At 37.7% G+C, this 60948-nt stretch overlaps 1 protein-coding gene across 2 annotated transcripts; it reads right to left on the bottom strand.

The window, feature by feature from the left end:
• Positions 1-1122: 1122 nt before the first annotated feature.
• LOC122746529 (cytochrome P450 3A24-like) lies at positions 1123-45195 on the bottom strand. 2 transcript variants are annotated; one of them, XM_043992199.1, is made up of 14 exons: positions 45128-45195; positions 44825-44997; positions 39451-39544; positions 36967-37019; positions 31525-31624; positions 30444-30557; positions 29898-29986; positions 27184-27332; positions 26511-26638; positions 24978-25050; positions 21819-21979; positions 19694-19920; positions 2650-2812; positions 1123-1973 (listed from the first exon to the last, which is right to left on the bottom strand). In XM_043992199.1, exons 2-14 carry the CDS (start codon positions 44899-44901, stop codon positions 1878-1880), a joined length of 1524 nt encoding a protein of 507 aa, XP_043848134.1. In that variant the 5' UTR covers positions 44902-44997; positions 45128-45195; the 3' UTR covers positions 1123-1877. The 2 variants fall into 2 exon arrangements, with proteins under 2 accessions (XP_043848134.1, XP_043848125.1); XM_043992190.1 differs by having other exon boundaries at positions 44825-45154.
• Positions 45196-60948: the final 15753 nt, after the last annotated feature.

The raw sequence follows: 60948 nt of genomic DNA, 5'->3' as shown, positions 1-60948 counted from the left end.
TGTATTCATATACCACAACTTGTCCAGCCATACCCTAGTTGATGGGCACCCCCTCAACTTCCAATTCTTTGCCACCACGTAAAGAGCAGCTATAAATATTTTTGTACATGTGGGTCCCTTTCCCTCTTCCATGATCTCTTTGGGAAAAAGACCCAAAAGTGGTATTGCTGGGTCAAAGGGTATGCACAGCTTTATTGCCCTTTGGGCTTAATTCCAAATTGTTCTCCAGAATGGTTGGATCAGTTCACAGCTCCACCAACAATGGATTAGTGTTCCAATTTTCCCACAGCTTTTCCAACATTTATTATTTTCCTTTTTTGTCATTTTAGCCAATCTGATAGGTGTCAGGTGGTACCTCAGAGTTGTTTTTATTTGCATCTCTCTAATCATTAGAGATTTAGAGCATTTTTTCATATGGGAATAGATAGCTTTGGTTTCTTCATCAGAAAACTGCCTGAAGAACTTAAATTCAAGGAGGGGAGATTAAAAATAACAGAATTCTGTTGAAGTTGTTTTGTACAGGACTACTATGTAAGAAGTAACAAACTTTTATATGGGTTGGCCCCACATCTTTTCCTGTTTTGATTATACCTCAGCCACAACATACCCTTGGGTGAGATAGAGGCCAATCAGATAGATAGGGAGAGTTATTTTTACTTCTTACAAGCTGGGGTATAAAACATTTCTTTTACACTTTTTGTCACCTGAAAGAAAACCTGTATTTCTGTATTTGATAAATTGCTAGCATAACTATTTCAGTGGAAACTGAAGATCCCTTTACAATTAGCATAGAGAATATGAATGGAGAAAAATACTGATATTCTTGGGTGAAACCCTGAATGGTGACAGAATCAAAAGATTGTGACATGTTAGGAATTCCCAGCACTTAACTTGATCTAAGTAAACCTAAGCCAGTGTTTACACTCAAATGTTTGTGGAAAGAATGAAAAAATAAAAAAGGAACTGAACTATTTGTCAACTTACCAAGCTTTGAATGGTTAAACTGGACTTCTGTATCCATATTCTGATCATTTAATTAGCAAAAAAAATTAATCAAACCCAACACATTTCCCATCCAACTATATATTGTTAATATGAAATAAAGGGATACTAGACATTAAAGAAGAGGCTTCCAGAAATAACTTTATGGGTTATGGCAGCACAGTTGTCCAATGCAGAATATTAAAGAAATGATATTTTATTTTTCCCCAGTTACAAGTAAAAGTAAATGTTAACATTCATTTTTTTTTATTTTGTGTTCCAAATGTCCTTGTTCCCTACCCCACCTTTCCCCCTCCCCAAAGACAGGAAGTAATTTGATATAGGTTATACATATTCAGTCATAGAAAATATATTAGTATAGTAGACAAGTCATGAAAGAAAACAACAAAAGGGGAAAATAGGGGAAAAAACAGAAATTGAAAAATAGCTTGCTTTGATTGAATGCCAAATAATAAAAAAAGAAACATGCCCCCCAATTTGACTATATTCAGTATAATTGTAATTGTCAAGGACTATTGTTGATAAAAATAATGAACAGATACTTAATTCATGGTTTTCTCTATGTTTCTCCATTGAATAACTATAGCCTAGTAATATCGAGTGGCACTAATTTATTGGGGGTAATTTATTTTACACCATGATCAGCTGGATAAGGATATGTGACACTTTATACTACTGAACATTAAATAATAGCCCTCAGACATAGAGATCTCCAAAAGACCATTTATAATACCTAATTACTCATTGTTGGCAGATTTTAGGGGAAAAACTTCTGTTTCTTTTTTTGGATCACAAGGTAAATCAAGTTACTTTGGAGCTCCTAGGATTCAGTGGCTTTAGACACTAGGAGGTGAGTAGAAGGAGATGGAGTATTGCTAATGTTGGTTTGCCTTCTTGCTCCTTCTTACAGGCTGCAGGACAATGGGTACAGCTGGTGAAAGGAGTGGCTGTTTGCTCAACTTTAGAGGAACCTAAAACAAGAAAGAAGAATAATGAGAGTATAATAAATGAACATTGCCGAACAGTGGAGAAAAAGAGAAGTAGTTACAAATGTTTATGATAAATTATGGAAAAGAAGATTATGCAAATGAAAAAAACTAGCTAGAATGTCATGGAAAGGAGCGTTAGAGTGATATGATTGTAATAGAGACCCTATGGAGGTTTAACCTCAGGGACCATCACATAAAAAATATATATTAATTATATACTCAGATTTTAATAATACTGATCTCCTGTAAAGTAGAATCAAAAATAATGGTGAAATTAAGAGATTTTTTTCACTTCCATGACTTTTAACACAGCATTTTTTTTTTGTCTCATAAAACAAAGGAATTAAAAGGGTCTCCTATACTTTGGTTTTCAAAAACCATGTTGTTTACAACCAAGAATTTTGTATTATTATCATTGTTATTATAGTTAAATCAAATTAATTATTTAACCAAAAGCACTTTCCTTGTTACTCTCTTCACCTTCTGTATATTTCCATGTTAATAATGGTAAATTAGTTTTAGTAGCCTGCTCACAATAAATATGCAAGTTGTGTTGAATTACATACGTCCATGTAGCAGAGAACATTCCTCTACTTTGAAAATAAAATCATCTTGATTCAAAAATCCCAGGTATTGAAAAAATGATATGACTCTTCACCTGTGTCTCTTTACAAGTTCTGAAGGAAAATTCTTGCAGGAGTCGGCTAGTAGCAACTTTCATACTCATAAGTGCAAATCTCATCCCAATACAGTTTCGGGGACCTATACCAAAGGGCAGGTATACATAGGGGTTGATGCTCTCCTTGTTTTTCTTGCTGAACCTGGTTTTTTTTAAATGGTAGAAGAAAAGAGGTGAGTGGAGATCCAAGAATTGTGAGAACAAATCTGACTCTGTAAGAGATAGATAAATCAATAAACATTTATTTAGTGTCTTCTATGTGCCAGGAATTGTGCTAAGTGCAGAAGATACACAAAGGGGCAAAAGACTTTCTCTGCCCTCAAGGAACTTAAAATCTAATGGGAAAGTCAATATGCAAAGAAATATATACAATGCAAGCTATGTACAGGATTAATAGTAAATAATTAACAGAGGGAAGGCACTGGAATTAAGAAGAACTGAGAAAGACTTCCTGTAGAGAGTCAGATTTAAATTAGGCCTTAAAGAAAATTATAGAGGTCAGTACTCAGAACAGAAGAAGGTAAACATTCCAGGCATGGGGAACAAAGAAGGAGCTTGGAGCTGAGGTGGAGTGTCTTCTTTGGGAAACATCAAGAAGACCAATGAAACAGGATCAAAGTGTAGATGACAGAAAGTAAAATAGAAAAAGAGTAGAAAGGTATTAGGAGCATTGTTGGTGGAGTTTTAAGCTGATCTTTCCACTCTGGAGAGCAATTTGGAACTATGCATAAAGGGCTATGGAACTGTGCATACCCTTTGATCCAGTAATAGCACTACTTAGGTCTGTATCCCAAAGAGATCATAGAAAAGGGAAAAGGCCACACATGTACAAAAACACTTATAGCAGCTCTCTTTGTGGTGGCAAAAATTGGAAATCAGGGGAATGCTCATCAATTGACTGAACAAGGGGAATGGATGAACAAGTTGTGGCATATGAATGCAATGGGATACTATTGTGCTATAAGAAGTGATGAGCAGACAGATTTCAGAAAAAACTAGAAAGACTTTAGACAGATATTTTTAAAATCAGATGAAGTAGCAATTCTACAAAATTCTTTTGGTAACACTAAGACAATTTTAATGCCTAAACCAAAAAAAATAATAATAATAAAGCAAACACAGAGAAAGAAAACAGTTGAAAATTTTCCCTAATGAATATTTATGCAAAATCTTTTAAATAAATATTTAAAAAGTATTATGGAAAACAGTAATATATCACAGAGAGTACTGTGACCATGTAGGACTTATACCAGGAATGTAAGGTGGTTAAATACAAAAGACTTTTCACATAAATAAAGGTATCTCTAAACAATTGGAGAAATATCAACTGCTTGTGGGTAGACCAAAACATCATCATAAAAATGACAATTATATCCAAAATATTTTACTTATTTATTGACATATGAAACTAGTAAATATATATGTACACACATATGTGTATATATGTATGTACACATATGTCTTGTATATATACATATATACACATATATTTACATATACATATGTTATGGCAGTAGGTAAAAAAAGAACAAAATTCATCTGGAAGAAGAAAAGTTCAATAATATCAAGGGAATCATTGGGAAAAAGTAAAGGAAATAAGCAGGGTATAGTAACTTTCAAACTATACTACAAAACAGTAATCATGAAAACAATTTGGTACTGAATAATAGAGTGGTTAATTAAGGAAATAGATTAAGTACACAATATATGCAATATAATTGAATGACCAAAATGGTCCAGTATTTGGTTTGTTTTTTTTTTAATTTTTGTTGTTATTGCTATTGTTGTTGTTGTTGTTGTTGTTTTGTGGGGCGGGGGGGGGGGGAGAGGGGGGCAATGAAGGTTAAGTGACTTGCCAAGGGCCAAACAGCTATTAAGTGTCAAGTGTCTGAGGCTGGATTTGAACTCAGGTTCTCCTGAATTTTTGAGCCAGCACTCTATCCACTGTGCCACCTAGCTGCCCCAATGGTCCAGTATTTGTAAACCTAATGATCCAAACTTTGGGGACAAGAACTAATTAACCAATAAAATCTGCTGGGAAAATTGCAAATCAGTCTGACAGAAACTAGGCATATATAAATATTGCACATTGTCTAGCTAGATAACAAAAAAATGGGTTTATGCTTTAGGCACAAAGGGTGATATCATAAGCAAATCAAGGAAGAATAGGAAAAATACTTTTCAGATCTATGGATAAGGGGAGGTTTTATTATCAAACAAGAGATAGGGAGGTTTCTAGAAAGCAAAATGAATGATTTGGGTCATATGAAATTAAAAAATTTTTGTACAAACAAAACAAATTCAATCAAAATCTGAAGGAAAACAGAAAACTGAGCAAGAGAAGGATTTTTATAGCAAGTTCCTCTAAAAAAGGGCTCAATTCTCAAATATATAGGGAGTTGAGCAAAATTCGTAAAACCCACATGCACACACAACCAAGAGCAATACCCTATTGACAAAATGTCAAAGGATGTGAACAGGTAGTTTTCTGAAGAAGAAATCAAAGCTACCAATAGTCACACAAAAATACACTCTAGATCAGGGCTTCTTAAACTTTTCCCATCCACAACCCCTTTTCACCTGAGAAATTTTTACACCAACAGGGGTATATAAGAATATATGTAATAGGTATACAAATCAAAGATTTGCTTTCAAATTTTTCTAGTCCCACACATTGTTACGTGACCCCATTTGGGGTCATGAACCACAGTTTAAGAAGCTTTGCTCTATATCAATCAGTCATCATCATCACCATCGCCATCATCATCATCTTACATTACTCTGCTTCAAATTTTTTTTCCCAGAATCCAAGTCATTCCCCAATTGAGAAATAGTCAAAGGATATGAACAGGCAATTTTCTGATGAAGAAATCAAAGCTATTGCTGTATGAAACAATGCTCTAAATCACTACTGATTAGAGAAATGCAAATTAAAACAACACTGAGGTACCACCTCACACCTATCAGATTGGCTAATATGAAAAAAAGGAAAATAATAAATGTTGGAGAAGCTGTTAAAATTGGGACACTAATGCATTGTTGGTGGAGCTGTGAACCGATCCAACCATTCTGGAGAGCAATTTGGAATTATGCTGTAAAAAAAAATTATATTATTAAGTATATCTAATCTAATCTGAAAAAAATGTATAACTAATTATATGAAAATTATAATTTTAGAAAAATTATAATTGGGCTGTAAGTCTCATCTTGGTCACCATTCAAATGTCAGAATATTTTATCTAACTTCCTAAATCGAGGGGACTAATCTGACTGGAAGACTAATCTGGGGACTTTTGACTGGCTGCCTATCTGACTGCTATTATCTTAGTATGGACCATTTAAAAATTTCTTCACACTGCTCCCAAATTGATAAGAAAAGATTAAGAAGCCTCTTAATTCAGTAATCAAAGCAGGGTTTATTTATAAAAATCAATGTAAAAGATAAGAAATGCAAAGTTATATGAAATCTGACTGCTTTCTGCCTCTCTCCTGCCACTTGTGTTTCTTTGCTCTCTAACTTTCCTCTCTGCACTGTAGTGATGAATAGCCCCCTGCTTCACTCTTTAACTTCTCTCTCACTACCTTAGAGATGAACCCCTGAAAAGGCCCTTACTCTGTACCGCTCCTTCCTCTGTCTGTCTCCTCTCCTATTGTCTTCTTAATTTTCTGGCCTCCCCCCTTCACTGTCTTCTCCCCTGTATATATCGTTGTTCCAACCCCTCAAACCTCAGGCTCCCTGTGCCCCTGCACACGCCAAGCTAATCCCCTGGCCACACTAGGGCTGCGGCCGGGGGCTCAACCACACCCAGGGGCCCATGTCCCTGTTGCGCGCCAGGGACCTCGGCATGGGCTACACCAGAGCCTGGCCTGGATGAGCCTGGGATCTCTGGGATAGATCCTCTCTGGGCGGAGGGAGCTGGGGCTTTTTCCCCCAGTCGTCTGACCTGGCGTCTCATAAAGCCCACGGGGCTTTTTGGCTCAGCTGAAGCAGAGGGGGCGGGTCACCAGCCCCTCTTACACAGAAAAAACCATGAGGGCCTAAGGCTTTTTAATCTCAGCCCAAAGGTAGGGTCTCCAAATCAAAAGAAATTTCCACAGTCCCCACTTTGCTTCGACAAGAAACACAGCATGTTTCCTTGATGAAGCAGCAAAACAAAACATCATAACCTATGCTAGGACACAATGCCAATAACACAGGAAAAGAAAAAAATTTTCCAGAGGGGCAATCCCTCATGGACTTGTGCTTTGACAATGTCCACAGAGGGAAGGCCTCTGCAGAAAATACACATTACAGATGGTGTATGTGGGAAGAAACAAAAATGTCCATTTAAAATCTTTTAAATCTTGTCTTTGAAGGAGGGTTGAGATGTCATCAGGGGAACTGACTCTGGTCTGGATTCTGGCTGTCTCTGGATTCTGCTGGTTGTCTCTGGAACTGCTGAGCTTTCACTAATCTTTTGTATCGCATTGTCCAAAAATGTCCAATTTAAATAATGAAAGTTTTTCAAAAAACAGTGAAAGTTCTTCAAAATATACGAAACAAATTTAAACGATACATATACAACATATTGGAGTCCCCCCTTTTGAAGGATGTTTATATCCATAAGCAATACAAAATTGAGACAGTTATAATATTAATAACATTTTTTACCATTACATGTCTGGATCAAGGCCAAATTTAGTAATGTGTCCATGTTGACACCTGACAATATTATGGAAAGGTTACCATACCACATCTTGTGGTGCATAGACATCCAGTAATCATGCTAGGCCTCAGGTGATGGATTCTAACCATGCCACCAGACTGAATGAAAAAGCCAAATTAAGTTAAGCCAGGTGCTTGGGCTGGAGCTTCCATGACAACAGGCCATTTTTGGACTGAGAGATGTGCCCTTCATAGCTGCTATTATCAGCAAACTATGAACTTACTGAATGTATTTCGACTAAGAGAATCCCGCCTCCAGCTTTTGCTGAATGGCTGTTCTTTCAGCCTCCATCAGGGCATTTTACCTACACCTGTCTCTCCTCCTGTTGTACACATATTTTCTCCAAGGCCTGCATCATGGAGTTGAATCATCTCCATCAAGCTCAGTATAAGAGCATTAGTCTCTGAAATGGTAAGTTTCCATAATTCATAAATCTCATATTAATTTCAACAAAGACAATATGATTGTGAAAATGTGTGTTATGCTGCATAATTTGGGGCACACTTGTAATATATACAGTGATTCCAAACTATATCCAGAGTCAATTGGAAAAGTGGTATAATGACCAATATGCTAAAATTACTACTCTTTCACTAAGGATAATAAAAGCTATATACATAGTCACAATGACATATTAATGATAAATGAATATAAATGACATAATATTAAATATTATTACAAAATCTTCATTAGACAAATAAACCACATCTTCTTGTTCATGAATTCTCCATCTAGTACAATAACAATAACAGATATTTGTAGTGATAAACAATTTATCCAAAAGAACTTAAATATCAGCGAGACTCAATATGTCCATTAATTGTTTTACAAGTTAAGCAATGAGGGTTCAATAACCCTTTTTAGAAGTTAGAGCCATATGTTCTTGGTGAATAAGCTCTTCGCCTACAAGTGGTACAGATGGAATGAGATGGTGAGGATCAGACTGGGGCCAAGCAGGAACAGGAACAGCAACACCAGCAGGCCAGGGTGCCTGCTTCAGTTCTGCACAGCTGAAAGATGCTGGGAATCCAGCTGTAAAGATACTTGTAAAGAATTTTTTGTTAGAGCCACAAGTGGCTTAGCAATTTTACCAAAACAGGGTATCCATTGCCTGCAAAACCCAGCTGCTCCCAGAATGGCCCTTAGCTGCCTCTTAGTTAATTTTGCCACTCTTTGGGCTTCTAATAAGCAATCATAATATATGTCCCCAACCTTAAGGGTCACATGAGCTTCCTTACTCTGGGGAGGAGAACAGAATAGAATAAGAGGATTAATGTATTTAAAGTCTAGAAAAATAAAATTTTCAGTATTTACTGTTGTCCATTCCTCCCCTGTGCACCGTCATTTTTCCACATTTCCCTGATCTTTATCCATTTGAGAGGGTCTGTGACTGTTGTCAGGTTGCTCCTTTATATCTCTTTGAAAAGGCCTATAACTGTTTTGACTCTGTCTCTCTGTATCTCCATGATAAGATCTATATTATTTTTTATTTTGTTTATAATAAGACCTATAATTACCTTAATTATGTCTTTCTGTACCTTCCTGATAGGGTCTTCTAAAGCTATTCTGATTCTGTTGGTAATAAGGCCTGTAATTGCCTTGGTTGTTCCCTCTCTGGTAAAAGTTTCCCTGATTATTTCTATTTCCCCTAAAAAAGTCTTTAAGGCTTTCAGTCATTACTTGTTTCAGTTCATATTTTCTGGTTCTACACTCTCTCAATAAGTGTCCTTACTTATCACAATATTGAAACACTTTAGGTGTTTTATATTGACTTTCAACTGTTTGACCTGAGAGCGCTGGTGCTAGGATGCTTCTGTGAGTATGCTTAACAGCATCCTGCATGAGAGGCTTCTGCTGACCTGATTTTAAAGACTGGTCAGCATCTTTTTGTGAACCCAGGTTATTTCTAGAAGAGGGCGCTCTGGAATCCCTCTGAACACATGGCTCACTATAGGTACAATTCTTTCTCTCTCTCCAAAGTTGTGTAAGAAAATACCACGCTATAATATTAGTAATGGAGAGGAAAAAAATTACAATTGCTAGAGCTATTATTATATTAGCATAATAAGGGTCAAAATTAGCCAAAATGTCCCCACTAATATTAACCATGGGATCAGTGGGGAAAATAGACTCACTCATCCATCATTCTAAAAAATTTTTATAGTGTGGATGAGGAAAAATCTAGCAAGGCTATAAGAAAATACTGAGCTAGTTATCCTTTTAAAGTGAGACAATATGTTGTCCCAGAATAGCCCAACAAAAAAAGACAAGAGGTAAAACAAATATTCAATCATGGTTCACTATAAACGCTAAGGCTTTTCCCTGCTAGAGGCTTTCAAAAAATTAAGGGAAGCAGTGGGTGGAAATTTTTTTTTTCTTTTTATAAAAAAATTTCCTATTGGCCCCTTTAAAAAAAAAAAATTTACCAGGTTAGGTTAGAAACATCTTGTGGCTCATCACTAAATAATGTAAAAAAATTAATGAATAAACTATAACTAATCCTATCTAAAAAATTATATAACTGTATTTGTATGAAAAATTATAACTTTAGAAAAATTATAATTGGGCCATAAGTCCTGCCACAATCACCATTCAAATGTAAAAATATTTTAGCTAATTTGCTTAGTTTGGGGGGACTAATCTAACTGGAGGACTAAATCTGGGGACTTTTGACTAGCTGGCTATCTGACTGCTATTCATTTAATAAGGGCCATTTATAAAGTTCCACCACACTTGCTCCTCCCAAATTGATAAGCAAAGGATTAAGAAGCCTCTTAATTAAATAATTAAAGCAGAATTTATTTATAAAAATCAATGTAAACGATAAGAGTTAAGAAATGCAAATTATACAACCTGTCTGCTTTTCATATAATGACCATTGTTGGCTGCTTGTCTTAGGGTATGCTCCAGCTTTTTCCAACTTTCTCCTTCACTCCAACTTCACTTTCCCTGCTCAGCTCCTTTCTTCTAACTCCAAGCCCCTTTCACTTTGTTGACCCCCCTGCCTCTAACTTTCCTCTCCGTACTGTCGCGCTGAACCCTTGTGTCTCTCTCTCGCAGACCGGCTTCTCCTTGCATTCTCTTAGTCCTCTGGCATTCTTCTTCCTTGTTTTTTTAATCTTCTGGCCTCTTTTACTACCTTCTAACTGGAAAGCCCTTTCTCGCTTTCTCTAGCATCCTTGTAGCAGTCCCCTTTCTGTCTGTTCCTCCCTTATTCTTTCTCCAACTTCACTTTCTCCAACCTGTACCGTCTTCCTTACAATGTCTTCTTCAACCTCCTGTATCATCCGCCCCCTCTCTTCTCCCCGTTACTACCTAACTACCGGCATATATCTTCCTTCTCTCCAGTGAAACTCGGGACTGGCTGCCCCCAGGGCTGGCCGAGCCCCATGCTGCACAAGCCCACAGCTGGGGCTTGGCGAAGCAAACCCCAGTGTCCCTGAAGGTTTTCGTGGGCCTTTCCACTCTGTGCACAAGCTGCATCATGCCACACCCCTAGCTCAGGGTCGGGTCCATGCAGCTTAGCCCGGCTCAGAGACACCCTACTCCCCCCCCCCCCCCCCCCCCCCCCCCCCCCCCCGCAGCTGAAGCAGAGTGGAAGGGGAAGCTCCACTTGAGGAGCCTGAGGCCAATTTCAACACCCACAGTGCCCAAAGAGCTATAAAGCTGTGCATACCCTTTGAACCAGCAATACCACTTTTAGGTCTTTTCCCCAAAGAGATCATAAAAAGGGAAAAGGATCCACATGTACAAAAATATTTATAGCTGCTCTTTTTGCGGTGGCAAGAAATTGAGAGGTTGCCCATCACTTGGGCTGAATAAGTTGTGGTATATGAATGTAATGGAATAACAATGGAATGTAAGAAACAACAAGCAGGCAAATTCAAAGAAACCTGGAAGGACCTGCATGCACTGATGCTGAGTGAGATGAGCAGAACCAGGAGAACATTGTACACAGTATCATCAACATTATGTGTTGATCAACTGTGATAGACTTGATTCTTCTCAGCAATACAATGGTATAAGATAGTTCCAAAGGACTCATGATGGAAAATGTTCTCTAAATCCAGAAAAAAAAGAACTGTGGAATATGGATGCAGATTGAACCATAATATTTCTTTTGTTTTGGGTGCTGTTATTTTTCTTTTTTGAGGTTTTTCATTTTTGCTCTGATTCTTCTTTCACAGCATAACTAATGCAGAAATATGTTTAATGTGATTGTACATATATAACCTATATCAAATTACTTGCTGTCTTGGGTAGGGGGGAGGAAGGGGAAGGAGGGAGAAAAATTTGAAAGTAGAAATCTTCTAAAAACAAATGTTGAGGGGGCAGCTAGGTGGCACAGTGGATAAAGCACTGGCCCTGGATTCAGGGGGACCTGAGTTCAAAAATGACCTCAGACACTTGACACTTACTAGCTGTGTGACCCTGGGCAAGTCACCTAACCCCCAATTGCCCCACAAAAAATAAAATAAAAACAAAAACAAATGTTGAAAACTATCCCTACATTTAACTGGAAAATAATAAAATATTTTTATAATTTAAAAAAAATTTTCACAGTTGCTATTACTGTTTCCCTCCATACTATTACCTCCCCATGATATTTACTCTATTTTCTATCTTCTTTTACCCTATCCCTCCTCAAAAGTGTTTTGCTTCTGACTGCCCCCCTCCCTTACTCTGCCCTCCCTTCCTTCACCCCTCCCTCCTTATCTCCTTCCCCTCCTACTTTCCTGCAGGGTTAGATAGATTACTCCACCCAATTGAGTGTGTATGTTGTTCCCTTCTTGAGCCAACTCTGATGAGAGTAAGGTCTTTGAGCCAATTCTAATGAGTTTAAGGCTCATTCACTGCCCCACTCCTCCCCCCATCTCTCCCCCCACTCCATAAGTTCTTTCCTACTTCTTTCATGTCAAATTTCACCACATTCAAACTCTCCTCTTCCCCCTCCCCCAGTGCAATCTGCTCCCCGCTCAATTTTACCCAAAATATGTCATCATGGGGCAGCTAGGTGACTCAGTTGACAAAGCACCCACGCTGGAACCAGAAAGACCAAAGCCCAAATCTGACCTCAGACACAAGACACTAGATACTCACCATCTCAATGACCCCAGGCATGCCACCCAACACCAACCAGCCCACAAAAAAATTATAAACAAAAAATAAATGCTTTACAAATATCATCCCTTCATAATCAATTCCCACCTGTGTCCTCTGTCTAAATTTATTCCTATCATCAGCCCTAATACTGAGAAAGTTCTTATGAGTTAGAAGTATCATCTTCCCATGTAGGAATGTAAACAGTTTAAACTTTTAACATCCCTCATGATTTATTTTCCCATTTACCTTTATATGCTTCTCTAGGATCTTGTATTTGAAAGAGAAATTTTCTATTCAGTTCAGGACTTTTCATCAAGAATGACTGAAAGTCCTTTTTTTCACTGAAGTCCCATTTTTCCCCCTGAAAGGTTGTACACAGTTTTGCTGGGTAGGTGATTCTTAGTTGTAATCCCTATGCCTTTGCCCTCCAGAATATCATGTTCCATGCCTTCTGGTCCTTTAATGTAGGAGCTGCTAGATCTTCTGCTATCCTGATTGGGGCTCCAAGGTACTAACTTTGATTTGTTCAATCCTAATTCTTAGGCAATTATTTTCTTCAGAGAGCTTTTCCATTTGGCTTTTCAAACTGTTGACTTTTTTTTCATCTTTCATGCATCACTCTTATTTTTTTTTCCTTTACCTCTCTTACTTTATCTTCAAAGTCCTTTTTGAGGACTTCTATGGCTTGAGACAAATTCATATTTTTCTTGGACGCTTTGGATGTAGGAACCCTGATGTTGCTATCCTCTTATGATGATGTACCTTGATCTTCCTTTTCACCGAAGAAACTTTCTATGGTTCACACCTTTTTCTGCCTGTTCATCTTGCCAGCCTATTTCTTGACTTTTGACTCCTTCTTAAAGTGGGGCACTGCTTTCTGGATTCACTGTCCTGATCTTCAGGGGGTCCAAGATGGTATGGTTCCATCTTAAAGTGGGGCACTGCCTCCAGGACACACTATCCCAAGCTTCAGGAGGTCCCAGGGGATAAGATTTAAGGAGATGCACATTATCAGCTCACCTGGCCTGTGTTCTGGTCTGTAAGTAACCACAGGTTGCTTACTCTTTAACCCAGGAAACAAATCTGGTTCACTTTGGTTGCAAGCAGGGCCTGTCTGCACCCCTCCCCCACCTGGGACCACCACCCAAGACTGTATCCTGTATATGAACACAGGCAAAATGTCAGAGTTCCACCGTGGTGCCAACAAAGACCCTTGTAATCTCCTTCATGCCTGCCAACCCCTCAACCCTCTCACCAGTATGTGAACTGAGTTAGTCACAGCTGAAGCCAATTCAGAGGTTCTGGAATTTGCTTTCTCTGGTATGGCCTGGGGCTAGATCTGTATCACTGTGGCCTTGGGGTTGGACTCCACTCCCACCTTGCTACAGAAGACCCCTCCTGCTGAACTTCTAAGCCATATTTGGCTGATAAGTCATCTCAGTCCATCCTTTTATGGGTTCTGCTCCTCTAGGAATTGTCTTATGTCATTATTTGGAGCTCTGAGCACTTACTGCCTTTCCTCTGCCATCTTGGCTCTGCTTCCCAGAACAATGCTTTCTTATCAAGATGACCTATATGTGAGTTGTTATTTTTTTTTTAATCCCAGACTGGGCTTGAAAGGCAGAAATATCAAGAAACTCTCAACAAGCTGTTATAATATCAATATTATTTATAATGTAGCAGTTCTAAACCTTGGTTTGCTAAGAAATATAAGCAAGGAAACAATTAATCTCTTACTACAACTGCATTTCAATCAGGCTAAAGACTTTAATGGACTGCCAGGTATCACAGTGGATAGAGAGCCTAGCCCAAAGTCTGTGACATGAATTCAAATCGAGCCTTAAACACTTACTAGCTATATGATCCTGGGCTAGCCAAGTAACCATATTTGCTTTCATTTCCTCATTGTAAAATGAGCTTGGAAAGTAAGTGGCAAACCACTCAAATATCTCTGGTAAGAAAACTAAAGGGTATCATGAAGAGTAAATCAGAGATTAATTTTAAAAAAGAAAATAATAGCAAAAGATTTTAAATCAATCATTAAAATCCAAAGAACAGATTGAAAGGGGAGAAAGTTGAGGCAGCTATTGGAGATAACATTGTACCTTTTTATGTTATTGTAATCTTTTTGAGGAAGTTGGCTAAAAACAAACCAGAGGAAATATAAAATAGCATGGAGGGAAAGATCAAGTGAAGTTTTAATCAGCATAGTATGAGAATATTATTCTTACCAGAGGCCCCCTGCTGTGAGAGTATGGGTTGAACTTTCTAAGGTTCAGTGTCCTGAAGTTACCTCACATTATCATGAGACCACTCTCAACCAATCAGCTTGAAGCAGTGTATGAGGCAGTTGGTTTTGTCAGTTGGTGGCTGGAACCTCATGGGATTGGCAACTGAACCAGGAGTGGTTGAGGTAGTTAGGGTTTTCCTATTCTTTTAGAGACACTTGTTTTCTCTTTGTTAACCTCTAATGCATTTAATAAATGTTTAATACCTAAACTGTCAAACAGTTGTCCTAGTTAGCTTTCCCCACAAGGGGACAGATAGGGTAATCACGCACATTTAGTTTTACCTGTCACAATAGAAGAAACAGGTGTGTTTGTAGACCATAGGCAGTGAGTCAGTAGACTGAGATGGATTGAAAATAAAAGTATGGAGGGCAGCTAGGTGGTGCAGTGGATAAAGCACCGGTCTTGGATTCAGGAGGACCTGAGTTCAAATCTGAGCTCAGACACTTGACACTCACTAGCTGTGTGACCCTGGGCAAGTCACTTAACTCTCATTGTCCCATCAAAATAAATAAATAATAAATATGAGTGGGGATGACAAAGGGAGCAATCAGGAGAGATGGGGCCAAGATGGTGGAGAAAAGACAGTAACTTGCCTGAGCTATCCCCAAGACCCCTCCAAATACCTTCAAATAATGCCATAAGACAATTCCTGGAGCAACAGAACCCACAAAATGACAGGGTTAAATAATATTCCAGTTAAAAAATTTAGAAGGTCCACAGGAAAGGTCTGTTGTACCAGGTGAGAGTAGAGCACAGCTCCACAAAGGCTGCACCTGCAAGACCCAGCCCCAAAAAACTAGAAGCAGGCTTCAGGAACCTCTGAATCAGCAGCAGCAGCAACTACTACTAGAACTCAGCCCACAGATGATAAAGGGGTCTAGCAGTTGGCTGGAGGGAGATTACACAGGTCTCTTTGCTAGCACTGTGACTGGACTCTGTTGGTTTGCTCATACTCAGATCCAGCTCACAATCTTGGGTGGTGATCCCGGGGGGAGGAGCACAAGTACACCAGAGCTTGTAGCCATAGTGGAGCAGGAGCCTATTCATAGTTCCAAGGCAGAAAAGCATGTCTGTGGTTGCTGGTAGACCAGAACACAGACCAGGAGAGTAGTAACCATACATCTCCTTAAATCATACAACCTTAGAAAAACTAAGGAATTACAAATTCTTAGAAGTATCTCAGAGAACAGCTGCCCAAATCCCATGAAGCTTGGGACAATGCACCCTCCTCACTGGAAGCAATACCCCACTTTAGCAAAGAGTTAAAGGTCAAGGGGGCAGCTAGGTGGTGAAGTGGATAGAGCACTTGCCCTGGATTCAAGAGGACCTGAGTTCAAATCCGGCCTTAGACACTTGACAGTTACTAGCTGTGTGACCCTGGGCAAGTCATGTAATCCTCATTGCCCCACAAAAAAAAAAAAACACAAAAAAAGAGTTAAAGGTAAAAAAAATAGTCTAGGAAAATGGGCAAACAGAAAAAAATGCTGACCCTAGAAAGTTTCTATGGTGACAAGGAAGTTCAAAATACACCCTCAAAAGAAGATAACAAAGTCAAAGCTCCTACATCCAAAGCTTTTAAGAAAAATATGAACTGGTTTCAGGCCTTAAAAGGGCTCAAAAAGGACTGTGAAAATAAAGTAAGAGAGTATTGATTGGAGAGATTCAGTTCAAAGCAATTCTGGATACTACCTCATACCTATTAGATTGTATAATAGGACAGCAGAGGAAAATGACAAATGTTGTAGGGGATATGGGGGAAATGAGACATTAATACACTCTTGGTAAAGCTGTAAACTGAGTCAAACATTCTGTAGAGCAATTTGGAACTATGGCTAAAGGGCTATAAAACCTTGCATACTCTTTGACCTAACAATATCACTACTAGGTTGGTATACTAAAATGGATTTTTTTAAATAAAAAAATTAAATTCAAAATTGGGGTGGTGCACATAAATTGGGAAATGACTGAACAAAGTGTAGGATGAAATTAGGATGGAACACTATTGTGCTATAAGAAATGATGAGCAGGATGCTATCAGAAGTTCTTAGGAAAAATGCAATCCATCTACGGAGAAAAAAGTGATGGTATCCAAATACAGATTGAAGTCTTATTTATTTTTTTTTTTTGCTGATTCCTCTTTCTAAAGTTTTTTTATGTCTGTTTTCTTTCACAACCTGACTAATGTGAAAATGTTTTGCATGACTGTATATGAATACATTACATTGAATTGCTTGAGTTCTTAAGGGGTTGTGGGGAGGGAGGGAAGAAGAGAATTTTAAAGACAAAATTTTAAAAATTGATGTGAAAATTTGTTTTTACATGTAACTTGGGGGAAATTCTAAATAAATATATTAATTCAAAACAAAACAAAATGAAATGAAATGAAATAAAAGAGGTAGAAGAAAAAATGGAAAGAGAAATGAGAATGATGCATGAAAATAAAGGAAAAATAGTTGACAGCTTGAAAAGCCAAATGGGCTAAATGGAAAAAGAAGTACAAAAGCTCTCTGAAGAAAATAATTGCTTAAGAATTAGGATTGAACAAATGGAAGCTAATTACTTTATGAGAAATCATAATAAAGCAAATCCAAATGAATAAAAAATAGAGGGTAATATGAAATATCTCCTTGGAAAAACAGCTGACCTGGAAAATAGATCCAGGAGAGATCATTTGAAAATTATGGGATTACTTGAAAACCATGATCAAGAAAAGAGCTTAGACATCATCTTCCAAGAGACTGTCTGGGGAAATTGCCCTTATATTCTAGAACCAGAAAGTAAAATAGAAATTGAAAGAATCTACCAATCACGCCCTGAAAGAGATCCCAAAATGAAAACTTCTAGGAATATTATAGCCAAATTCCAGAGCTTCCAGGTCAAGGAGAAAATATTGCAAGCAACCAGAAGGAAACAATTCAAGTAGTGTGGAGCCACAATCAGGATAACACAAGATCTAGCAGCTTCTAGATTAAAGGATCAGAGGGCATGGAATATGATATTCTGGAGGGCAAAAGAATTGGGATTACAACCAAGAATCACCTACCCAGCAAAACTGAGTATAATCCTTCAGGGGAAAATAGAAATTCAATGAAAGAGAGGACTTTCAGGAATTCTTTCTGAAAAGACCTTAACTGAATAGAAAATTTGACTTTCAAATGCAAGAACCTAGAGAAGCATAAAATGGTGAAGGTCATCAACAATCTTTACTTCATACCCTCCACCTTCCTGGCTGCTGACCCCTGGCCTACAGTATAGGGTAAACTACTATTATAGTCAACAACTGTTAGGAATTTATCTGGACAGTCCCAGGAAAAGGAGGGACCTGCCTATTCCAGGAATGACATTTGGACCAGAAGCTGTGCACTAAATCACTTGAGGCATAAGAGGATTGTCTAGAAGTCACTCAGAGCCTTCAGGAGTATTTGTTTATCCCAACATGGGCAATAAGGACCAAATGAGGCATCCATCATGAGAATCAGCTTGGAGTTTATGGACTATTCTATTTGCTGAGCCTAAAACCCATTCCTGTAATTGATGATTCCATCAAAAACCTTTAATGGAATTCTGGTTTTATAATTTCTAGATGGCAGAATAAGCATTGATTAAGGAAGTATTTCCTATGTTCCAGGAGCTAATTATCTTCTCCACAGTGCACTGCATCACTGGAGTCCCTTGCCTATTAGAAGCCTTAAACAAAGTATTTTATCATAAGCATGCTATTTAATGGTGTGAGCCTAAAAATGGGACTTATTTATGCCACAAAAAGTTCGAACCCTAATTAAAAAATGGAAAAAAAGATTCCATAAAAGTGTCATTTTGGACAATTAAATAAATATTACTGAGGAGAAAAAAAAAGAAGAGATGAGAATGCTTGAACAAGAAGAGGAGTTAGCCTTGGTCAGGAATAATGTTACTTCATCATATGATACAAGAGTAAAGGAGGAGTTAGTGGCTGAAGGCATGTGAGTAATGGGATATAAGAAAGAAGGGGGGAAAGAGTTCACTGTAAATGGCATCAATTTTTTTCTGTAAAACATAAGGGAAAGTTCTCAGCTTAGAGTGGGAAGAGGAAAGACAATGGGAGGTTTGAGGAGGGATGAAAATGTTTGGAAGAGTCACTGTATACAATAGAATTATTAGTGCCCTTAGCCATATAGGTAAATGGTATCAGAGATGGGCTTTGAATTCAGGAATTCCTGACTCTATGTAGCACTATATCCTCTGTCTGATATGCCCTAAAAAATTAATCACATCTAAGGTCTTAAAGAAAATCTATGGGGCAGTTAGGTGGCGCAGTGGTTAAAGCACCGGCCCTGGAGTCAGGAGTACCTGAGTTCAAATCCGGCCTCAGACACTTAACACTTACTAGCTCTGTGACCCTGGGCAAGTCACTTAACTCCAATTGTCTCACTAAAAAAAAAAATGAAAATCTACAAATAAATGATACATAAAGATAGCTACACATGTTTGCATTGACCTATAAGTCAACTTATACAATAATTAATTAAAAGAGTCACATATTACAGATTTTAAAGCTGGAAGAGATCTCAGATGGCAAACAGTTTAAACACTCATTTTTCTGCTTGGAAACTCTAACAATGACTAATAATTCAAGCACAATTCTGACAATTCTTAGCTGTAGGGCTAATGCCAAATAATTTAATATATAAAAGCTTCAGATCTTTCTTCAATAAAAAAGTGGGGACAATGCCTATCTCAAAGCTATGGAAATAGCTGCAGTAGGGATTATATAGGGTTGTTGTGAGAGTTTAAGTTACTGGCCAAGAGTCACCAAACTAAACAAGACAAATCCAGGATTCAAACACTGATCCTATCTCCCAATTCAGTTTTCTCTCCAAACTGTCTCGAATGACCACATTTAACAATCTTTACCATTGTTTAGAAGAAGAAAAATTCATGTACCTTTCAGGGCGGAATTCCTCTGGTTCTGGCCAGTGTTCTGGGTCACGATGAAGGACAAAAACTGGAGTCATCACCACTGTCCCTTTTGGAATTGTAAGTCCATTGATTTCAACAGTTTTCTTAGCAACCCTTTCAATCCTTAGAGCTATGGGGAACAGCCTGAGATTTTCGTTCATCACCATGTCTAGGTAGTCCATCTGTACCAGGGCATCATATGTGACTGCTTCCTACAGAGAGAACAAGCATTTCTAAATATTCAGTTCTAAATGCCAAGGTGATATACCACATTTACCTTCACTCAGTCTTAGAATGAGTCCATACTAACTCCATTGGACATCTGGTCACCAGATGTTACAGCACTACTTTCAGGAGGAAAACAACAGAAGTATTTTTACTATTGAACCATTGGAATGGTAGTCACTGTAGTTGTCAATGGGCTAATAAAGTGACTCACAACTTCTGAGCTCTGTCAAAATGAGATTTGCATCTCTATAAATGTTTTATAAAATGAGCCCTTTTGAGCCTGTAACAAAACTCTTGAACCTCCATAAAAGGAAGTTTTGCTAAGATGAATCTTGTTGTTCTCTTGTTCTTCCAGATCTTCTTTTGGTACAAACCAGGCTAACTATGAGATCTATGGTGAGATAAAATTTACCTCAGTTAGGTTTACTTTAGTTACACATGAAAACTGAGAAGAATCATTCTGGGTCTTCATTGCTCCCCAGTTTCCCCTTCTTTTCATCTTTGCTTATCCTTCCAAAATCTATTACATTCTATCGACACTCTGAAAAGCTCTCAGCTCATCATCAATGTGGGGATGCTCTGGAAGTATTTCACAGCAGTTTAATATTGTACACCTTGAAGGGACTTCAAAATACAATAGATTCGGGGGCAGCTAGGTGGCACAGTGGATAAAGCACCGGCCATGGATTCAGGAGGACCTCAGTTCATTGCCCTGCAAAAACAAACAAACCAAAAAAACTACAATAGACTGAAAGGAATGCATCTGCAAGGGTAAAATGTAGAAGAGATACTTGGGGTTGGTGCAGAGAGGCTTTCCCAGGATCCCTCACAACATATAGCATACTCAATAAGAGCAACTCTGTTCTGTTTGAGACTTCTAAATTGTTTAGAGAATATTATGGGGCTTACAGGGAGTATGGGGGAATGATTATTTAGTAGTCATAACCTAATTCCAAGAAAAAAATGCCAGCAACCTACAGAGTAAAGAAAAAATTTGAAACATACATAAAAATCTGGTCCTAAACCAAGATGAGACAGAATCTGTCCCCAATTTTCTTGTGTGCCCTTGATTGTTCTCAGTATGATTATAGGGGCTCAGTTTTTATTTGCTAGGTGGTGAATGTGTTCTATAGGACTACTTTAAGAAATCTATCTCCTTTCTATTCCTACTGCCACCACTATCACTCATTACTGTTTAAATGGTCTACTTGAATACATCCCCAAGGATATCATGTAACTTCATAGGGGAGTTACTTTTGTCATGGCAATGATTATCCTATTTGGTCTAAGAGTGATGGAAAAGGGTGATCCTATTGCATCAAAAAGATGTTCCTGAGTATGGAAAAATTCCAGTGTCCACTCAGGAAATCTTCTACCTTCTGAAACCAAGAAAATGACTGTTATCAGTCACATTAGGGAATGAATGGGAATCTGACAAAAGGATAGTGGAGAAGGGGAAGACAAGCAAGGGACAACAAAAGGGAATATAAAAGGAGAGAAAGGGAAAGGGACTAAGTGAAGAATAGGGAGGAGACTCAAAATCACAAAGATATTTAGTATTCAGAAGTGATGAGAAATGAATGCCACTAACTAAAGGAAAGGCTATGAAATTGCTATGTCAAGTAAGGAGCAATGGCATTTTTCAGAATTTTCCAAGTTTTTGGCAATAGTTGCTGAGATATTTCATTCTTTTCACAAAGAGTTTTATGGAAACCTATTGGGTCTCAACAAGCCTTTACTGTTTCAAATCCTGATGATGTTCCAATAATTGTCAAATAACTAGGATTTTGAAAAATCTTCTACTAAGGGATGACTTAAGTGGGTGAATAAGAAGTTAGTTGTGAGGAGTATGTGAATAGCTCTGTTCCTCTCATCCTCTTACCTTGTTGGGCAAAACTGTATCTATCTCCTGCTGAAGTTTCTCCTGGATCTCAGGGTGGGTGGCCAGGTTGTAAAAAAGGAAGGAGAGGACTGAGCTTGTGGTCTCATAGCCAGCAAAAAGAAATATAATGCATTGGGCCAGGATTTCCTCATCACTCAGTTCTGAAATAAAGGCAAGAGAAATATTAAAGTCACAATACCTTTCTTATATCATTCAAACATATCACAAGAACATAGGAAAGGCATCTACCTAACTGTCCAGAATACCTAGAAAAGATCTGAAATACATTCATTGATATGATAGGATTAATCCACCAAAATCTATCGTCACAAGGCAGGGAAAAGGTAAAGACTAATGGGGGTTAAAACATCCAAATAATGCCATAGGACAATTCCTGGAGTAGCAAAACCCACAGAAAAATGTGCTGAAATCATATTCCAACCAAGGACAGCTTGGAAGGTCAGAGAAAGTAAGCTGCTGTGCTGAGACAGGAGTGGAACCCAACTCCACAGTCATGCTGACGCAGATCCAGTCCCAGGAAGTCCTTGCCAGAGAAAGAGACCCCCCAGAGCCTCTGAATCAGCTGTAGCACCAGTGTCGTCTAGAACTAAACTCACAGTCTGGTGAGTGGGCTGAGCCCTTGGCAGGGGGAGATTACAGGGGTCTATGGTGGTGCTGAGGTAGAAATTGGTTTTTTCATCCCTGCTGGGAACCAGGAGGTAGGCATGAGTAGCAGTTGCCCAGGTGGGGGAGGGGCACAAGCTCATCAGAACTGACAACCATAGCACACAAAGCTGGTTGGTTACCAAGTTGGTCTGGGGCCATCTATGGACCAGGGAACAGGACAGGCAAGTGAAGAATCTGCTCCTCCTTAAATCATACCACCTAGGACCTCCTGAAGCTTGGGATAGTGCAGCCTGGAAACAATGCCCCAATTTAAGGAGCTAAAAGGCAAGTAAAAGAAAGGCAAGATGAGCAGATAGAAAAAAATGAGGACCATAGAAAGTTTCTTTCGCGACAAGGAAGAACGAGGTACACAATCAGAGGAAGATTTCAACGTCAGGGCCCCTCTATCTAAAGCTTCCAAGAAAAATATGAATTGGTCTCAGGCCATAGAGGCGCTCAAAAAGGACTTTGAAGATAAAATTAGAGACATAGAGCAAAAAATGGAAAGAGAAATGAGGGTGATGCAGGAAAGACATGAGAAAAAAGTCAGCAGCTTGAAAAGCCAAATTGGCTAAATGAAAAAGGAGGTACAAAAGCTCTCTGATGAAAATACTTGCTTAAGAATTAGGACTGAACAAATGGAAGACTAATGGGGCTTTTTCATTATAATTTTTCTTTATCTGTTATGTTCTTTCTACATACCTGCCTAATCCTCAGTTGTTGTTTCTGGATATAATAAAAGTGGCATTTTATTTAGAGGAATTATCTCTTCTTTCTAACAAACTGTGTCATGAGACTGACATAGTGAAACACTCTAGCAATAATCAAGAGAGGGGCAAAGAGCCTATGGTAGGGTGGTTGTGCATAGAGTGAAGAAAATATAGAGGAGAGATGTTGGAAGGGAGATCACAGATCTAGAACTGTAAAAGACCTCAAGAGATATGTAGTCCAATATCTTGATTTTTCAGTTCAGTAAACTGAGGCCCAAAGGGGTTAAAAGATTTCTCCACAGTTTCATTGGTGTCAAAGGTAAGATTCAAACCTAGGTCCCAGACTTCAGAGAGTATGCTCTTCTCAAGGTACCTCACTACATCTTATATCTCTGATGGGCTCTATATAGGGAAAGCATTCAAAAGGTAACAATAAGGATTGATGACATTTACATAGTGCCTAGTTTTTATATTTTACATACATTATTTCATTGGACGACCATAAAAAGCCTGTGAAATTGCTATTGCTAGAATGCTCCTCTCCATTCTCCAGATAAAGTAATTGAAGTTCAGAGGAGGAAGGTGACTGTTCCAAAGTCACTGAGCCAATAGGTAACTGAAGCTGACTACAATTAAAATATGGTGCTAACTAAATAGTGCTAATTAAAACACAATTTCAGATATTTGCCTGCATGCTTTATATTGCAAGAGAAACTTTTACCTCAGAATAGTCTCTTTTCCCTTTCCTGTGTTATTTTGTTCAGTTATTTTTCAGTCCTGTCCACCTTTTCTGACCACATTTGGCATTTTTTTTTTTTGGCAACAGTGCTGGAGTGGTTTGTCATTTCCTTCTCCAGCTCATTTTAAAGATGAGGAAATTGAGGCAAAGAGGGCTAAGTGACTTGCCTAGGATTACACAATTAGTGTCTGAGGCCATATTTGAATTCAGGTCTTGTAGACTCTAGGACTGCTGCGCTGTTCACTATGCCAACTAGCTACCCCACTAGCTCGGCACAGAGAAAAAGGCCAGGGAACAGAGGAAAATGCTAGGATTTAGAGTTAGGAGAGACATGAGAGAACATCTGGCCCAATACCTTGGTTTTACCTATGAGAAGCAAGACCAGACCATTGAAATGATGTACCTAAGATAAAGCAAGTATGTAGCACAGTTAGCATAAGAAAACAGATTTTCTTTCTTGAAAAAACTGCATTTTCCCCTCCTCACTATGACTCATTGTTCTCCTAGTTATTAGATGAAGAACTCACATTAGCATCACCAAGTATGCTTTAGACTAACTTGATCATTACAAATTCACCTAAAATTTTGAAACTTTTCTCCATTTAGCGCAAACTACTGATGACAAGAATCATTCTGAGATAGCTAGGTGACACCATAAAGTTTTGGACTTTGAAGTAAATCAGATTTGAGTTCAAATCCTACCTCAAAGTTTTACTAGCTGTAATCTTGTGGAATTTTCTTAAACTCTCTCAGTCTTAGATTCCTCATATCTAAAACAGAAATAAGACCCCAGTTACACAGAATGATTACAAAGATAAAATGAAGTGATTGATATATATGTATATAAACACACACACACACACACACACATATATATAGAGAGAGAGAGAAGGGGGGGGGAGAGGAGGGGGGGAGAAGTGCTCTGAAAATGTTAAAACCCTGTAACATCATCCTTGTCATCACTGATATTTTGAAATTTTTTCATACTTCCACATGTACTATCTTCAAGATTCCAATCTGTGAGTACCCTCATTCCCAGGTTACCTTTGTAAGAGTGTGTCTCTGAATTTTTAGAAGTTTGAGAATCCATCAAAAGCTGAAGGAAATCTACCCGGTTCTAGAAAAATAATGGGAAACGACACTAAGAAAATACTAGAGAACACAGAAATTAGCTATGAGCACAGCAAATTAATATCCCTACTATATGATAAATAATTGAAGACCTGAATGATTAGAGACATTGTTGTGGCTTCAGCTCAGGGGCCGAGTTAGAATTCTACCACAGGCACTTCAAAAAAGGACTATGGAGGGCCAAAGTGCCTGATCATCAGGTGATTAAAATAAGGGCTTAAAATCAGACTCCTAAACCTTAAAAGATTATGTCCCAATCACCAGGCCAGCCTTAGGAAAGGGAAGCAGACACAGAAAAATATTTTTTAAATGATTAAGTATTCCAAGAAATTAATTTTCTTAAGTCTGACAGAAAGGATAGAAATATAGTGCTTCAAAGATTTATATGTCTTTTTCTTTAGGTTTATATATCATTGATGTGGACACCACTGATCAGAATCTTACAATAACTTCATGGCTGGTTTTCCAGGATAACTATAGGCAAAGAAATTGATCTTACTGTGGTCAAGACATGGACACAGCTCTTCAAACTCAGATTGGTTCTAGGTCAGCAAACATACAAAACCAACATTCCCAAGCTTGAAGACTATGCAACTTGAAAGGTTCAACAATAGCTTATGCTTTTCAGACCTGGCCTTCAAGAATTAAGGGTCATGGGGGAAGCTAGGTGGCACAGTGGATAAAGCACTGGTCCTGGATTCAGGAGGACCTGAGTTCAAATCCTGATTCAGACATTTGACACTTACTAGTTGTGTAACCCTGGGCTAGTCATTTAACCCCCATCAACCCCCCCCCCAAAAAAAAAAGAATTAAGGGTCACACCTACTCCATAAAAATGCCTCACTGTAGGAGCTTTGTAGGAAAATGAAAAATGTTCCAAATTTGGGCCAAGAGCCTATATGGACAATTTTGAATACAACCTTACTGGCACAGTTATTATTTTTGTGACCATTCTTATGTAGCCCTTGCTATTATTACCAAGGCCTATTTTAGGAGTCTATAAATAAAAGAGAAAGATATTTTCTCCTTCCTGGGTGTCTTGATACACATCATATACTAATTTGCAGTATTATTTTGGGTATCTGCCTCATCCTACCTATGAGGTTATATATAAATCAGTTGAGAGCTGGAACAATGCCTTCTCTCTATGTACTCCCAGAGACACAAATCACAAGGTCTAGGAGTGAGCTTAGAGGCCACTGAGTAACATTTCTTCATGTTACAAAAAGTCTTTAAAAATATCTGGTATTGAAAATTGAATAAATATATATATATATATATATATATACATATATATATATATATAGTGAGCACACATGAACATGAAGTGAAATGGAACACATTATTGGAGTTTTTTGTTTTATTTTTGTTCTGCTCTGAGGATAAATAATCCAACCATTTATAATGTACATGTATTTTTTCTAAACATTGGAGAGATCTACTTACCTTCTGCGTATTTTTCTTTCGTTCTTCCTGTATTTTTTTAACTGCTTTTGCTAAGAAGTTGATTGACTCTTTTGGAAATATGCTTAGATCCAATTTTTTAAACAAAGGAACAAGGAATGGAAAAAGCACTGAAGAAAAATAACAAAAAATTCCTTATGAAACTGTAGCATTTTTCTATCACCTTTATTCAGTGTAGATGGGTAGATGGTACTAGAGGTAAAAATTGTAATATAGCTCACTAATTTCCTTTTTGAGGTCACCTATTGTCTATGAATCATTGTGGGGTCAATGAAAAAACCCACAGGGGCAGGAAATCTCCCTTTAAAATCATGTGTCCTGTGCTCATCCCTAACCTTCTGCATTAACTGCTAAGATACCTATGACTGAACCAATCAGCAAATAATTCCCTTGCAGATTTAGGTCAGTTGCTCTGTGAAAGCCTTCCCTCACTAACAGATAGAAAGTAAGAACTGCATCTCCAGAATTTCTGAGATTGTGCTGGAATCTCTCTATGTACCAACTTAATCCGCTTTTAAATAAAATGGTTAGACTTGATGGCTTCTACATTTCCCTTCATCTCTAGATCTATGAACCAATTCATTGAGTTATCTTCAAGGATGTCAGAACCACTGGATTTTTAATTATTCATTTCTGTTCAGAAGAACTGACATACTTATTGTAAGTAAGAATGGGTCCAGAATACTGAATCTCATTAATTTCTTGCTTTCTCTGACAAAGGGATCATTCTGGTTACTCAAGGAATCAATGCTGACACCAAATGAAGTGCTGGTAATCACATCCATACTGTAGGCCCCAAAAATGCTGAGAAGAGAAAACAAAAGAAAAAATATTCAGAACATGAATTGAATCTTTCATCTCTAAGCAAAGACATGAAGTGAGTATCTAAACTGGTGTTTTCAAACTCAATAGAAACTGGAGTCACATGTGGGCCATATATTGAAATTAGAAATTCACATGTTGATATTACCAATGTTCTACTATACATTTTATTTTATTTCATATTTCCCAGTTACATTTTGATATGGTCTGGCCAGGTTTGCAAACTGCGTTCTCTGTCCAAGTATCCCAAGGTATATGGGACAGAATGGAATTTTCAGAAAAGTGTCAAGTATTCCTCATCAACTACTTAGAAGTATAAAAAATGATTGAATGAATTAATAAATGAATGGATGAATGGATGAATGGATGAATGGATGAATGGATGAATGGATGGACGAATGAATTATAGCATAGACATTCATGGGACAAAATGCCTGGCACTGCTGATTGGTATTATGACTACCAATTCCTAAGCTGGGGGAAAAGCTCAGGTTTCCCTCAATTAACCAGGAGTACATTTTCCTCCTTACAATGTGAATACTCTCTACACTCAATTTGTAAGCTATTATTTACTAAATGCTTACTATGTGCCAGGCATTATCCTAGGCATAGAAGCCATGAGAAAAATGCAAAAACATCCTGTGGCCTCAAAAAGTTTATATTTAAACAGGGATTGTATAAATAAGTATATGTATATTTATATATATTTACATACATATATATGCATTCATTAAGATCAACAAGATAAATACAGAAAATGAAAGTAGCCTCATAAAAGGCACTAACACATGTACCTTTAACTCCATGTTCTTCTCTTGCTTTCAGATTACCTCCACTATCATTTCTACTCTTATCTTCATGTTTTTCTTAATAAATTAAACCACTTAATAGACTATTTTTGACTAAGTCACAATTAGTGGATTTTCCATGGATCAACATCCCCAAAAAGAGGTAGAAAAAGAATTATCAGAATGATAGAAAGCAGAGCAGAAGCACAAAACAGAGACCACAGAACATCCAAACAAAAAGATGGTCAACAGCTTCAGATGTTCCAATGGGATTAACAAGGATTAAAATCAGCAAGTCATTGATTTGACAATTAAATGAGGAGGAAGAGAAATGAAGATGGAAGAGAAGCAGGAAGCACAGAGTTCTCTCCACCTTAAACTAGTCTAGAAAATGCATCATAATGCATAATTTTTGGGAAATCCAAGAAAAAAGAAAAAGCAATGAGTCTAGCCCAGGTTGGCCAGGGACCAGATAAAGGTCACTGGATACTGGCGAGAAATCAGCCCTATGGAACATTCCAGAAACCAGACACTTTGACCAAAGGAAATAAAAAGTATTAAACAAATAATGGCCACAGTAAACCCATGCAGGGGAACAGGTGCCAGTTGGTAAATTGATACTTCCTACACTTTTGTGGGTTACAGATCTGCAGTTGACTGTGGAAGGGACAAGCATCCAAATATGAGGATAAATCGCAGGCCCTATCAAGCAAGGGGGAAGTTCAGAAGCAACAAACAACCCCAAACACTGTGGCTCAGACCCCAAGAAAAGAGGTTGTCTTCAGCTCTAGATGTTAGACCAACCTAAAGCCTACTGAAAAATAATCAGGAAAGGAATATCAGACTGAAGGGAAACCTACAGGTCTGTCACTTTCAACCAGCAGTTTTCCAACTGGATGATAGTGCATCAATCCAGCAGCAGTCTATAGCTACTGAGATCCAAATATAAGTCAGGAACCTACAGAGCTTAGACCCCACCGAACAAAGGGAAAGGGGGAGGGAATTATCAGGCTTTTCCCTGGCTAACACCACATGGAAGAACCAAAATTTATAAGGTCTGAGCATCAGTTGCCCTTTAGAGTATGGAATAACAAAACAATCAATATCCCCAAAAAAGTTGCCACAAAACTAACTAAGATAATCCCTCCAAAATTGTGTAGAACTTGGATGTAACATAAAGTCTAACATCAAGATTCAGGAAACATGGAAAAGAAAACAAGAATCCCATAATTAAAAGCTATTATTGTGAGAGAGATGCTCAAAAGACAAAGCCAGAAGATGAGAATAATTCCCAAAAATAAATAAGCAAAGCCTCAAAGTAAAACAAAATTTAGGCAAAAATTCCATTGTGATTTCTGGAAGAGATAAAGCAAGAATCAAAGAAAAGAGTTCTAAAATGGTTTTTTAATAAATGTAAAAAAGATCAGTAGTAACTTTAGAGAAATTTTTTAACTTTTTAAAGGTTTTGTTGAATGATAAATTTGGAAGCCAGACCACAGAGGCTTCAGAATATGAAAAGATTTTTAAAAGGAGTAAAAGGAGAATCATCAGTTATGAAAGACTTTCTCAACAGGTTTATGCTTGGAGGAAAAAATCCAATCATGTTGCCCTTTCCACTTGCTTTGCTAATTTGAAAATCAAGACAATAACTCTAAAATTGAGTGCTTCCATTTATGGGGAAAGAAGGCAGGAGAGAGGCTTGGGTAAGTAGGGTCTTCTAATGCTTCTCAAATTCCTGCAACTGTTGCCCCATACTTACTCTTTCAGACTTACAAGCTTGCTCTTCTCTGCTTCTTTGTGCATGTTCTTCACTAAAATATCTCCATAGTGGTTAATGATGGGAAACATCTAAATGTCAAATGAAAAGTTACATGTGGAAAACCCAATTCCAGAACAAACCAGATTTCCCAAACCAAAAGAAGCACAATCGCATTTCACAAATTCATTTCTGTCTCTTAGAATGTAAAGAATCATAGATCTATAGAAAGAACAGACATAGTCCTATAGACTATTTCATTTTAAAGATGAGGAAACTACAGCCTATGACAGTTCAGTGACTTACCAATGTTTACTCAAGGAATATGCATCTCTGATGCATACTGGGAGATTGGAGATCAGACTCTCTAACTCCAGACACAGTGCTCTCTCCATTTTATCACCAAAAAGTAGTAAACAAAATATTAGAGAAGGTTCAAACTTGTTGGCCTATTAAATGTTGGCTTTAAATGGAAAATCATTGGAATTTATTTTTTAAATCTCCCTTTGACTCAGTTTTGTAGAATTTGACTGATGTCTATTGTTTTACCTCCTTGAGTTTTCCACTTGTAAATGTTGGAGACAACACTGTTCGAATCCTCTTCCATTGGTCATCTTCAGCAATTGAGAGAGCACTCTCCAAAATCCCTGTTGGACCAAACCTCTAGGAAAAAAAGGACAAGGGAAGACAACTCATGTATTAAGTGGCAGGATCAGAACCTAGAGATCATTATACTTTTCAGTATAATAAACTACTTCTTTGTAAAAATGTAGCATTTGTTAAATGACTTTATAGAGAATGCTCTTTGATGGCAAGAATTTTCTTTTCTGTACCCTTAAAAGCTGTGATTGTTGTACCTGCAGATGCAGTTTCCAGGCTTCATCACTACTAAAGTTGCTTCCCAGTATAAGGGCTGGGAACACAAAGCTAGCAACATTGATATTGCCAGGGATCTTAGATGCCATCTCCTAGGCTGTCTCCCACAGTATCTGAGGTGAAGTGATGGTGAAGGTGGTGATTGTGGTGGAGATTGAGGAGGAGGGGTGTTGGTCTCTGTGTTGGAAACATGGCCTGCCTGCTACACATCACCTCCTATCTCTTCTTCATGGCATCAGTTGCTTTAGTTATTCTAGCTAACCTGTCAGATGTGAAATAATTGTTTGACAATTGGTAGGGATTGCAAGCACCTCCTCCATAGGATTTCCACTGAGGAGCATGGCCAAAAGCAGAAAAGGAGGCTTGGTGGGTACTTCCAGAACTATATTGCCTATGCCCATCTGTCTGTTGGAGACAAAGAAAGCAGACACATTCTTCACAGTGACTTTTCCCTTAAAAAAGCCCCTGGTGGCTACATTATAAGCAAGTCTAGTTGTTGGGGAGTCATTGATGCTCTGAAGTTTTGGGGGCCTGAGAAATATTGATGGGGGTTCAAATTACCCAGCAAAAGCTTCCTTCTGTCTACCCCTGAATATGCATTTCCCTCAGTGTGGCTCTCTTTCCTGTCCTGTATTCTGCAAGAATATCAACAATGAAGCTAGTGTTTATGGAAGATTTAAAAACTCTGTGGCACTTAGTATGCCTAGCATGTTTTCCCCATTGCTTCCAGCATTATTCTTCTAATGTTACTTACCCGACGATTGGTGAAGACAGAATAGCATTCTTTTACCATAACTGATTTGATGATCTCTGGGTCTGTGATGGCTAAAATAGGTTGTCTGCCATCAAAAATCCTAAATTCCCAAATTGAACATATTATATCAGTCATCTAGTTACGCTATTGGAAACAGAGGTTGCAAAGTAGAAACTATAAATTGATGGCCATATAAACCCACTGTTGCCTTATGTTCTCTAATTTGAGATTTGGAAGAGAACTAAAAGAATATAAAATTAAACTTATCAAAGTATATTTATGAAATATTTGGTGAATTTAAGATAGAATTCTGCCTCAGATAATTCCATGCTCTGTCACCCCATGCAAATCATAAACCTCTCTTAGACTCAGTTTCTTCACCTGTAAAATGAGGGTAAGACTAGAACCAACCCTGGAGAACTGTGGGGATGATCAAATAAGATAGATAAAATAATTTAAAAATCTTAAAGTGTAAATTGTATTTATTTTTTGTTCTTATCATTAGAGAAGTAAAAATCAAAGTGCTATGTGAGATATGATGGGAAAAGGGAATAGGTTCATTCAGGGGGTGACCTTTGAATTGGGCTTTAAAGAATGACTAGGCACTCAGCAGGAAAATGCAGGGTGGAGGACATTTCAATGACAGCAAACAGCTTGAGCAATCACCGTGGCATGAGAGTGGCAAGTGTATTTTGGGTAGCCAAAAAGTCATCCAGTGTGTCTAGAGAACTAAATGTATAGAGGGGAATAATAGGAAATAAGCCTGAAAAGATTAGGTGACAACATGCTATAAGGGGCTTGAATATTAGGCAGTAGTTTGAATTTTGCTTGGGAGACAATAGGGAGCCAGGCAGGATGTTGCCCAGAAAAGGGACATGAACAGATTTTTGCATGTGAAACATTATTCTGGCAATATTATTACATAAAGTTCCAGATGATGCAAGAAAATTCCAAAGGACCCATTCATAATGAAAAATCCCATCCACCCCTAGAAAGAGAATTTTCTTGACTTTTCTTGCTTTTGTTGCAACATGCTAAGACAGAAATATGTTTTATATGACTTCACTTGTATAATTGATATTATATTACTTGCCATTACAATGGGTCAGGGAGGGACTCAAGATAGGGAGAGTATTTGGAATTCAACATTTTTAAATGAATGATAAAAATGAATTAAGAGTTCTTAAAAATAAATTTAAATGGGTGAAGTAAAAGGAAAAGTATGGGGAGGAAGGATCCTGTCAGGAGGCCACAACTATAGTCTATATGCATGGTAATAAAAAACATGTACTAGTATTTGCAGTGGTGGAAGTAGGAATGTAAAAGGAATATAAGAGATGCTACAAAGATAGAACTCAAAACTTCAGGAAACTTAATGAATCAGTGATAAGAGGGAGAAAAAGGTATTGAATATAACCCTCAAAGTTATGAAAATAAAAAAACATTTAGATGAGAGGCTTCAAACTCATACATGATTTACAAGCAGCTTTAAAATTCTTGGTAAGCAGATTAAAATGAAATTATAAAATGTTTAACAAAATAAATGAAAATATTATATTGAAGTTCAGTCATTTTAGTCCTATCCAATTCGTTATGACCCATTTGGGGCTTTCTAGGCAAAGATACTGAAATAGTTTCCTATGTTCTTCTCCATCTAGTTTTACAAATGAGAAAACTGAAGCAAGTAGGATTAAGTGACTTGCTCAGGGTCACACAGCTAGTAAATCTCCAAGGCTGAATTTGAATGCAGATCTTCCTGATTGCAGGCCTGACATTCTATCGACTGTACCACCTAGGTTCTACCTAACATTATGTACCATGAATTTCTATGGGGTGAAACTGACCCAGTTTCCCTATGTATAGTATTTTACCCTATAATAGAAGTAGAGGATTATGATATTGGGATTCAGCCTAAAATGAGGGTTTGTGAGGTGTGACAGGTGAAAGGAAAGTGTTTCAGGGATATGGTAGAAACTAGGTATAGACCAATATCTCACACTTTATACTAAAATAAGGTCAAAATAGGTACATGATTTACACATAAAGGATGATATCATTAGCGAATTAAGAGAGTATGGAATAATTTATCTGTGAGATTTATGGACAGAGGGAGAATTTAGAACCAAAAAATATATAGCGAGCAATACAAAATATAAAATAGATCATTTTGATTCTATAAAATTAAGAACATTTTGCACAAACAAAACCAATGCAACCAAGATTATAAGGAAAGCAGAAAACTGGGAAAGAATTTCTGAAAGAACTATCTCTGATAAAGGTCTCATTTCTCAATTATAAAGAGAACTGAGTCAAATTTATTAAAAATACAAGTAATTCCCCAATTGATAAATGGTCAAAGGATATGAACAGTCAGTTTTCAGACAAAAAAATCAAAGCTATCTATAATCATATGAAAAATGCTTTAGATCACTATTGAGAAGATAACTGCAAATTAAAACAACTCTGAGGCATCACCTCACACCTATCAGAGTGGCAAAAATAACAAAAACAGAAAATATGGGATATTGGAGGGGATGTGGGAAAGCTGAGATAATAATCCACTGTTGGTGGAGTTGTGAAAAGATTCAACAATATTGGAGAGAAATTTCGAACTATGCTCTTAGAGCTATAGAACTGTGCATACACTTTGATCCAGCAATACCACTGCTAGGCTTATATACCAAAGACATCCCCAAAACCAGAAAAACACATATATGTACAAAAATATTTATAGCAGTTCTTTTTGTAGTGGCTAAGAATTAGAAATCAAAGGAATGCCCATCAATTAGGGAATGATTAAACAAGTTGTGGTATATGATGGTGATGGAATATTATTGTTCTATAAGAAATGACAAGCAAGATGATTTCAGAAAGGTCTGGAAAGACTTGTATGAACAGATGTATAGTGAAGTGAGCAAAACTAAAAGAAAGTTATGCACAGAGACAGTAATATTGTCTGATGAAGAACTATGAATGAAAACTATTATCAACAATACAATGATCTAAGACAATCCCAAAGAACTAATGACAAATCATACTATCCAGCTCCAAATAAAAAACTGATATTGATTGACCACAAACTAAAGCATGCAATTTTTCAGTTTTATTTTTTCTTTTGTTCCAGTTTTCGTATAGAAAATTATTAATATAATTATGTTTTACATAATTGCACATGCATAAATCTATATATGATTGCTTACCACCTCAGGGAGGGGTGGAGGGAGGGAGGGAAGGAGTGATAGACTTTGGAACTCAAAACAAAATTAAAATGTTTATTATTATAAAAAAAATTGGGTCAAAAACAAGCACTGAGGCAAATAAAATCCAAGGGGAGAAAGTAGAACAAGAAAATAAGAATGCGTAAAGGACCACCATATACAATAATAGTTAGGAATATTTGGTTTAGTGAGAGTGAGTGGGACACATAAAAGCAAATGAGTTGGTGGTGAAATTGCAGAATTTCAATTCTAGATTTTGGCATTTGTGAGATTATTGGTTTAAAAATGTCAATATCCTAGCTGCAAGTGGGAGAAGGAACTTTTTTTGAACTGTAGAGGCTAAGGAGTTGCATGGTTAGGATGTAAACTGAAATATTCTTTTGTTTCCAAGAGCAGAGCATGAGTAGAGTAGAAAATGGTGAACTTAGCACCAAGGTTATTCAATAAATTGGGAAAGTTACTTAGAGGTGAGCAGATAACAAAGGGGAAAGTATTGGGGGAATAGTGGAAGAAGAATGATCTGAAAACAACAGTGATGACTCAGAAATATGGCTTCATCTTCTAACCCTGTGAGTAGGAGGTGGAGGAAGCAGAAGACAGAGCAGAAAGCATCTTGAGAGATATGATATTTTCAGGTTAGGATGAGATTTCTATTGAATCAAGGAAGGAGAAATCAAGCTGGTCGAGAGGTTTACAGGTATGTACGGAAGTTGGTTAAGGATAAGATGAGGGCTCTTTGAAGGACAGAATCGATAGTTGATAGAAAATTGGGTTGGAGTGGGCCTAGAAAGTTATAGAAGTGATAAGAATAAGGCAAAGTATTCAGTATGAAGCATGGTGGGTACTTGCACCTAAAATGATGAGGATACATGACCATGATTGTGAAGATAATATAAGAGACATGTTAGCATGGTATGCTTTCACAGGCCCCATCAATAGATTACCCTCATGAGAGTTTAAGATAGAATATAGTATCTTGGTCTTCCAAAGTAATTAAGATTTAATGCAAGGAAAGAAAATAGAGTAGAAAATGATTGGCAGAGAATAAGTCCAACAGATCACCACAATGACATCAACAAAGGATTTTGGCAGCTATGCAGTTTGCTGATCTGAAATGCCCCTCTACATGTATGTCTTGTTCATTTTTGTTCACTATATACTTATCCCTTCACACAAGTATACCAATGTGTTATTTCCCATGCATAATTCCAATGAGGTTCTCTTCTTATTGAATTTGAATATTGAATTTGTGGGAGACTGAGTTCAAAGTTTATAGAGGCCATGTTCTGTTATTGAATACTCTGCACTGCTATTTAGTTATATTTCCTTTTATGGAACATGTGCCATAGGGCTGAATAGGAAGTGTAAAATGTTTTTGTGTTCATTCTCAAGATCTAAGATTTGGAGAGTATTGTGGGTCCCTTTCCAAATCTTTAGAATCTAGGCTAGCTAATAGGAGGATGCAGAATGACAGGGTATCAGGTGCCATACCAATGTTAACCTGTCTATCATTGGTTGCTCATGGAAATTAAAGTGAGATTAATGTGATATTATGTAATTTCCCATTTCATATATAATCATATATATATATATATCACAAAATTTCTAACATTTCTAATAATCCCACTGTTGTTTAACTCTTTGTAATCACTAAGAATGATGTTTATTAAATACAAATTATCCCAAATTCATTGGACTGAAATTAATTGGTCAGAATTAATAAGATTTTACACAGGAAATTAAAGAAAATACAGTTATAAAGTCTTTTGAAGTAAAATTAATTCTCAAAGAAATATTGGTTATCTTCATTACCCTATATGTTACTGCATGTCTGATCATCTTTTTTTATTACTATTTCTTTTTACATGTTGAATTGTAGAATATACTGGAAGCTCCTTTGGAGCAAGAACTCTTTTTCTGTCTTTGTATCTGCATTGTTCAGCAAGCTTTTTATATGATAGCCCTGTAATACAATATATCTTTCTTTGTTCAACATTCACTGTTTCATAGCATTGAACTAAAACAAGTGGATATGCACAGAATCCATGACCCAGGGTAATATCATACTAGTTGCATCTGTTATGATGTTATGGGCCTGAATTAGAATTCTGTAACATTAAACAGATCTCCAATACCTCTTCCTATTGGGGTTGAATGGGAAGCTCTTGAATGACTAACCATAGAAATGTGTAGGTATAATGGAAAGATTCCTTAGAATACTCACCCCCAGGTTTTCCCATATTTTTTAAAACATATCATGTCAAAATTTGCCACACCCTGCAAAAAATATTTTAAAATCAGATATCATCATGAATTCTCAATAATGAATAATGTCAATTGTACATTATATGAGGAAATTAAATATTAAATAATTGCATTTTTGTTATTGTTATCTTCTTCATTTTGTCTTGAGGGTATATTGTCTAATCTCATCTCCACTTGTTAACATCTGATGAAATATGATCACTTCCATGAAGTCTTTCCTGATTACTCCAACAGAAAGAAATTGTTCCAGGATCCTTGCTGTCTTGATTTTAACTCAAATGCTTTTTTTCTATGATATGAAAGCCAGTTTAAAGTAAGCACTGTTCTATTCAATGTATTTGTAACCCAGTGCCTCAAACACAGTAGACACTGAAGAAAACCCCTATGATTTATGGATTGTTACATTCTATATGCTTATGGTCTCACTATATTCTCACTTATAATACAACTATCTCAATAGATATCATTTTCTCTACTGAATAATAGGTTCCTTGAGGTCATCTACCATGGATTTTTTGTCATTGTATTTCAAATGTTCTTAAACTTTTAAGTATCCTAGACCTTTTTAGTGGTCTAGAAAATTCTATTGTGTAATTTAAGATTCTAAATGTGGATTCTAATCTGTTCCCCCAGTTTGGGGGGAAACTGACTAAAATCACTGATAAAATGAGTTTAGGTTTTTAAGGGTTTATTGAAAAATAGAAAGAAAAAGATTGAGAACAGAATTCCAACAGCCTGGCATTCCTATCTTTCCTCAAATTTCCTGTGAAGTCCTCTGCTGCCACCACCACCATCAAGTCAGGAACCCAAAAAGGGAGAGAGCTTTCTGCATAGGCCCTCTTTGCTCCTTCCTATCTCCTCCCAGAAAATAGGAGGCTCCTCAAGTTGATTGGCTGGTAGCCTTGATAGACAGCACCCATGAGCAAACGTCACTTCCTGACACCAAGGAAAAGCCACATGGCCTTGCCCTCTGAGGCATTTTCCTCATGGCAGACCTTTCCCACAGCAAGTCTCTAGTAGGTGGCATCATTCCAATCATTACACTATGGATGCCTTCTCAAAATGATGTGTTTAAATGCATAAAATCCATAGCTTTACAAATGAAACCAATTTTTCTAAAAGTAGTTATCCAAAAACCTTATTTTTCCATGTGAATAATCCTTGACTTAATACCTAGCACAATGTATCAAAGCAAATGATTAACAAATATTCATTACAAGATTATATCTAATATAATTAGGATGATGAAATCCTTTGACAAATCCCTTTTATTTTCAATGATACCTTACACTTTCTGAATAACTCTCCTAAATCAATAGAGACATCTCTACATCCCATTTTTCAGTCTTGAAGAAGCTATAGAAGATGGACCTTTGTCCCTTTCTTCCCAGAAATAAGAGAGAGAGGAAAGTAGTGGGACAAGGGACCCCAAGGAACCAGAAAATCCTCCCCCCTCCCCAAGGAATGCATAAAACTTTCCCAAGGGAAAAAAAGGAATGTGGTGTGGATGAGCACAAAGACTCTGATCTGCAAGGATACATTGATATGGATGGGTGATATTCATACTCCAGGCACTCCTTCCCAGTTGTTTTCCTTCCCAGTTGTTTTGCCCCTACCAATTGCTTTGCATTCTCCTCCCAGTTGTTTTGACAGCTTTCTTTGCAAACATATAAAGCGACCAGCTTTTCTCTTACTCAGTGAGACAGTCTCCCTAGTTATTCTGTCTTCTGGCCATATATTTCTCTCTCTTAATAATGCTTTATTTTACAAGAAAAAAAAGCAGAGAGATCTTTCAAAACTGGCCTCAAAACCAAGAAGTCCTGGATTCAAGTTTTACCTCTCCTACCTGCTGGTTGTGTGACACTAGGGAGGTAATTAATCAATACTGTCAGTAACTCTCAGACTATAAGTTGTAGGAAAAATCTGAGGAGAAAAGCAGCTAACTCACCTGGGAATTCTTATGCTTGTAAAATCACTGGTCTAGTCACTATCTCCTAGAGCACTGATGTCACAGGACTCAAAAGGAAATTCCCTTTGAATAAATGGCTAAATCTTCCAGAGAGTATTAAAGCACTCAGGCAGAATTTAGTATCAAACTTTCCATCTCTAACACTTGTTAATGAAGCCCTTTGTCCAATGAAAAGTAGATCTGAATATTAATACACACTCTGTCCCATAATATTGAAGGAGAAGTGCACTATAACTTATCTTTGGGGAATCTGAGGTCCTAAAAAGGATCAGAAGACCCTAGACCTTCAGCTGAGAGTCCAAGCCTCTCATTTTACAGATGAGGAAACTGAGGCCTAGAGAGAATAATTGATTTGTCCAAAGTCACATAGATAATAAGCATCAGGGCTGGTATTTGTACCCAAGTCTCCTGAGCTATAAGCAAATGTTCTTCCTGCTGTCCAAAGCCAGTAAAGGAGAACTCATAGAAACTCACTTTGGAATAAGAAAGAAAATTGCCAAAGAGAGGAAGAGGTGTTGGTCCTGGAATGCCCAGGTCCTTAAAGACCTTGTGTGTCCAGGTCCCATATCTGTAAAGTGAAAGAAAAAATACAAATATATTAGAGTCAAGGAAAAGACCAAAAACATAAATGGTACAGTCCATTTATCAGTAATCAGAAGGGGAAGAGCTATAAAGGTAATTCTGAGTTAAGGCTTGGTTCATTCAGACCCACATGCCACTGTGGCACTTCCAGAGATACTTCATGACTCCCACAAACATGATGAGACATGAGATTCAGTAAGGTCTTAGACAACATATTAGGTGTACTCATGTTTGGCAAGGCTCAAGTAAACCATCATTAGCACTGCCATTGGAATATAATCTGCCTCTGTCTGGACGTACTACATTAGTACTGCAACTCAACTCTATTGTGTTGGGATGAAAACCAAGTCTCTGTTGTTAGATTGGACCCAGTCCAAGGTCAATGAACCTTACATATAACCAAGATAGCTCTGGACATGAGTCTCAGACATTAAGCTCTACTCTCCAAGACCCAAGCCAACTCTTGTGCTCCAGACACCAGACCACTCCTTTTTAGAACCAGAATACCAGATACCACAATCACAGTTTCCAATATATTTCACTCAACTTAATAATCCAGTCCATGGGACAGCTAGGTGGCGCAGTGGATAAAGCACCGGCCCTGGATTCAGGAGTACCTGAGTTCAAATCCGGCCTCAGACTCTTGACACTTACTAGCTGTGTGACCCTGGGCAAGTCACTTAACCCCAATTGCCTTACTTTAAAAAAAAAAAAATCCAGTCCATGACCAAAGACTTAAATACCACACATCTTACTTTTAGGACCTTATATGCAAGAAGAGCGTTTTATACCATTCCTGATATCACTCCTTCTTTGATACTAGCTTTTGTGACTCCCATATTGTTACTACTTACTCTTCCATTTGATAGAGTTGCCACATGAAGATATAATGATCTCTTAATTGTGAAATCAAATTCAGTGATTTTTTTCTCAGTTTTCTGAGTTCTTTGCCTCTCTATAGCCTTTGTGACTATTAACCACCCCTTCCTTTTGGATCTATCTCTTTAATATCTCTAACATATTCACAGCTAATTACAAAGATGATTTATGCAGTCACACATAAAAAATCAGTAATTGTGGTAGAATGGGGGAGATGTGGAACAGCTTTTTCATGATATTCTTCTACAACTACTTCTTCAGAGCTTCAGAGCTTGGTGGCCTGGTGGATAGAAAATTGGATCTAAAGTGAGGAAACTTAATTCAAATACAGCTTTCCACACTAAGTGGATGTGTGATTCTAGGCAAGTTACATAACATCCATTTGCCTCAATTTCCTTAGCTTTGAAATGGGGATAATAATGGTACCTACATTTCAGGATTGTTGTGAGGATCAAATGAGTATATTGCTAAAGGATGTGCCACAGTAATATTACTATGCTATAAGAAATGACAAGCACCTGGTAAGACTTGTATGAACTAATATATAGTAAAGTGAGCAGAACCAAGAGAAGGTTGTGCACAGAGAGAGTAATACTGTTCTATGAAGAACTGTAAATGACTTTATTCTCAACAATACAATGATCCAATACAATGAAACATACTATCTACCTCCAAAGAAAGAACTGCTATTGATGGAACTTAGACTGAAGCATGCTATTTCTCACTTTCTTTCATTTTTTTTCTTTTGTTCAGGTTTTCTTGTGCAAGGTGACTGATGTGGTAATGTTTTATATGATCATACATGTATAGCCTATACCTGATTGCTTGCCACCTCAGAGAAGGGGGAGAAGAGGGAAGGAAAGAGGGATGGAGACTGGAGCTCAGGACTAAAAATAAAAATGTTTATTACTTTAAAAAAATAAAGTATGTACCACAGCACCTGCAAAATAGTACATGCCTGAAAAATTCTTTCTTACTTCCATATTTCCTTTTTACTTTCTTTCCTTCCTAAATTCCTATCTTCCTCTTTTCATTATTTGCTGCATCTAGTCAAGTTCATCATGTAACTATCCAATATGCTTTTGTAGGTCCACAAAGATATTTGTAAAGAATAAAGAGACAGGTTTGCTGAAGCTGTTTGACACCGATAAGGAGGATGTTCAGTAACAGAAACCAAATCAAGACAGTAGATGTTGAGATTCGTCATGTGTGTCCATTTGCAGATGATTTTGAATTCATTGCTGTAAACCAGAACAAATTGTAGGAACCTTGTAATTATATTCACAACAGGCATATCCACTTTTATTGGGGTTATAAGAAAACAGGTACCTAATACATTGTTGGTAGGACTTCAGGGTCAAAAAAATATTTTGGAAAGCAATGCGCTGATATATTATGTCACAAAATTGAATATACCTTTTAATTGAGCAATTCCTCTACCAGGATAGTTTCACAAAAAGAAACAATTTAAAAAAAAAATTTATACATGTTGAAATATATATTCGTCTTTATTTTTAAAAGCAAAAATTAGATGCAAATATTAAGTACAAAATTGACTAAACTAATTATGTCATATTATCATATTCAAATATAATAGAAGCTCCCAAAATAATTACTATTAATGTACACAAGGAAATAAGGAAGGACCTTTATGAGATAAAATAGAGCAAAATCAGCAAAACCAGAATGGCTACAGCATTACACAGTAATTTCACCTACATAAAAGAGATAAAAAGAAGAAACACAGAAAAGAACATGGGCTCAAATATGATAAAAGTTTCTAGCAAGACTGCATGGGAACTATATTTTTTTCTTCTTTTCTTATTTTATGTTACTTCATCTGATTCTAATTCAATATAGGCTGGAGTGTGGGGTAAGATTATGATGATTATTTCAAAGGCTCAACTGATTAAGTTTTGACTTCAAAATAAAGTTTTTAATAATTTTTAAAAAAACTTAGATGATATACCATTCGTCATCTGTATATCTAATATTGATATTATTTCCTCATCTAGGGTATAGTTTTTCTTCTTTTTTTTTTGTTTAGCATATTAATTAGCTGATTATAACCTCAAAGTAATATGTTCCATAAATATACTATATCATACTACATTACTTTTTTTTTTTTTGGTGAGGCAATTATGGATAAGTGACTTGCCCAGGGTTACACGGCTAGTAAGTGTCAAGTGTATGAGGCCGGATTTGAACTCAGGTCCTCCTGAATCCAAGGCCAGCGTTTTATGTACTGTGCCACCTAGCTGCCCCCATACTATGTTACTTTATATAATATTTGTGTTCTGTTTTATTGTATTGTTTGGCAGGCTACTTTTCTTGTCTGAAACTCAAGTTTCTCATCTGTCAAATGAGGGAGAAAATGAGAGAGTTGTAGTAGATAATCTCCAAGGTCCTTCCTAGGTCTCATATCCTATGCTCCTATAAACCTCAGCCAGCAATGGCTCAAAGCAGCACACATTAGCAGTTCTGACTTCCAATATGGGACTTAAGATAATAGAATCATAAATCTAGAGTTTTAGTAAGCTTCAGAGTACATCTTCAAAGTCTTCTCATTATATGAATGAAGAAACTGGTTCAGCTATTTAAGATCCTTGGCCCATATCATGCAGGTAAGTGAGCATCAAGAGAGGGATCTGAATTTAGGTTCTTTCATGCCAGAGCCCAATATCATTCTAGTTTGCAAGCTACCTCCTAAGCCATCAGTGTTGCTGTGATTTGGGCATGAATGCAGAAGGATTCCATGTCATCTAATGTTCATATTTCCCTATTTCTGTGACATTCTAGTGTCTCCTGATAGCTCTAAGAAATGAGCCTGGGGCAGCCTGGTGGTACAGTGGATAAAGCACAGGCCCTGGATTCAGGAAGACCTTAGTTCAAATCTGGCCTCAGACTCTTGACACTTACTAGCTGTGTGACCCTGGGCAAGTCACTTAACCTCCATTGCCTCACCAAAACACACAAACAAACAAAACAAAAAAAAAATAAAATAAAAATAAGCCTGGATATTTGGATTATGATTTTAAACTATCTCCCAATTCAATAACAATTTCATTTCTTCCAGAGTGGTCACTTTTTATATCCATGTGGAGAATTAGCACCACATTCCCTCTATTCACTTATAGGGTCTTTTGAAAACCCTAGAACAAAAGGAACACATGAATCTCAACTGCTACTGCTTGACTAAATTAGCATGATTCAGAGACTACAGGAAAAAAGAAAAAGAAAAATTTACAAAACTCTTCTGTGAATTCTCCTGTAAGATTTAGCAAGTGACCACTGCTTCCTTTTGTGGTAAACTAACAAGCACACCAGGGAAAAAACAAAGAACAAAGGACCAAACATTTATATCCTATAGTGTATAATTAAATGAAAGTTTTTGTACCCATCAGAAGCCTTAAAAAAATAAAAACAGCAAAGGCTGAGGTTTAGGGAGTCGCAATATCTGCAGGTGGGTCTCTACGTATTTTCTTGCTAGTACAGGTCCTTGGGTCTTATCAGTTTGTGGGGATTGCAACACTAGAAATAATTTATCAACTTTTTTCATGCAGAAAAGCTTCCATACTTGAAATGTATCAATGATGCTGACCAATTTCCTAGTTCCCTGCCTTTCCAGGACAGTGACTATTTAAAATAGATGGATGGAACAGGAAAACAATGCTCACCTTTTGTAAACACCCTCACCCCAAAGCACTTGAAAAAGAGAATGCATAAATGTCAAAAAGAATCCCAGATACCAGTTAGAAAAGACTACAGTGTTTTGCTCAAGATGAGTATCAGTAAATAGGCTATAATTTGGGGAACATAAGGAAATACCTTTTGAACTGTATAAAAGTAAAATAATAGGGAGAAAAATTGGAAAGGTAACAGGAAAAACATTTGGCATGAACTCAAGTTTATTTGAGGAGTTTTCTTTGCTTTCCAATCAATTGCCAATGCCAAAAGAATATTCTTTTGGGGAAAAACAATGGAGCCTTGGATCAAGATTTCCCTTGGTACTTTTTCTAACAAACTATGTCAATCAAATTGTATAAAAAAAGAATGATTATCATTTTCAGTTTCAGAAACCTAAATAACAAATATACCTTTATGTACATTAGGCAAAGAGCAGAAACAACTAAAAACCAGTAATTGTGAACTGTCCTGTGATAGTCACAAAGGAGTTGCCACCAATTCCTTTAAAAAAAATGTAAGAGGGGCAGCTAGTTGGCACAGTGGATAGAGCACCCACCCTGGAGTCAGGAGTACCTGAGTTCAAATTTGACCTCAGACACTTAACACTTACTAGCTGTGTGACCCTGGGCAAGTCACTTAACCCCAATTGCCTCACTAAAAAAAAAATGTAAGAGGGGAGAGGTAGGAGGTTCTCACTTACAGAAATAGGAGAGTCAAGAAGAGAATAAGGAGTGTCCAGTTTCCGGCACTTAAGCTTGGGATGATGTCCATTGTCATGCTTTCTAAACAGCTTTTTTCTTCTTTTTCTTTTCCTCCTCTCTGTTTGCCCCTTAGTTCTCAACTTTGAGTGCTTTCGTAATTCCCTGACAAATTCTGAAAAGAATATATAGGCTGTAAAAGAAGGGGTGGAGTTAAAGGGATAGCCTATGAAACTATCATCCAGCTGGGAAGTTTTGTGGACCCTATACAAATCTCTAAAGTCTCATACTTTATCTTTACTGACCTATCGTAGGAGAAAAATTCATACTAGTAGCCTGTCTTGGTCAGTTAAATACAGAAAACAATCATTAACCTTAGCCATTTTAAATACACAATGGTAATGATATAAGCAGCCTTAATCCTTATCAGAAATAGTGGTGACAAAAACAGAGTGTGGTTAAATTTTTATAGAGGTCTAAAGTACAAATGAAACAGTCAACAAGCATTTGTTAAGTGCCTATATGTGCCAGGTGCTGCACTTAGTCTGTGGAATTCAAAGTTGAAAATTCTGCCTGTGAAAATTAATAGCTAGGGGCAGCTAGGTGGCACAATGAATAGAGCACCGGCCCTGGAGTCAGGAGTATCTGAGTTCAAATCCGGCCTCAGACACTTAACACTTACTAGCTGTGTGACCCTGGGCAAGTCACTTAACCCCCATTGCCTCACTAAAAAAAAAAAGAAAAAAGAAAAAGAAAATTAATAGCTATATGAGTACAGGAAAGTCATGAGTCATGGAATCATGACAAAAGAGGTGAACTCATATGTATGAGGCATAAATTTGAATTCAAGGCCAGCTGCCTATGACAAATGGAAAATTTGCTTCCCATCAAAGGATGTAATATTACTCCTCAATAATGAGAGACTCTGAGAGTACAAAGGTCTCTTCAAGCTCTGTATGAATCATATTTGAACCTTAACTTTATCATCTGAAAAATGGGAAAAATAACATTTATAATACATTCCTGACAGGCTTCTTGTGAAACACAAAAGAACTAATGTGGACAATGTGCTTTGCAAGTTTTAAATGTTATATAAATGCTAGCTATGACTAAGATTGCTCACTGCTAATGAGGTACTATCATACATGGCTATAGCATGTGAACCCCAAAAGTGTTGGGAGGAGGGGAAATGATGTGGGGGAAGTCTTTAGGGAAGCTTCACAATATGTCCAAACCCCAGATACTGACCATTGTGGAGAACCCAGAGGGCTCTCTGTCACCCCTCTGACTGAGGTCCCCCTCCCCAGACTCAGGCCATAGTCACTGAAGCAGCAAGAGTTTCCTGGGAGAGTTTTGTGGTTAAAGCTTGAATTCCAGAGACAATGCCTGGTCGGTCTCCTAGGGTCCAAGGAGTTAGTTGTGCAAGCCTCACCTTGTTAAGGCCTGGAACAAGTTCTGTCATGCTAAGGCTGAAAGGTTGAAAAATTATTCTTATTCTCTAGAATTATTCTTGCAGAGATTTTATTTGATTTCTTTAAATACTGAACTATCCTAATAAAGGGTGCACACAGTTATTCACTTACAAGGTGGTGCTGATGTGTCAATTATTTATTGTCTCTGATCCTCAACCCCCCCCCTTGACCCTGACAGACCATGGTAAGAGACATCCCAATGCAAATAAGAAGCCTCAGGTACTAATTAACTGCTAGCTTCCAAGTACTGGTTCTTTTTGTTGTTGTTTGTCCTTTGTTCTCAAAGAGGACCATGACATTGGGGTGATGTCCTGACTTGCCCTGAATTAGATTTAAGTGAGGCAGGGCTGTGCAAAGTCACCAGCCTCACTCTCTTCTCCAGAGCCCTCTGGGTCCAGTGGCAAGATATACACATCAGGATGACTAGAGGTGGCCCCAGATGTTTAAAGCAATTGGGGTTAAAGTGACCTGCCAGAGTCACACAGCTACTAAGTGTCTAAAATGAGATTTGAACTCAGGTCCTCCTGACGCCAGGGCCAGAGCTCTACCTACTGCACCACCTAGGTGTCCCTCCAACTACTGACCTGAAAAAGAAATCTGACTTAACCCTCATTGCCCAAACAAAAAACAAAACAAAACAAAACAAAAAAGAAATCTGTTCACCTTCTTCTCTAAAATCACATAATCATATGACTTCAGACTTCAAAGGAAACTTAAAGACCTACAGCAAATTCATGAATCACCATCCTGTTTGCAGCAAGCCAAGCAAGTGCTCATCCAGCCTTTCTCTTATTAGCTGTTGACTTGTTTCAGTCATGTCTGACTCTGTGACCCTATTTGGGGCTTCCTTGGCAAAGTTACTAGAGCAGCTTGTCATTTTCTCCTCTAACTCATTTTATAGATGAGGAATTAAGGCAAAATGAGTGAAATGATGAAAGAAAATCAGGGGTAAAAAAAGACAACATCTTGAAAAGCTGAATTGGCCAAATGGAAAAGGAGGTACAAAAGCTCTCTGAAGAAAATAATTCCTTAAAAATTAGGATTGAGCAAAAGTAAGCTAATGACTATGAGAAATCATGAAACAATAAAGCAAAAGCAAAATAATGAAAAATTAGAAGGCAATGTGAAATATCTCACTGGAAAAACAACTGACCTGGAAAATAGATCCAGGAGAAATTATTTGAAAATTGTTGGACTACCCAAAAGCCATGATCAAAAAAAAGAGCCTAGATATTTTCTTCCAAGAAATTGTCTGGGGAAATTTCCCTGATATTCTAGAAACAGATGGTAAAATAAACATCGAAAGAATTCAGTGATCACCTCCTGAAAGAGATCCCAAAATGAAAACTTCCAGGAATCTTATTCCCAAATTCCAGAGATCCTAGGTCAAGGAGAACATATTGCAACCAGTCAGAAAGAAAATTCAAATACTACGGGGAGGATAACACAAGATCTAGCAGCTTCTCCATTAAAGTATCAGAGGGCATGGAATATGATATTCTGGAGGGCAAAGGAATTGGGATTACAACTAAAAATCACCTACCCAGCAAAACTGATTATAATCTTTCAGGGGGAAAATGGGAATTCAATGAAAGAGAGGTTTTTCAGACATTCCTGATGAAAAGACCTGAACTGAATAGCAAGTTTGACTTTCAAATACAAGACTCTAGAGAAGCATGCAAAGGTAAACAGGAAAAAGAAAGCATGAGGGATAATAGAAGGTTAAATGGTTTATATTCCTACATGGGAAGATGATACTTCTAACTCATAAGAACTTTCTCATTATTTGGCATCTGAATGGAGTATATTTAGAGAGAGAGCACAGGTGTACGTTAAATATGGAGGAATGATCTCTTTAAAGCATTTATTTTTTATTATTTTGTGGGGGAGGGGGCAGTCAGGGTAGGGTGGCTTGCCCAGGATCATGCAGATGGTGAGTGTCAGGTGTCTGAGGCCAGATTTGGGTTTGGGTCCTCCTGGGTCCTGGGTGGCTGCTTTGTCCACTGCACCACCTAACTGCCCCATGATGATATCCTAAAAAAAATAAAATTAAGGAATGCACTGGGAGAAAAATAAAGAGAGAGGTGGAATAGGGTAAAGTATCTCACATAAAAGAAGCAAGAAAAAGCTTATGAAGTGGAGGGGAAGATGGGGGAGCTTCAGGGGAGTAAGTGAGCCTTACTCTCATTTATTTTGGGTTTTGGGGGTTTTTTTGTTTGGTTTTGCAGGGCAATGAGGGTTAAGTGACTTGCCCAGGGTCACACGGATAGTTGTGTCAAGTGTCTGAGGCTAGATTTCAACTCAGGTTCTCCTGAATCCAAGGCCAGTGCTTTATCCCCTGTGCCACCTAGCTGCCCCAAGAGCCTTACTCTCAACAGAAATGGCTCAAAGAGGGAATAACATGCACACTCAATTGGGTATAGTATTATATCTTGCCCTGTGGGAAAGTGGGAGGGGAAGGGGATAAGGGAGAGGAGTTAAGGAAGGGAGGGCAGATTGGGGGAGGGAACAGTCAAAAGCAAAACATTTTTGTGGAGGGATAGGGTGAAAGAAGATAGAAAATAGAGTAAACGTCAAGGGGAGGGAATAGGATGGAGGGTAATATAGTTAGCAATACTAACTGTGAAAAAATCTGAAGCAAGATTGTATGATAGATCTCTGTTCTCAAACACATAGAGAACTGAGTCAAATTTGTTCAAATGAGAGCCATTTCCCAATTGATAGATGATCAAAAGACATGAAGTTTTCAGATGAAATAATCAAAGCCACCTATAGCCATATGAAAAAAAAAATGTTCTAACTCATTATTGAGTTGGAAGTGTTATTTTCTGATGTATGAATGTAAACAGTTTAACCTTTTAATTTCCCTCGTGGTTTCTTTTTCCTGTTTACCTTTCTATGATTCTCCAGGGTTTTGTATTTGAAAGTCAAATTTTCTATTCAGTTCAGGTCTTTTCATCACAAAAGCCTAAAAGTCCTCTTTTTCATTGAAATCCCATTTTTTTCCTCTGAAAGATTATAATCAGTTTTGCTGGGTAGGTGATTCTTGGCTGTAGTCCCAGTTCCTTTGCCCTCTAGAAGATCATATTTCATGCCCTCTGGTCCTTTAATGTAGATGCTGTTAGATCTTGTTTTATCCTTATTGGAGCTCCACACTATTTGAATTCCTTTTTTCTAGCTGCTTGCAATATTTTCTCCTTGACCTGGGAGTTCTGGAATTTGGTTATAATATTCCTGGAGGTTTTCTTTCTGGTGATCAATGGATTCTTTCAATTTCTATTTTAGCATCTGCTTCTACAATATTAGGGTAATTTTCCTTCACAATCTCTTGGAGGATGGTGTCTAAGTTCTTATTTTGGTCATGGTTTTCAGGTAGTCCAATGATTTTCAAATTATCTCTCCTGGATCTATTTTCCATGTCAGCTATTTTTCCAAGAAGATATTTCACATTGTCCTTTATTTTTTCATTCAATTGGATTTGCTTTACCATGTCTTGATTTCTCATAAGGTCACTAGCTTCCATTTGTTCAATCCTAATTCTTAGGCAATTATTTTCATCAGGCAGTTTTTTAATCTCCTTTTCCATTTGACTTTTCAAACTGTTGATGTTTTCTTCGTGGCTCTCTTGCATTGCTCTCATTTCTCTTTCCATTCTTTCCTCCCTCTCTCTACATCTTCCTTCTACCTCTTCTACTTTCTCTTCAAAGTCCCTTTTGAGAGCTTCCATGGCCTGAGACCAGTTCATATTTTTCTTGAAAGCTTTGGATGTAGGTGCCCTGAGGTTGATTTCCTCTTCTGAGGGTGCACCTTCATCTTCCTTGTTGCTGAAGAAACTTTCTATAGTTCTGATCTTTCTTTGCTTGCTCTTCTTTCACTTGACTTTTAGTTCCCCACTGGGGGGCCCTGCTTCTTGGCTACACTACTGTACCCAGCTTCAGAGGATCCCAGGTGTTTTGGTTTGAGGGAGGGCAGGTTTTTCCCTGCCCCTGGCCTGTTATCTGGTCTGAAGATACCCTCAAGTCAACTTGCTAGTTAACCAGCCAGCAGAGTGCTGTGTTGGTTTTTAGGTTCGACAAGCCTGTGCCCCACCCCCACCTGGGCCTCCCACCACTCAGGATTTCTTCCTGGTTCCCATCTGGGGTGGGACAACCGAATTCCTCCCTAGGTCCCACTGATACCCTTTCACTCCCCCCCACCCCCCCGCCCAGCCAGCCATTCAGCCCTTTCACCGGACCACAAGCTCTGTTCCAGAAGATGCTGGTGCTGTGGCTGATTCAGAGTCTCAGGGGTTAAGTTCTTCTGGTATGCATGTCTGGGGTCTCTTTGGGTGTGAACACAGGGTTGGACTTTACTTGCAGTGCAGCACGGCCCTCTTTAATCTATCTATAGCAGGAATATAATCTCAGCCCATATTTTTGTGGGATTTTCTGCTCCAGGAGTTCTTTTATTGCTGTTTTAGGGGTAGTTGTACCAGGAGCTCTGTATGTTTAATGTCTTTCCTCTGTCATCTTGGATCTGCCCCCTCTAACTCACTATTGATTGGAGAGATTCAGGTCAAAACAATTCTGGCTACTACCTCATACCTATTGGATTGGATAATAGGACAGCAGAAGAAAATTACAAAGGTTGTGGGAGATATGGGGGAAAAGAGACATTAATACACTCTCGGTAAAGTTGTAAACTGATACAAACATTCTGTAGAGCAATTTGGAACTATGGGCAAAGGGCTATAAAACCATGCATACTCTTTGAGCTAGCAATGCCACTACTAGATTGGTATCCTAAAAGAGATTTTTTTTAAGAGTTGAATTCAAAATTGAGGTGATGCTCATCAATTGGGGAATGGCTGAATGGGGTGAGATTAGAATGGATCACTATTGTGCTGTAAGAAATGATGAGCAGGATACTATCAGAAGAACTTAAGAAAAATGCAATCCATCTACAGTAAATGAACTGATGGTATCTGAATACAGTTTGAAGTATAATTTTTTTTTTTGCTGGTTCCCCTTTATAAAGTTTTTTTATGTGTGTTTTCTTTTACAACCTGACTAATGTGGAAATCTTTTGCATGACTGCACATTTATAATTTAAATTGAATTGCTTGAGTTCTTAAGGGGTGGTGGGGAGGGAGGGAGGAAGAGAATTTGGAATATAAAGTTTTAAAAATCAATGTGAAAAAAATTGATGTGAAAATTTGTTTTTACATGTAACGGAAAATTCAAAAGAAAAAAAGAAGAAATAAAATAAGAGAACTCCACAAAATTCTAGAAAAAAAGTCTTTTAATTCTAAGGATTTGTAAGTTTTCAGTTCTTCCAAGGTGGTATGATTTAAGCAGAGATATGGTTACTACTCTCCTGGCCTGTGCTATGGTCTGCAAGCAACTAGAAGCCTGTTTTTTTGTCCTATAACTGTGAACAGAATCCCACTCCACTGTGGATTCAAGCTCTGGTGTGCTAGTGCTCCTCCTCAGCCAGAGACCACCACCAAAGACTGCCACCTGGATGGGACTATGAGCAAAACAACAGATTCCTGCCTAATGCTAAAAGACCCCGGTAATTTCCTACTGACCAATTGTTCAACCATATTTCCCTATGTTGGCTGAGTTCCAGAAGGAGTTGCTGTCACTACTGATTCAGAGGCTCCCAAGGCCTGGTACTTGTTTGCTGGGGCTTGGTTTACCCTGGCATGGCCTGGACTGGACTGCACTCCACTCGTATCCTGTGTAGCAGACCTTTCCTGCTGACCTTCTAAGTTGTCTTTGGCTTGAAAATTATTTCACACTGTCCTTTTGTGGGTTCTGCTGCTCTTGGAATTGTGTTGTGGCATTATTTGAAGTTTTTGGAGGAGTCTTGGGGAGAACTCAGGCAAGTCTCTGCCTTTCCTCTGCCATCTTCAAGGATTGATAGTGCTACAAATGTTTATGATATCTTACAGAAAAAATTATGCAAATGAAGATAAACTACCTAAAACAGACCCTATTTAGGTTTGACATCACAAACTCACAAAATATAATAAAGATGTATACAATTTATACTGTGGTTTTATTAGTACTAGTCTTGCAATAGCAAGATAGATTCAAGAATTGCTCTGAAATTAAGAGATTTTATTCATTTTCAGGACCTTTAACATTGCATAATTTTCTTTCATAAAACAAAGGAATTAAAAGGTTCTGCTATACTTTGGTCTTCAAAAACCATATTGTTTACAACCAGAATTTTGTATTATGGTCACTGTTATTATAATTAAATCAAATTAATGATGTAACAAAAAACACCTTCATTGTTACTCTCTTGGCCTTCTGTATTATTTCCATATTAATAATGGTAAGCAAATTTTAATAGGCTGATCACAAAAAATGGGCAAATTGTGTTGAATTAAATTTGTCCATGTGGCAAAGGACATTTCTCTACTTTAAAAACAAAATCATTTTGATAAAAAACCATCCAAGTATTGAAACAAAATATGTGACTCCTCACCTGTGTCTCTTTACAAGCTCTGAAGGAAAATTCCTGCAGGTGTCACCTAGTAGCAACTTTCATGCTATTAAGGAGTACCACCTCATTTGGAGGACACCACCAAAGGGCAGGTACACATTGGAGTTGATGGTCTCCTAGTTTACCTGGTTTTTCCTTGCCATTTCAAAATAACAAGAGGAAAGATGTAAATGAAAAAAAAAATCAAGACTTGTCAGAAGAAAAATGAATCTGACTCTGGAAGAAATGAATCCATCAATAAACATTTACTAAAGTGTGTGCTTTGTGCAAGAAACTATGCTAAGTACTAGGGACACATAAAGAAGCAAAAGATATTCTCTGCCCTCGATGAACTTACTATATAATGGGAAAGTCAATAGGTAAAGAAGTATATACATTGCAAACTATATACATGATAAATAGAAATAATTAACAGAGGGAAGGCACTGAATCTTAATTCAGTTGAGGAAGTTTGAGGGGTTGAGGAAGGTTTCTTCTAAGGGATCTCATTTGAGTTGGACTTAAAGTAAATGAGGGAGGTCAGTAGTCAAGGCAGAGGAGGGTCAACATTCTAGGCATGGCCAACAGACAGAGAAAACTTGGAGCTGAGATGGATTATTTTCATTATTATTATTATTATTATTATTATTATTATTATTATTATTATTATTATTATTATTATTATTGCAGGGCAGTGAGGGTTAAGTGACTTGCCCAGGGTCACACAGCTAGTAAATGTCAAGTGTCTGAGGCAGGATTTTGATTCAGGTCCTCCTGAATCCAGGGCCAGTGCTTTATCCACTGTGCCACCTAGCTGCCCCCGAAGTATCTTCTTTGTGAAAAATCCAGGAGGCCAGTGAAACTGGATCAAAATATAGATGACAGAGTGTAAGGTAGGAAAATACTGCAAAGGCATTAGAGGCTACATTGAGAAGGGTTTTGAATGCCAGAAAATTGAGTATTTTGTAGTTGCTCCTGGAGGCACTAGGGAGTTACAGGAGTTTATTGAGGATGGGCATTACATGATCATATTTGCACCTAGGAATTTCACTTTCATGGCTGAATGGAGAATGGATTGAAGGGGGAGAGAACTGAGGCAGGTCAACCCATAGCAGGTTATTATAATAATCCAGGTGAGAAGAAGAGGCCCTATACTAGAGTAGGAGCAGCATCAGAAGAGGGAAGAAAACACCTTTGAAAAATGTTGTAAAGGTTGAATTGACAGGCTTTAGCAACAGATCGGATATTATAGGGTAAGAGATTGTAAGTAGCCAGGTACAATTCCAAGGTTGTGAATCTGACAGATTGGGAATATGATGTTGACAGAAATAGGGAAAGTGGGGAGGAGGTTTATAAGGAATAATAACAAACTTTTTTATCATATAGAAGTTAAGATGTCTACCGGACATCTAGTTCATAATGCTGGAAAGGTATTTAGAGATGAATGGAGAGTCTGGGGCAAGAGAGTTAGATTTGGGAAAACATTGGCAAAAAGATGGTAATGAAATCCATGGAAATTGATGCACTCACCAAGTGAGATATCACAGCAGAAGAATACAAGAGGTCCAGGTCAAAACCTTGAGGGACTCCTAGGAATCAGAGAGTGTTACCTGGAAGAACATCTAGTAAAAGTATCAGAGAGGGGGTGATCAGATAGGTAGGAAGAGAACCGGGATAAAGTGGGGTCCTAAAATCCTACAGAGAAGACAGTTTCAAAGAGAACAGTAAACTATGTCAAAGAGGTGAAGGAGAATAAGAATTGAGAAAAGGTCATTGCATTTGGAAACTAAGACATCATTAGTAATTTTGGAGATAGCAGATTCGGTGGAAGGATAAGGTCAGAAGCAGAATTATAAGAGGTTAAGAGAGGAGAGGCAGAGACAATGCCAGTATAGCAGAGCAAAAGGATCATTCCAGCTAAACTTTCCCAACATTCTCTTGTACACAACTTTAAAACAACATGTCAAATCAAATTCTAAGTGGGAGATATAAAATAAATTCCAAAAAAGTATGGGCTGAGACATTTTCTAGCCCAGGACAATTTAGATGGTCAGAAGGAGGGGTCTGTGTCACAGGAGTGGGGGATGAGTGAGATTTGCATCTATATAAATGTTTTCATAAAATAAGCCCTTTGAACCTGTGACAAAACTCTTGAACCTCTATAAAAGGAATTTGTGCCAAGATGAATTGTGTTCTTCTCTTGTTTTTCCAGATCTTCTTTTGTAATAAATAAGAATAACTATGAAATCTAGGCTGAGACAAAAATCTACCTCAGTTAAATTTACTTTAAATACACTTGAAACCTGCAAAGAGCCATTCTGTGTCTTCATTGCTCCCTCTCTTCCACTTCTTGAAATCTCTGCTTCTCCTTCCAAAATTGATTACCTTTTATCCAGATACTCTCAGATCACCATCAATGTTGGGATGCTCTGGCAGAATTTCATAACAGTTTAATATTTTATACCTTGAAAGGACTTCAAAACAAAAGAGATTCAAAGGAATGCATCTGTAAGGGTAGAATTTAGAAGAGATACTTGGGATGGGAGCAAGGAGGCTTTTCCAGCATGCCTCACAACAGATAATATACGCAGTTATCTATTTGCAACGGTGACTGTGATGATATTGTTCTTTTCTGAGCCTTCTATATAAATTAGAGAATATTATGGGACTTAGAGGGAGTATGGGAGAATCACTAGTTAGTAGTCATCACCTATTTCCAAGGGGAAAAAAAACCTGGTAACTTGCAGAATAACAGAGAAAATTAGTAACATACAAAAAAGATCTAGCCCCAAACCAAGACGAGGCAGAATTTGTTCTCATTTTCTTCTCTGCCCTTAGTTCTCTTCAGCACCATTATAAGGGGTCAGGTATGATTTGCTTGATGGTCTAGGTTTACTTTAAGTCATTTTTATCTTTTGCATTCCTGCTGTAACCATGGTAGCTTGGTCACTCATCTCTGTTTAAATGGTCTTTTTCAATACATCCTAAAGCTTCATAGGGAAATGACTATTTAAGTGTCTCCATGACAGATATTATCTTACTTCATCCAAAAGTAATGGAAAATGGGAATTCTTTTGTGTCAAAAAAAGTTCCTGCGTATGGAAAAACTCCTAAGTCTACTCACAAAGCCTTTTATCTTCTGACAAGAAGATGATATAATCCTTCTTATCAATCATATTAGAGAGTGAATGAAAATCTGAGAAGAGATGGGAGGTGAGTAAGGAAGAAGAAAACAAGGGACAAGAAAAGAGAATATGAAAGGAAGGAAAGGGAAAGAGACTAAGTGAGGAGTAGAGAGGAGACTCAAAGTCACAAAGATACTTAGTACCAGAAGAGATGTGAAATGAATGCCATTAAGTAGAGAAAGGGCTATGAAGTGGCTGTGTGAACTGAGGACAAATGAACTTTTTCAGAATTTTTCTAAAGGTTGGCACCCATTGCTGAGATATTTCATTCTTTCCAGAAGAGCTTTGTGTGAACCTATGGGATCTCAACATATCTTTCTCTTTTCAAACCTGATGATGCTCCCATAATAAGCACAGGTGATTTTGACAGTCATCCCAGGTGATTTGACAAAGCTTCTACTAGGAGATAAGGCAAATGGATGAATAATGAGTTATTTGGGGGGAGTAGTGAATAGCTCTGTTCCTCTCATCCTCTTACCTTTACCTGAGCAAAACTACATTTATCTCCTGCTGAAATTTCTACTGGTTCTCAGGGGAGTTGGCCAAGTGATAAAAAAAAAATGAGGTGGTGGTTTCATAGCCAGCAAAAAGAAAGATAATAAATTGGGCCAGGATTTCCTCATCACAGTTCTGAAATAAAGGCAAGAAAGATATTCAAATAAAGTCATTATACCTTTGATATATCATTCAGACATATCTATGAATTTAGGAAAGGCACCTACTTGACTCTCCAGAATAGGTGGAAAAGATCAGAAATATATTCATTGATTTGATAGGAATTTTCAACCAATATGTATCATCAGAAAGCAGGAAAAAGGTGAAGTCTAACAGGGGTTCTTCAACTTAATTTTCCTGTATGTATTCTGTTCTTTACATACACCTGCCCAACCACAGTTGTTGTTTCTGGATGTAAAATAGTGACATTTCATTTCAGGGAATTCTCTCTTCTGTCTAACACACTGTGTCATGGGACTAACATATTAGAAGGCTCTTGCAGTAGTCCAGAGGAGAGGGGATAAGTGCCTATGGTCGGATGGTTGTGCTTAGAGTGAAGCAAATATAGAGAAGAGGATGTTGGAAGAGAAATCACAGATCTAGAACTGGAAGGGACCTCAAGAATCATGTAGTCCAATACCTCAATTTTTTCAGTTCAGTAAACTGAGGCCCAAAGAGGTGAAATGATTTCTCCAGAGTATCACAGGTGTCAGAGGTAGAACTCGAACCTAGCTCCCCAGGCTCCAGAGACCATGCTCTTCCCACTTTACCCCACTATATCCTATCTTTGATGGGCTCCATTAAGGAAAGGCATACAGAAGGGAATAATAAACAATGATTACATATACATGGCTCCTACTGTTTATATTTTATATAAATGTATATACATATATATATATATATATTATTTTATTTGACCACCAAAACAAGCCTGTGAAATCCCTAGTGCAAGAATGTATCACTCCATTCTGCAGATAAAGCAATTGAGGTTCAGAGCAGCAAGATGGTTGTTCCACAGTCACTGAGCTAATACATGGCTGAAGCTGAGATTAGAATATGGTCTTCTGACTCCCAATTTCAATCCCCCTTCCATTAAAATATACTGCTTCCCTGAGGCTGAGTTTGTATAAGAATGCTTATTATGGGGGCAGCTGGGTAGCGCAATGGATAAAGCACCAGCCCTGGATTTGGGAGGACCAGAGTGCAAATCCAGCCTCAGACACTTCACACTTACTAGCTGTGTGACCCTGAGCAAGTTACTTAACCCTCATTGCCCCACAAAAAAGAGTAGTGCTTATGTATAAGATATGAGCTTACTTATGGTTAAACGAGTATAAAATAAAATTTGAGAAGTTTGACCACAAGTTCTAAATTACAAGAGAAACTTGTACCTCAGAATAATCTTTAAAATTGCCTCCATTTAGCTCATCCTACAGAAGTCAACCACCATTTTAAAGATGACTAGGTAATACCATAGAGTGTGGGACTTAGAGGTAAGTCAGATATGAGTTCAAATCTTACCTCAAAGTTTTACTAGTGTGAGAATCAGAGTGCTACCAATCTGCTGAGGAAAAATATTTTTGGGAAGCTCCACCATGAAAAGAAAGCATGTGTCAGTGTCAGGAAGTGACCTTTCTGGGGTTTTGAAGGTCAGAGGAAGTCCTGTTATCACCTCTTAGTTGTGTCAGTCAGTGCTACCAGCCAATTAGCTTGGAGCTGTGTGTGGACAGCCCTGCTTCTGGTTTGACATGGGGCATCTGGGAGAAGCTGCAGAGAAGCAAGAGTCTTTTCATTTCTGGACTTCAGCTTGGAGGTGGGGACAGGGAGAATAGGGAGAGTAGACAGATCTCATACTTTATCCACATGTTTCTCTTTACTAACCCCTAATACACTTTAATTAATACTTAATGCACAAAGATTGGTGCTATACATCTCTAATTTAAGGCAACCATTCATTAGATTTTAAACATCACGGCTAGAATTTTATACCTTACAGTTTGACAACCACAAGGAAAATGCTGAACCCCGTGATCTTCTGATCTTCCAGTTGGGTAAGTATTTTCCCAGATTTCCCATGTGTTGTCCCTTTAAGTTTTAAATTAGCTGCTAAGTACATACTTTACCTCTTAAGTACCCTTTTTCTAATTTCCAAGTGTCTCTCCCTTTCACAATGGATCAAGGCCTCTGGAGTCTTAACAGCCTCTAGGATTTTAGCATTTTAAGCTTCCTTTCCTGGTTATTCACACAGGCCAGGATTGAACTCATGTTTACACTTGGTCCTTATGAATTTGAATGTTATATTCCTATTTTAATTTTTATTCTTACTTCTCTTTGTGTTATAGTGAGGAAATTTTTGAATTACAGAAAGGGAACCAATACAACATACCACATAATTCGGGATTGCCCCCTTGAGAAAATAATCGCATCATGGGACTCTTATAAGCTACCAATTCAGCCAGGCATGAAAAAAGCAAGGCTTATTAAACTGTGTTTTATGTGGCATAAAAATATTTTAGCTTACTGGAAAACAAATGGTTAGAGAATGGATCTTTTGACCACTTAACACTGAAAACTTTACAAATGATCCTTCACTTTGAGTCCCCCAAAGATTTAACTTATTGGAACCTCTGGAATGTAGCAAGTAAGGAATTGACCAAAGAGGGAGAAAAAGAGGGGGACTCTGAGCCTGAACTTGAATGTAAGCCTGTCTCTCAGGCTGAAACATCAACCAATGAAATAAAAAAGAAAGAAAGAGAAAATTCATGTGTAGAGGAGACAGAGAGGATAAAAATCCTTCCCCTTCAAGAGATCCCCACCCAAGATGTTGTTGTAGTGCTATCAGATGTTGTAGATGGGGTGTTGTAGTGAAGCTCAGGTGCCAACTACCTTTTGGCCCCAAAGATTTAAGTTTATGGAAATGAGAAACTCCTAAATATGATGATGATCCCACAGCAGTTATCAGCCAGTTTAGGGCAATTTTACTTGGAATGATGTTAATGATCTCATGGAAATTATATTATCCCCAGGGGAAAGAGGTGATATAACAGCTGCAGCAAATGCCCTGGAAGCAACAGGAAAAGTTGATATTGGATGGCCTGACTCGGACCCCAATATCCCTAGGCATTTTGATATGTTGAAGGATACAAGGGAAACATTGTTGAAGGCAATGGAATCCTCTTCTAGAAATACTGATAACTGGCAAAAATTTATAGATACAGTTCAGGGACCTGATGAGAGACCTAATAGATTCTATGACAGATTGTGTAAGCATGCCAGGCAATATGCTAGACTAGACCCCTTAGACGCTAGAGATTCCCATATTATCTATTCTCATTTTATACACCAGTCCTTACCGGAAATTCAGAAACATTTTGAAAGGCAGTGTCCACACTGGAGTAGTTTGAGTCCTGACAGACTTAAAGAAATAGCAACATATATTTATGAAGGAAATGAGAGGGAGGAAAGGAACAGACAAGGCATTTTAGCTCCAGTACAGGAAATAATGAGGCAGTGAGGCTGGGCAGTCAGAAATCATTATCAACCCCAGTATCACTATCAACTTCCTAAATTTTGCCATTACTGCCATAAACAAGGACACTTGATGTGATTTTGTAGGATTATTAAAAGAGAACAGAATGAAAACAGATATAGTTTCTCTCAGAGGAATACAGAGAGGCAGAACCAAAATAGAGATAGATCTTTTCAGGGGGATACAGAAAGATGGAGGCAAAACAGACCTTTTCAGAGAAATATAAGTGAGCAGAATGAAAACAGTTACAGGCTCTCTCAAAGGGGTACAGATCAGAAAGATATAGAGGATTGATGGTGTATGGGGGAGGAGGGAAAAACAGTGGAATATGAAGATTTTACCTTTCCAGACCCTGAAATTTTTAGCCCTCTTGTGCCAGTCCATTCCCCTCCCCAAAGTAATGAACCCCATGTAACCCTAAGGATTGGAGATACTTATTATGATTGTTTATTAGATACAGGAGCCTCAAGATCAGTCCTAGTGAGCAAACCTGACCCTGAATGTACACCTATTGGTTCTCTAAATGTAGTGGGCATTTCAGGAAAAGCCCAATCCATTGCAAAATTAACCCCTCACATATTGAATCTGGGCCCATTAACAGTGGAACATTCATTCCTACTTATTCCTGACTCTCCTGCAAACCTATTAGGCTGTGACCTCCTTTGTAAACTTAGAGCAACCAGCTACTTGCCTATCCACCCAGCCTCAGCCCTACCCCAGCCAAGCTGTAATTCCCCCAAACCAACCTTAGAAAACCCTTTAAATTCCAGATATGCTCATTTTGTTCATAATCATTGTTAACCTGCTTTTGTCTTTAATTAGTAACCTTATAAAGCTTTCGTATTATGAAAAGACGAACAGAGAAAATAAAGAGGTTAAAGACAAACAAGAGAAACTTAAACTGAAGAAAAATGTATAAGACAATCATCATATTTCAAGAACCCACTTCTACTGCCATAGAGGGAGACATA

The sequence above is a fragment of the Dromiciops gliroides genome, chromosome 1 (genome assembly GCF_019393635.1).
Source record: "Dromiciops gliroides isolate mDroGli1 chromosome 1, mDroGli1.pri, whole genome shotgun sequence".
Taxonomy (NCBI): Eukaryota; Metazoa; Chordata; class Mammalia; order Microbiotheria; family Microbiotheriidae; genus Dromiciops; species Dromiciops gliroides.
The sequence above is the reverse complement of the archived record's forward strand: the minus strand, read 5'-3'. Positions and strand labels throughout refer to the sequence as shown.

Excerpts from the sequence above, each read along its gene's own strand:
- LOC122746529 (XM_043992199.1), bottom strand. The coding sequence starts at position 44,901 with ATGACAATGGACATCATCCCAAGCTTAAGTGCCGGAAACTGGACACTC. Across the intron at positions 26,639-27,183 it reads CCCATTCTTACTTACAATAA|TGCTTTTTCCATTCCTTGTT; the intron begins GTATGTCAGTTC and ends ATTTTTCTTCAG. Across the intron at positions 21,980-24,977 it reads AGAGACACACTCTTACAAAG|AACTGAGTGATGAGGAAATC; the intron begins GTAACCTGGGAA and ends CCTTTATTTCAG.